The sequence below is a fragment of the Centruroides vittatus genome, unplaced genomic scaffold, assembly GCF_030686945.1.
Source record: "Centruroides vittatus isolate TY-2023 unplaced genomic scaffold, ASM3068694v2 scaffold_2931, whole genome shotgun sequence".
Lineage (NCBI taxonomy): Eukaryota > Metazoa > Arthropoda > Arachnida > Scorpiones > Buthidae > Centruroides > Centruroides vittatus.
Genome location: NW_027122696.1, coordinates 184,756 through 256,844, shown reverse-complemented (window position 1 = coordinate 256,844; position 72,089 = coordinate 184,756). Strand labels below are relative to the sequence as shown.

The 72,089-nt window shown below is 30.2% G+C and overlaps 3 protein-coding genes and 1 long non-coding RNA gene across 6 annotated transcripts; 1 reads left to right on the top strand and 3 right to left on the bottom strand.

Annotated features, from left to right (window-relative positions):
* Positions 1-9,057: 9,057 nt before the first annotated feature.
* Positions 9,058-11,697, bottom strand: LOC136987978 (alpha-tocopherol transfer protein-like). Its single transcript, XM_067285748.1, has 3 exons — positions 11,491-11,697; positions 9,864-9,977; positions 9,058-9,429 (listed from the first exon to the last, which is right to left on the bottom strand). The coding sequence occupies exons 1-3, from the start codon at positions 11,632-11,634 to the stop codon at positions 9,079-9,081; spliced, it is 609 nt and encodes a 202-aa protein (XP_067141849.1). The 5' UTR covers positions 11,635-11,697; the 3' UTR covers positions 9,058-9,078.
* Positions 11,698-13,238: 1,541 nt separating this feature from the next.
* On the bottom strand, positions 13,239-18,830 carry LOC136987979 (uncharacterized). Its single transcript, XR_010882707.1, has 2 exons — positions 18,724-18,830; positions 13,239-13,488 (listed from the first exon to the last, which is right to left on the bottom strand). It is a non-coding gene; the product is annotated as an uncharacterized lncRNA (long non-coding RNA).
* Positions 18,831-32,070: 13,240 nt separating this feature from the next.
* LOC136987970 (alpha-tocopherol transfer protein-like) lies at positions 32,071-46,973 on the bottom strand. 2 transcript variants are annotated; one of them, XM_067285738.1, is made up of 7 exons: positions 46,016-46,044; positions 41,720-41,737; positions 40,343-40,445; positions 38,347-38,589; positions 35,765-35,958; positions 33,279-33,392; positions 32,071-32,553 (listed from the first exon to the last, which is right to left on the bottom strand). In XM_067285738.1, exons 1-7 carry the CDS (start codon positions 46,028-46,030, stop codon positions 32,203-32,205), a joined length of 1,038 nt encoding a protein of 345 aa, XP_067141839.1. In that variant the 5' UTR covers positions 46,031-46,044; the 3' UTR covers positions 32,071-32,202. The 2 variants fall into 2 exon arrangements, with proteins under 2 accessions (XP_067141839.1, XP_067141840.1); XM_067285739.1 differs by lacking the exons at positions 41,720-41,737; positions 46,016-46,044 and adding an exon at positions 46,895-46,973.
* Positions 46,974-55,081: 8,108 nt separating this feature from the next.
* LOC136987973 (alpha-tocopherol transfer protein-like) lies at positions 55,082-67,653 on the top strand. Of its 2 annotated transcripts, XM_067285742.1 has the most exons (8): positions 55,082-55,102; positions 60,413-60,515; positions 61,028-61,270; positions 63,124-63,317; positions 65,177-65,290; positions 65,748-66,111; positions 66,186-66,228; positions 67,246-67,653. In XM_067285742.1, the coding sequence occupies exons 2-6, from the start codon at positions 60,419-60,421 to the stop codon at positions 66,099-66,101; spliced, it is 1,002 nt and encodes a 333-aa protein (XP_067141843.1). In that variant the 5' UTR covers positions 55,082-55,102; positions 60,413-60,418; the 3' UTR covers positions 66,102-66,111; positions 66,186-66,228; positions 67,246-67,653. The 2 variants fall into 2 exon arrangements, with proteins under 2 accessions (XP_067141843.1, XP_067141842.1); XM_067285741.1 differs by lacking the exon at positions 55,082-55,102 and having other exon boundaries at positions 60,383-60,515.
* Positions 67,654-72,089: the final 4,436 nt, after the last annotated feature.

Sequence of the window (72,089 nt, the reverse complement as noted above, 5' to 3'; positions counted from 1 at the left end):
TGTTTTAGTTTTAATCGTAAATTTTCACCTACCTAACAGTCTATTTTCCGAGTTTCCTTCACATCAGTCTAAATAAGCGGTACTTTCCCTTAAAAAGGAAACTAGCCATGTTATTATTAAAAATTTAAAATACATTTCATGTAAATTTTAAAAATGTCTTAATTGCGTGCAGATATCTCTGAAAGGTCATCCATACGTTTCGTTTGTGGTCACAACGTCAGATACATAATAACAAGAATATATAATTTAATATACATACGAGTAGTTGGAATTTCCTTTTTATCGTTTAAAATAAAATAAATACCAAATTGTTTTTTAAGATACAATTAAGTAGAGGTATACAAATTAGTTGAGATAATTAACAGATGTGAAAAAATATTTAAAAAATGAATTACAGACACATTAATACGTCAATATTGTCGCTTGGAATATTCTCCAAGAGTGAAGCCCCTTCTATAGATCATAAAACTTAAATGTAATTTGCTTTTACGCCCGACTCCACGCGAGACATTTGCACGTAAAATATTTATAGGGTTACTTTCTGTTATGCAAGTGTTAACTGTTTACGTTCGATTCAAGAGATAAATAAAACAGAGAAATCTTTACACCTCTAAACGATGTCTAAACAATATTTATGACACAAAAATCTTAAAGAAATACACATATATTTCCTTATTTATATACTAGCAATGTGTATTTAAAACACAGAAAATAAATATAGTGCAATTGTTAAGTTACCTTATTTTACCTTGAAAGGTGAAGGGGGAAAAAAGGATTGTATAGCTGGACTAGAACAATCTATTTCTCTAATGTAAAAAAAAACTGTTGCATTCATTATTATAATATTTAAAAAAAAAAGCTGGTTTTCCAAACTTCCTTGATTGTTTTCAGTGGAGAAATGATATTAGACCCTGATAAAAAATAAATTAATGTTTCTGTGTCAAACTTAAAATTTTAAGATTTCTACACCATTAATCCCACTATTAAAAGCAATTTATATATTATTAATTATTTTAAAATGACTAAATATGTTTTTAGTTATATTCACTTCTTGCTAAATTTTCTGTGACGTTTCAAACACATTTATTCATATGTTGTAATAACGATATTAAAATTTATAATTTGTTTGGTGTTGATTGTCAGAATTTATCATATAAAATTTTCTATTAACGAGAAGGCATAACAGCAAGACAGAGCAAGCAGCAAGACATAGCAGCAAGACAGAGGGACATACTGAGTCGCACTACAATTCCTTTAATTGATCTAACTGATACTTGAGAATTTTTTTAATAATTCGCTTTATAGTTTCATGAAAACTTAAAAATTGGTTAGAAATAGATGAAAGTTATGAACGGTAACTTGTTGACAGAAGAGAAATCTTAATTGTTACCCAAATGATTCGGGGGACTAAAACATTGGCAATCGAAAATGACCAGACACGAGATACAGACAAACAATTAAACTTGGATTTTCACAGTTAGTCTCATAGACATTAGCAGAAAAAACAAGTTAGAATTTAAGAGCAGAGATAAAAAAATATACAGTCCAACTCGTTTATAACGTCATCCATGGGACCGGTAATTTTTTGACGTTATAACCGAGTGTCGTTATCTGCGAAGTTTATTATTATCATAATAAATTTATTATCATATGTATAAAAATGCAAACTACACGTTTAAATCAACTTTATTTACATTATTATGTTTAAGTTTACATCGATGTAATTAAAAATTCCAAAAATTACCTTTTATAAGAAATTTTTATTTGTCATAAATTTCAATAATGGCAGAACTTCCGGTTTTGAGAATAATGTCGAATCAAAAGGCAACAAAAGCTTAAACTAATGTATGCCAATTAAAAATAATTTAATTATTTCTTTATAAACAATTTAATGTAATATGTTATATTAAAAATAATAGAATATTTAACAATTTAGCACAAAGTAATTTGAAAATGAGTACATAATAACCGATCGTCACGTCGTTAAAAGTGTAGCAAACCTCACCTCACCGAAGTCAGGTGGTGAGAGTACAACCCACAGTCGTTCTAGACCCTAGGACTAAACACGTAGTATTTTCTTTGTGAAATAAAATTTGTAATCTAATTTTTTAAATTTGGAAGTGCTTCAAATATGACGTTAAAACAGGGTTTTATGTTGTTACAAGCGGGTTTTTTAACATTATCTAGTATAGTAAAGTCGTGGGACCGATAAAAATTTGACGTTACATTAGGGTTGTCGTTACATCCGATGACGTTATAACCAAGTTAGACTGTACTAAAATTTTAACAAGTGCCGGATTCAAAGTCAAAACATATAAAATTGACTGTTATTGACTGTTGATGCTGTCTTAATTTATTACCTTGCCTAGTAGCTTCAATAACTGTATTTTCCAGGTTATGCGAATTGGCTAAGGATAAAAACGAGAACGAAATATGGAAGTATGAAGTTTTCCTTCTTAAACCTGACTGTTAAAGCCAAACGAACTGCCGAATTATCGGGTTATAACTTTGATGCCGCTACTAAATCAACCGAAAACACATAACATCTGTTTTTTCTTAAATGCGTTGAAGGCTATTCGGTAGGAAGGACTTTACGGTTTATTTTAAAAGGTTTTTAATCAAATGCATTTCGGGTTGGTTTACGTTTCCAACCCCTCTTCAGTGCTGTTAAAAATACAAATCATAGTGAGGTTCACGACATTATTAAATAACACGTAAAAAGAGGGGAATACAATAATATAAATCTTACATATTATATGATGGTAATCTTAAAATTATGTTCCTATATTTTTTTATAAATTATTGCGGTTTAATACAATTTGATAAAATATATATTTTAATAATTAATAATAAAAAAAATTCTTTCTAATATGTACACCTGTACAAATAATATTAAATTTCTAACAAACTAAAATGCCCAGGAGGAAAGTAATAAAGTCAAATATTAAAACAAAAACTATAATTATCACGAAATATTAAAAAAAATGAAATTAGAGGAGGGGTTGAATGACAAAGTTTTTTGATAATTTATATTTTTTCAATGTTTCTAGGCCACTAAAAAATATATAAACAGACACACACCGGAAATTCGTTATTATATATATGTTATACAAGTACTAATTTCTAAAGCTAATTCAGAATTTAGAATTAACAAATTTATGAATGAGTATTATAATTAAGTATAAAATTTCCAGCTTTTTTCTCCACTATCTACACCTGTACAGTTCGCTGGTTTATCGAGTTATTTTTTATAACAGAGGAATAGAAATGTTTTATATTGGTGCATTAAATTTTATATTTAGAAGAGATATTCCTAACTCGAAGGACTATTTTGATGTATTTAGGTTTAAATCTGGACTGGGAATACATACTTTATGTTACAATTGACAAATTTGTTTCATTTTAATGAATACCTTCCTTCTCGCTACTTTTACCTCACTCTCCCCTTTTCTCTCACTTTGCTACGTTGTACAATATCCAAAAATATTAAAAGAATTTTCATGATATTCTCAGATTACATACATACATACACGTTTACAGTTCGAATGTTTCGATATTCGAACGTTCGAACGTTCGAATATCGAAACATTCGAACTGTAAACGTGTGCAAGAACTTCGCTATTACGTGTAATTCGTATTTTTGAAGATCTTTTTACTTGATTTAGTGTGTCAACTTTCGAGGGCAATGAATGTCGGTATGTCGAAGTTTTACTTTATTTAGAGGTATTTTTAAATTTTTATTTACATTTATATTTAATTTTTCGCTTGCTTCATTGAATGTGACATTTCTTATCTTATTTTTTTTTCAACACTAAAAAGCAAAGTAAGATGCATTAAAATTTATAAATCTTTATATGTAATTGCTATTATCATTGGTACATTATGAAATTTTTATTAAAGTGTATTAATATGCAAAATTTTCACAAAAAGATTATAGGATAAGGCAACGTTTCGATATTTTTCAAGATAGCGACATAACCGGTTTGAAGGTTGAGTGTAATAGAAACTTTACACGCAACTGTTTGATCGATGCTTATGATAAAATTTTATGTTGAAAATATTATTTTCTGAAGGAAGCAGTACAGAAAAGTAAAAAGATATTTACATCAAACTATGAAGAAATACATTAATTTTAACCTTGTGTATTGTAGAAGTAGTATACACGTCTGAAAGTTCCCACCTTTCAGAAAATTAATTTTTAAATTTATACTAAAGAATTAACAAGGAAATAAACTTAGTAAAACGTTAATTTTCATTAATTATTCTCATAAAATATTACTTAAATTGATCATTAAATAAACTATTTACGGCAATCGATTATGATATTAACGAATTGAAAGCAACTTTGTTAGGGTTACATTTAAAAATTGTATTTAAATTGTTTTACGGTGTTCAATTTTTAAAATGTTCAAATATACTATTTTAACGTAGATTTACGGAGAATTAACACTTGCAAAAATTTACCACCACTAAATACTGACATGGACTTTTCCAAATTAACTTTCCATACCTAAAACTCCATTGATTGAATGCAATCCATATTTAAAGTACACATTATAAAACGTCTATATATGTCAGAGATATTATTTTTTAAAGTATAAAAAGATAAAATTAGAAATTTCAATTATTTTGTATTGTGATTTAACTGAAAATAAATAACTAATTCAGACAATATTAAATACGGTAATCGTAACTAGTTTGTCACAGAGTAACATAGAGACTATTTACTGTGTTGCGACACGTGTAATTCTAAATTAATTGTTATACAGGATATATCTTTTAAATACGTTATACGTTGTCACGCAGAACCCAAATGGTTAGGAGTTAGGCTAAATGTTGAAATTTGGTACACCGTTAAGGTACAGTACGTCATGAGAATGTACAGTACACTAAGAAGGGATTTTTAGATATTCTTCCCCTCTGGAAAGAGAGAAAACGTTAAAATGAATATTTGCTTCCAATGTTCTGAAAAATTGATCATTATCACGGTAAATGTATTTTGCAGTACATTATTCTCCTAATTTATAAATATTGATGAACCATGGTTGTTTTTATTAATAGACTACAAAGCGCATGTATTGTTAGCTAAACACAATGCCAACTTTAATTATGCTTCTTATACATATTCCTACGTATTTATTTTTTTCTCAAATTTAAATATTTTATTATGATTAACAAAATATATTGTATGTAACTATTGTATAATTCTGGTATTATTCATCATGTACATAAGCGATATATTTTGTACGATTACGTATGTAAAGGTACAGATATATGCAGATATCGTAATCACTGAATTCTCGTGTAATTAATTTCCGGAAATAACTAAAAAGGCCCGTACTATTTAACTTCCTGGTCGACACTATTCAAATTTTTGTAATATCAATATACTGCCTAACCTTTCTTTTAAGAAGCATTTAATTAGCAGCATTTAATTATTTTCTGTGCAGAATTTTTTTAATTATATAAATAATATAAACATAGAATGGACGTGCTTATGTATTTTTATAATATATGTAGGGAGTTAGGTCTAGAAGAGTTTTACTCTCAGCCATGTTATTGTTTATTTATTGTATATTGAGGTTAGACTGATCCATACCATAATCAATATGTTCTTGATTTTTTCAGTCAGTTCTTCATTCCTTTGAAGAATATAAGTAGGCCCGTTCTATTTAACTTCCTGGTCGACACTATTCAAATTTTTGTAATATCAATATACTGCCTAACCTTTCTTTTAAGAAGCATTTAATTAGCAGCATTTAATTATTTTCTGTGCAGAATTTTTTTAATTATATAAATAATATAAACATAGAATGGACGTGCTTATGTATTTTTATAATATATGTAGGGAGTTAGGTCTAGAAGAGTTTTACTCTCAGCCATGTTATTGTTTATTTATTGTATATTGAGGTTAGACTGATCCATACCATAATCAATATGTTCTTGATTTTTTCAGTCAGTTCTTCATTCCTTTGAAGAATATAAGTAGTGTTGATTCTATTGAAAAACCTTGTTGTAATGAAAGTCACTTCATTGTGCCAGTATACCATAACATTATAAGTTTCTTGTGTTTTTATTATAGTTAGTTTCTTTGTGAAAATTTTGGTTTCGACTTGAGAAAATATTTATAATAAAAAAAACTTCTTTTGACCCTTTGTCATGTTATGAACCACATTGTTCAAGTAAAATCAATCAAAGAGGTAACAAGGAGCTAATACTTGTGCGAAATTGAAGATGTCTTGCATTTGCCCATCATAAAATAGACAAAAAAAACGTGTCAGTAAGGAAAATAGTCTGAAATGTAAAAACTGTACCATTACGATATGTACAGATTGTGCACTATATGCATCATTCTGGGTAAAAGAAAGGATAATTCATGTCATTAAAAGGATAATTCATGTTAATAAAGGTATATTAACATGAATTATCCTTTTAATAGTTACGTTGTAGACAACAACCTTAGATACTAAAGCCGTGAGCCTGAAGAAAGAGTGGGAAAATTATCAATTTCAAAAGCATTGTTAAATAGGCAAAATAAAGAGAACTGTTTTAATCTTGTTCTGTTATTTGCGGATAATTGAGAAAAATATCACCTCTCGCGAGATATAACACACGACACTCCTTTATTTCTCCATTTCATTAACCTTTAATCACCAGAATTTAGTAGCCTCAACGTTTCTTATACACAAGCTAATAATGCCAAGTATTGTTTCTTATAAATGCCAACATACATACACGGAATATATACTAATTATTTTACCAGTAATATTTCTCTAAACTTTTTTATTCAATGGACGATTCAATGGAATATTTTGGATTAAATATATTTTCTAATATTTGAGCATAGCCCTACCTTATTCAGAAAACGTTTTCTCTGTAATCGTAGTTTCAATCGTTGCAGAAGCTGAGGAAGTGGAAGACAATGAAGATCCTGATGTATGTAGGCCTTATTTTAAAAGATGGAAAATTTACTTGGTCAAATCAGTGACCACTAAGGACGAGACTCACAATATACTGCTGAATTTCATGCATTTTCTTTGCTATTTACACTCGAGATTTTGTCCTTTTAATTGAAACTGTAAATACACTAAAATAATACAAATAGATAACAATAGATGGCGGTACGTACACGTAAATAAGGAAAAGTGAACAGAAGTCACGTAAAACTACTAAACCAGTTTTTCAGAATAGAGATTCTCAACCGGTAGGTCGCGTACTGTAAAGCTTCTGTTACTCAAGCTGCGGGGTTACAGGAAGCACTGGTAACGAATACACCAAAAGTAATTTTAAAACCTCAAATCTATTTATTTATTTACGGACTTTGATATGTTTTACGTTTCTAAACGTCACAGTTAATTAGTTTTTAATTATTCTTTCTTTTCCATCCACTTACTTACCTACATGACGACCTTCACAGATATGAACTCCTAACTCATTTGACCTTTTGCTATAACATAGCGTAATATAATGCGATTTTTGCACAAGATGCTCGAAAATTTACATTTAGACTACTTTTACACAAGTGTACTAAAATTAACGTCAAAGGACTTGATGCTTTGTTTGTGTGCAGGTCGTAAATTCGTAAATCTTGCTTCTAGAACTTTAAACCATTGTTACTTTCTCGGCTGAAGAGAAGGATAGCGAACCGTCAAAAAATGACCCCCCCCAGATTTTTACATTTATGGGGTTTAAGACATCTTAAAACGATCTTTGAACATTCACCAAACAAATGCTGTTGTCATAATTGTATTAAGTTTATTTTTCATTACTACTGTACTGCGGTTCTTCTCGAATAAATTTGAATACAATCACAGGCTTCGCCATATACCGGCGATATTACTAATTATAACTTTTCGGTTATTTAAATTAATTTTTAGTATACAAAAGAAATCAAAATTTAAAATTGCAAGAATGGAGTCCTTTATTGTAATTATTTTACACTCTGTATTTTTAATTAATGGGAATTCATTAATTAGTAAAATTACTTTAAAATTAATTAATTAGTAAAACACGTAAGATAAAAACCACTAATAAAGGAAAATAATATGCCCAAATTGTACCTATTAATTTAATAAATGTCAGTGAACTTTCTGATTAAAAACCGCGATAATTGCTTCAAATTCATAGCAAATTCAAAAGTAGTTATTAAGAAAATTAATACTAATTTATTACATGGAATCTTTTTCAGATATTTTAAAGTATTTTGTATTCGCAAAGACATTGCATTACATGTAATTATAATTACCTCCTTTGATAGCCCTTTCATTTCTACTTTTGATCAAATTGTTTCTACACCTGACCTTTTTCTTCTCTTGCTTTTACTGCACTTTTAGAAATGCAGTAAACTCAAGAGAAGTAAGGAAAATAAATTCAGATAAACAAATTTATTTTGTATGCTAATACTTTCTATATATTAACAGGACTTATTATACTAGAAATTATGGATGCAGATATTTAGTCTTACAGATCAAAAATAATGTTCTTTATTTAGTTCACCTTCACCCATAATTTCCAGTATAATAAGTCTTGTTAATATATAGAAAGTACTAGTATACAAAATAAATTTAAATAGAGTTAAAAAGGAGACAAAGGCATAATAATTAAGATAAACAAAGTTTGAGCACTTTATCTTAATTTACTTTTCTACTGTGTTGAACAATATCTATTCTAATTATTAAATAGGAATGATAATAATAATAATATTATCTATATATTTATCCAGACAATATTATTATCGTTCAGCAGCTTATTTAAATATTTATGTACAATATTCTAATGGTAAATAAGTTTTATATAGTTCTGTTTACCATGTAAATAAAAATGTTCATTTTATTTACTTTTTATTTAATTTATAATACAGTAAGAAAAACAAAACAAATTTTGCCGTGTTGCTTCAATACAACATACGCTTTTTTTCCTAAATATTTTGTGCTGAAATGAAGGATAAAGACGAACCTTCATTTTAGTATACAATATTTAAATGACGAGAAATACGTGTTAAATTTAATAAATCTGTTAGTTATTCTGCCAGTAGGAAACTATACTAACATAACCCAGAACAGCATAATTGTATATTATTCAAAAATGTGTAATTTCCAATTCTGAATCTTGTTTCAGAGAAGCCATAAATGCTTCCGGATCATCGGAATAACGTTTAAATTTTTCTTCCGATTTCTCTAAAAACTTCTTAACTTTTTCGTCTTCAAAATATTCGCCAATATACGTAAATTTGCCTTGGCTGAAGTGCTTATTTTTTTCCTTTTCGTACAGTCTTAAATATTCTTCATTTTTGCGAAAGAACTCTTCGTTGGCTCTAATCATATTATTGAATTCACTCGGATCTAAACGCAAATTTCCTCCCAGTTCCAATGGCAAAATATCTGGATGGATAAATTCGTGCAAAGTAGACATGTCGGAATGAAAGTGCAACTGCGAAATGAAAACATGTTTTGAGAAATAAGTGAAATAATACATAAAATAAGTAATTTGATATTTGAAAATTTTAAATATATGAATTAGAATATATTCGTAACCTAAAAACTAATTTCTAAAATATTATTTTATTTTTAGCTATCAGATACAATATACGTATGTCTACTTTTCAGATGTGTGTTGTGAATAAGGCTGATATCATTAAGAATTGAACCCACAAGAACACAGAGAGTAATGAGAGCAATGAAAACTTAAATGCAAATTTATTTATACTCTTCGAAATCCTTATATATTAGGATAATTACGAAATCTTAGTCTCATACCCCAAGTTTCCCTTACAAAATGAAAATATTGTTTACTAAATGTTTAGTAATTGTTAAAGAACATAAAAGTATTTAAATTATTATAATAGATTATATTTTTCTACTTACTCTTTTCTTGAGTTTTGCTGGTAAAAGTGGCATCGTCATAGTTAAAATTGCTTTTATTATAATATTCATGTTGACAAAATGTATTTCCTTGTATCGAAGCGGATAACTGTCTTTCTAAACATACATATAATATAATTTAAAAAAGAAATTAACTTTTATGCAAATTTATTTTTATTAATATATTTTATTTTATTATTAAATACTATGAATACGTGACTCGATAGAACTATACAGTATAATAATAAAGATTCAGTACAAATTGGTATCAGCATTAGGAATATGTAACGTATTGTAACTGTTATTTATACAAGTCCTTCGAATATTTTTGCGCTTACTTGCTTGATAGATATAAGAAGATTACGCAGAGTGAATTTAATTAATTACACGATTTCTATATCTTTCTGAGTATTAAAAATTTATTTTGTATAGAAGAATACCAATATAATTTATAGCATCCCCTTTTGTTGAAATTTTTACTCTGGTTAAATAACACCGGGACAGAGACACAGCCCAATTTGAAACTTATTCATAGCGAATTTAATCAGTAGTCGAATTTCACTGAGCCGAACTACTTATTTCTAGAATTTCATTAATTTACCCAACTAATACTTGACTATCTTCTTTAATAATTTGCTTGATTGTCTACTGAAAACTTAAAAATTGTTTAAAAATAGATCAAAGTTACGAATGATATCTTGTTGACAAAAGAGATATCTCTAATGAGTAGGGGACTATAAGTTTTGTAATTTAAAATGGCCGAAAACGAGATACAGACAAACAATTACATCTTTGACTTCTCCGTTTTGTCTTAGAGAACTTAGAAAGAAAAACAAGTTCCAACTTTGTGGTAAAGAGAAAAGGATATACTAAATTTTTAACAAGTGCCGGATTCAAAGTAAAAACATATAAAGTTTGTAATATTATCTTGCGCGAAGCTTATAGTTAAATGTTCTTTATTAAATATTCAAAAAAACGATTTGATAACAGGATGATAAAGACAGTTAAAGCCCAGCCTAGGGATGTTTCTGGGATGCAGGAGAGATTCAGGCGATCGAAAATCTTTATAACGTTCCGTCTCTCTACATCCGGCCCCCTCCATTTCGGTATGGAAGAACATATCATGAGAATGATTTAAAAAACAAACACTCTGGGTAACTACAGAGCAAGAAAACTAAACAAAAATACCAAAAAATAATTTTGGTAACTGTTCCCTCTAATTACTGATGTTATATAAAATTATTGTGTTGAAATATTCTTTATTTATTCGTATCTAGAAAGAAAATGAGATGAAAGAATTCGTTTGTTAAATATCTTATTTTGCAATGAATTTGCAGTTATTCCTAAATTATAAATTCTCTTTTACGTTTTTGTGCAACTCATCGTCATTTCCTGTAAAAAATAGGTTAATTTCTGTGTAAGAAACATTGCACTACACGCGCTATACTTTCATAAGTACAGTACATGCATTACTAACGAGACTTGCTCCGATAGTAAAATCATCTATGCCACTGAATTTTTAATATATGTGTTGAAAGTACTGTACATGGCAAGTTGTGCTGTATTACCATCATAACTTATTTTACTATATTACAGGTATATAAATTGATATAAATCAATAATTTCTTACCAATAGAACGTTAAACGCTGAATTGATAAATCTCGGTGCCCACTGCAGAAAGTGTGATAGTGTTATTCCACTAGCATCCGTAATTATAACGATACAATTCTCTTGAGTTCGATGAAAATTTAACATGAGATCGAATATCAGCATTGTAGTACGAAATACATCTCTTATATTTGCAACAGAAGTATCCCATTTACTTAAGAAAATCAATATTTCAATATGAGAATATGGTTTACAAGCATACCTAGGACTATAGTTAGATTTAAATTTAAATTATAAGTATATTTATTTTTTTAAAAAAAGATCATGTAAAATATATTTTAAAATTTTAATTTTCTGCACGTGCATTTGGCCGAAATGCGTTTTGCAAGTTGCAACTGAACTAATTTATTCAATTAAATAATTAAAAAAGAACTAAATATACATATTTCACATGACTATTATTGCGTTTTCTTTTAGAATATTGATTATGAAACTTTCTAGTCTACATTACTGCTGATTAGATAAATGAAGAAATTAAGGCGATAGGTTATCTCTCTGTGGAATCGAGGATCGACTCCGGGCAGTCGAAAAACTGATTATTTTTCGGATTGACCTTATCCCTCATCACGAAACACAAATTAGAGATGGGTCATCACGATCATGGACCTGGTTAATCTTGCAATGTACTTCAACAAAGACCCTCTTTAGGCTCACAGTGCAAAAGGTCCCAAAAAACATCCTATTTTTTATATAAAGTCTAAGATACTCACATGATGTTCGTTTTATATTTCATAAATACATAATATCGTCAAATTCACACAGTAATTTTTCAACAACCGAGAAATCTAATGTTATTTTCTTCTACATTTCTTTAAGTGTCACGCACAAATTCTTCATAATTTTTAATTTAAAAAGTTATAACAATAATACTTATAACGAATGCATTCTTACATTACTTTTAAAATATTATTTTTGTAATAAAAAACAGCAACTAAATTTAAAGAATAATTAAACAAGTGTACAAAAATTTTCCTTGTAATATAATTAAAATTCTTTAACGTCAGTAAGTACAGGGTGTGCCAAAAGTCTCCAATTGTAAGTGCTATATTCCTGTTTATTTATTCCCAACAATTGAAACGTGGCGCTGTGAGAAAGAAACAATTCAATTTATTTTGATGATAGAGACATGTAATCAGCAGACGTTGCTGAAGATTTTAACTGGTTATATTCAAACATTACATTCATCACAAACAACGTTAGAGCCAGGTTTATAAATATTACAAATCACACGTTATTAGTTAAAAGATTCATATAAATTTTAGCTAGTAGGAAATATATGCAGCTTGTTACTAATTATAATTAAGTTTAAGTAATCAAAATTGCATACGACAACTGGCTTGTAACTTCATACAAAGTTATTCATTCAACACATTTTGCTTATAAATTTTAATTAGTGCAGCTTGTAACAATTACAAGCGTTTTATGTAACCGGTTTATGTCCTGGATTCAAGTAAGTTTTCGATGACTCTTGTGTCTATCATCAAAATAACTTCAATTCGTCCCTTCTTACTCACAGCCACGTTTTAAATGCAAAAAATTCACAAATGTTAACATAACTACAAAGGTTTTGGAAGTATGGCACACTATGTACATAAAATTAACAATAAAAGATTTATATCAATTTCTGCGAATAAGTTAAAAAACTAGATTCGAATTTTTAGTTTAAATTTTTATTTACACGCTTAGTAACAACGAAATAACGACAGGTCTACTTACTGTCTTGAGTAAAATAAATGAATCTTCCTTTACTATCTGGTTTAGGTAAAATTTGACCAAAACTCAATGACAAAGCATGTTCCAATTTAGAAGGAAAAAGATCCTTAAAGTATTCAGGATATTCTATTCTCACTTCATAATAATTCTTCAGCATTTTCAAAGATCTTTGCATGTCATATTTTCTAGCACGAAGAATTCCAAGTAGAAAAATATCATCCATACGACATTTTATCCCTTGATCTTCTGTTTGGAATGTAAAAAATAATATAATGTACTAGCAGGTAGGCCCGAGTTAGGCAGGTAGGCAGGTAGGTTAGAGAATTTTTAGGTAAGTCTAAAAATATGTTGAATTTCCCTGAAAAACGAAAAAAACAGAAACTGTGTCTTGCACCTCGCTTTCTCTAACAATTCCATTGTTACTTAACACTTCTATTGTTGACACCCATTGTTGACACTTCCATTGTTGATGGAAGTGTTAAGCCTTAATCCTGTCCCTCTCCCGTAGGGAGGAATTTCGAAAAATCACTTCTTAGTGTGCGTACTCGTGACATACCCTAACTGTGTACCAAATTTCAACTTTCAACTCCTAACCGTTTGGGCTCTGCACTGATTATTATTATTATTATTATCAACTCGTCTCGATTATCTTATATATAAAATTCTCGTGTCACAATGTTAGTTACCGTACTCCTCCGAAACGGCTTTACCGATTTTTACCAAATTTTATATGCATATTCAGTAGGTCTGAGAATCGGCTACTATCTATTTTTCATACCCCTACACCATTTCCCCCCTTTCAAAAATATATTTATATATAAATTAAGGCTTTTATGTCCAACAGATGGCGCTACCTTCCGACGAACTAAGTTTGCTTTTCTGTCAGGCATTATGCTTTTCTGTGAGAATGGACTGAAGCAGATCATTTTCTATCTATCTATATAAATAATATATAACGTTCGTTTGTTCTTTTCTATGTTGTTTATATTAGTTTTAGTTTACGTTGTTTAGCATCGCGCGTGAGTTCTTTTGTATTTTATTTAAATTTGAAATTGGTTATTCGGAACAGTATTCGAATGTTGTTAGCCTGACGATGGCCATGGAATGGGCCGAAAACGTTTGTTTATGATTAAAGTTAAAGGTTCTCAGCATCAAGGTGTTGTTGTCTTACAGTGTAATAGAGTCTGAGTGAGGTTAGGAGAATAACTATTAATTATTCCTATTTTATTAAAATTATTACTTAATATAAATATTAATATAAATAAAATATAACGTTCGTTTGTTCCTACCGATTCCTTTGAAATTTTGACACAACGTTGCATTCGAATACGCACGTGTTTTTATATAATATACATGTCGAAATTCCCCCCAGTGGGGGGAGATGGACGGGATTAAGGCTTACCGTGAAGAACTCGGCTTCTATTATACTATTTTACATGCGTTTTTTGCGTTTTTAATTGCGTTTTAATAGGTTACGTCAACAGAATATACACTAAAAAGGGATTTTTCGATATTCCCCAGCGGGAAAAGTGACGGGATTAAGGCTTACTGTGAAGAACTCGGCTTTTATTATACTATTTTAGATGCGTTTTTGATTGCGTTTTAATAGGGTACGTCAAGAGAATATACACTAAGAAGGAATTTTTTGAAATTTCCCCCACGGGGGAAGTGTTACACATTTATAATAGATACATTTTGAGCCACAACAACGCGTGGCCGGGTCAGCTAGTCTTATATATAAAATTCTCGTGTCACAATGTTAGTTACCGTACTCCTCCGAAACGGCTTTACCGATTTTTACCAAATTTTATATGCATATTCAGTAGGTCTGAGAATCGGCTACTATCTATTTTTCATACCCCTACACCATCTCCCCCCTTTCAAAAATATATTTATATATAAATTAAGGCTTTTATGTCCAACAGATGGCGCTACCTTCCGACGAACTAAGTTTGCTTTTCTGTCAGGCATTATGCTTTTCTGTGAGAATGGACTGAAGCAGATCATTTTCTATCTATCTATATAAATAATATATAACGTTCGTTTGTTCTTTTCTATGTTGTTTATATTAGTTTTAGTTTACGTTGTTTAGCATCGCGCGTGAGTTCTTTTGTATTTTATTTAAATTTGAAATTGGTTATTCGGAACAGTATTCGAATGTTGTTAGCCTGACGATGGCCATGGAATGGGCCGAAAACGTTTGTTTATGATTAAAGTTAAAGGTTCTCAGCATCAAGGTGTTGTTGTCTTACAGTGTAATAGAGTCTGAGTGAGGTTAGGAGAATAACTATTAATTATTCCTATTTTATTAAAATTATTACTTAATATAAATATTAATATAAATAAAATATAACGTTCGTTTGTTCCTACCGATTCCTTTGAAATTTTGACACAACGTTGCATTCGAATACGCACGTGTTTTTATATAATATACATGTCGAAATTCCCCCCAGTGGGGGGAGATGGACGGGATTAAGGCTTACCGTGAAGAACTCGGCTTCTATTATACTATTTTACATGCGTTTTTTGCGTTTTTAATTGCGTTTTAATAGGTTACGTCAACAGAATATACACTAAAAAGGGATTTTTCGATATTCCCCAGCGGGAAAAGTGACGGGATTAAGGCTTACTGTGAAGAACTCGGCTTTTATTATACTATTTTAGATGCGTTTTTGATTGCGTTTTAATAGGGTACGTCAAGAGAATATACACTAAGAAGGAATTTTTTGAAATTTCCCCCACGGGGGAAGTGTTACACATTTATAATAGATACATTTTGAGCCACAACAACGCGTGGCCGGGTCAGCTAGTCTTATATATAAAATTCTCGTGTCACAATGTTAGTTACCGTACTCCTCCGAAACGGCTTTACCGATTTTTACCAAATTTCATATGCATATTCAGTAGGTCTGAGAATCGGCTACTATCTATTTTTCATACCCCTACACCATCTCCCCCCTTTCAAAAATATATTTATATATAAATTAAGGCTTTTATGTCCAACAGATGGCGCTACCTTCCGACGAACTAAGTTTGCTTTTCTGTCAGGCATTATGCTTTTCTGTGAGAATGGACTGAAGCAGATCATTTTCTATCTATCTATATAAATAATATATAACGTTCGTTTGTTCTTTTCTATGTTGTTTATATTAGTTTTAGTTTACGTTGTTTAGCATCGCGCGTGAGTTCTTTTGTATTTTATTTAAATTTGAAATTGGTTATTCGGAACAGTATTCGAATGTTGTTAGCCTGACGATGGCCATGGAATGGGCCGAAAACGTTTGTTTATGATTAAAGTTAAAGGTTCTCAGCATCAAGGTGTTGTTGTCTTACAGTGTAATAGAGTCTGAGTGAGGTTAGGAGAATAACTATTAATTATTCCTATTTTATTAAAATTATTACTTAATATAAATATTAATATAAATAAAATATAACGTTCGTTTGTTCCTACCGATTCCTTTGAAATTTTGACACAACGTTGCATTCGAATACGCACGTGTTTTTATATAATATACATGTCGAAATTCCCCCCAGTGGGGGGAGATGGACGGGATTAAGGCTTACCGTGAAGAACTCGGCTTCTATTATACTATTTTACATGCGTTTTTTGCGTTTTTAATTGCGTTTTAATAGGTTACGTCAACAGAATATACACTAAAAAGGGATTTTTCGATATTCCCCAGCGGGAAAAGTGACGGGATTAAGGCTTACTGTGAAGAACTCGGCTTTTATTATACTATTTTAGATGCGTTTTTGATTGCGTTTTAATAGGGTACGTCAAGAGAATGTACACTAAGAAGGGATTTTTTGAAATTTCCCCCACGGGGGAAGTGTTATACATTTATAATAGATACATTTTGAGCCACAACAACGTGTGGCCGGGTCAGCTAGTATATATAGATTATTATGTTTTAATTTAATGAATTTTTACATAAATATGTAATATTTATAAATAAATAAAACGGAATATATTTTAATTTTATAATATAGAAAAGTATCTATTATTTAGTAATTATCTGAGTGACACATTCCATTCTTTAAAGTTTATTTTAATTAATTGTTCGATAAAATGTAATTACTAAAGCATGATTCAAATAATTTTTCATTTTATTGTTTGACTAATTGTTCCAATTCTACAATGTATAATAAATGATTCTTTATTATTAACCGGTAAGCTGTAATTATCATTTCTGTTTTATTTACACGGCTAGATAACAACTAATACTTTGGATAATCAAGAATAAAATCTCGATTACATTCAAAATGTTAATTATAAATAATTCAAATTAATATAAAGAAAATGCTGTTATAAAATCTACATCAATTCTGTACAATAATATATATATATATATATATATAAATTTTTAACAGATTTGTGTCTATCTTAACGAGTGTGACTAATAGACATAAAATAAACATTAATTGAACGTTAATGTTTAGTAAGTGCAGACTTCCGGTGTAAGAATGCGTGTATTTATACTGGTGTACAGTACAGTACATATCAACCAAGTTATGCTCGTCTGTACATCCCATCATGGTGTAATGACCCTTACAAATATAAACTTTCAGCATTCAGGGCCTGATTAGAATACTTTTTTAAATTGTTCCAATATACAGGATCGCTTAAAAGAAATCAATGAAATTAAAGAAATTGCAACAACCTTAGAATATATAACAGACTCTAGAAGGACTCATTACGAGTTCTTAAGTAAATAAAGATAAAACTGTAAAAAACATCAATAGAATCAATTAATTTACATACACGAATTACTTTTTTATCTACTGTCAACTTTAAATTTATTTTTATGTTGTACTTTTTAACGTATATTTTATAGACCTTTATTTTTATTTCTATTTTGTTATATTTCATAATTTATTTATTTAATTCGTGTAATTTTAAATTTGTATTTAGAATAATTAAAATAAAAATAAATTGGAAAATAAAACGGAATGTTCTCTTTATGGAACGTTTTTTTTTTAAAAAAAAAACCTTCCGTACAAAAAACCTTCCGCCATACAAAATTACGGAAGGTTTTTTTAAAAAAAAACCTTCCGTAATTTTGTATGGCGCTATCTGTTATGCCATTTTATTTAAATTTTAATAATTATAATATTATTAATTATTATAAAATTGCAAAAAGCTTAATTTTGACGGTAGAGATGAGTTTTGTAAATATTGCAAATGCGAATAAGTAGTAAAAAACGTCATTAAGTCTGATCTCACACGATATATGAGACACAAGCTTTTTTATTTTTCCACCCTTTGAGCTTTAACCCTCGAAAATTGAATATCATCAATCTCCCAATGCACAAACTTCCCTGTAAGATTCAAAAATTTGAGACGAAAGACACAACAGTTATAAATATTAATGTAAGTGAACAAAACAGTTACCTACATTGTATTTATACTCAAAAAAGTAAGATAGAAGAAGTCTAAATATATTTAATTATTTTCTAATTGTAATTAAAATTTCTACTTACTTATAACCTTTTTAAATGCATGAAGTGCTTTATCGTCCCAAGGAATTCCTCTTTTTTCTTCCGGAAATATCGAATTTTTAATCTCCATTGCGATTAGAAAATTCTGTAAACATTATTTAATTTCAATTGAAAATGTTCGAAAGTTTATCATTAATATTTAAAATGTTATACGAGAAGGAAAATTTACTTTATATTCACCCTTCAATTTTACTCAGATTATAAAAGAACTGGCTTTTTCACTGCAAGTATCAAACCGGTTTTCTTATTATAAACGAGGAAGAATTTGCTTCCATGTCCCATATTAAATTGAATCAAAATTACAATTTTATAATTAATTAATTAAGAAAACTTAAAATATTTTGAATGTCATATTCCAAATTTTGAAAATTTTTAATATTATCATCTTAAGGGCGATTTACACTGGACCTGAAATGCCCGAAAAGTAACAAAGGGAAGCCATTTAAAAATTTTCATGTCAGCCAATGCGAGCAGGCGAGAGCTGAGGAGCAGCGCAAGCAAATAAAGAGGTTTCGACTCACGGTAGGGAAACAAAATCCGTATTGAAACGAATGCTATTACTGTATATAATTTAATTTCGATAAGCCTACACAACACAGTAAAGGGGTATTCATCTTTTGTTCTTCTTTGATCCATAGCTAGCATGTGGTTGGGGGTGTCTGCGCAACCAGTATGCTGCTGTGGGTGCCGCAGGAAGTCGAGCCTTCTCCACAATGCTTTTCCATTGCCTTCTATCCATGGCTGCCGCTTTCGCCTGCTTCAGATCAAGCCGTTGGTTCTTGAGGTCTTCTTTAATTTGTTCGGTCCACGTTTTCTTAGGTGCGGTGCGTTGGATTATCGATCCATCCGTTGTGAACACTATGGTTTTGTCCACATTTATTTTAAGACCATATGAATGAGCGATAATCGCAATATCATAAAGCGTGTCTGTGGCCATTGGATCGTTGTCAGCGAGAACGGCGGCAGAGACAGCGGCAGAACGGAGACAGTGCCGTTCTCGCCGAAGGGGTATCCATAAATTATGTCAGCATTGTTCTTGAAATTTTTAGTTCCTGTTGTACCAGTTTGTTTAACCTTCCATAATCCCCACCGCTCTTCAAACATACAACTAAATTCGAACCCCTTTAAACCCTTCATTATTTTACGAATGATGGATACCATAAGTAGAAACGAAACAAACAAGAAATTGCAAAATAAATATAATAAAATGCTTAAACCGTATAAAATTTAATGGAATAAACGAACGACCACTGAAGCTCAACTAATTAATACTCAATTTAATACTGATCATAAATACCCGCAACTAAATTATATATGCTTAGCAATTATATAAGGACTAATTTTCTGTAGAATGTCCCTTCGGGAGAAGTTTACCGTTGCAAGACTCATGTACTCATGTGTTGCGTTGTCTTATTCTATTCCTCCTGTCACTGTTAACTGATTTCTAGACTTTCTAGAACAAAAATTCTAGAACTTTATACCTATATTATAGATAACACTCTTTGATTTATCCATTTTAATTAATTACATAAATTTTATCGCTACCTTTTTTACATAAAGTAATTGTTATTACGTAATTTAATTGCATATGTGAAAAGTATTTCAATGCTATTTAATGTTTTTTTTTTGTTTTGCATGTTTAATTAAATTATAATCAAAATTAAAAATCCCTATTACAAAAACCGTTTCTACAAGTCTCGATATAATTCAATTATATATGCCCAAAAGCTTGTATTTTTAAATTCTCGTTTTAAAATTAACTATTTGAAAATCATTAACTTTGTAGGGTGGTCCAAAAACTGCTTAACTGATCTCCTGCCACCATAACTTAGGTTTACACAAGAACATTTATAGCCATAATATAGACCACTCGCATGTCGATATTAATTCGTTTTTTAAACATTTTTCAATAAAAAAAACATAATATTCTTGTATTCTCATAAAGATTAACTGACTGTTGGGACAACATTTATATTTTACAGACAAAATTAGCTCTACTCACCGCTGTGTTTACAGCTTCCTTCTGTAAAACGTAAGTGATTTTCTATTTGTTTTACACAATAGGATTGGTTGTTCGGCTTTGACGTCTTATCGCTTCAATCTCACAAATACTTATTTCCCAAGTTTTTGTCACCTGCATTGCCTAAATAATTATTATGGACGGCTTAATTAAGAATTTAATAGGATCTTAATTATCATTAACGTAATTACGTAAACATTTTACATACACCCTGTATAATTTTAAGAGAATTATTAAAACAGAATCTATAATTTAAAATAACTTACTGAGATATTAAATATTAGTACCACTAAATGCGGATCTTCATTATAAACACGGATTTATGTAAAAGAAATGGCAGAAATTTTCACATTATTTTGCATATTTCTTTAACAATTAGAATTTCAAAATGTTTTGAGATATTAACACTTCCACTTAAATTAATAGAGTTTTAACTTTATAGAACTTTAATACAGAAAAATTAGTCATAAAAAACGGTGAAAATTTAATGTCAGATATACAGACGTTTTATAACGTGTACTTTAAATACCAATTGCATTCAACCAATGCAGTTTAGGCAATGTAGTATACGAGCAATCTACTTACGGGTGCTTTAGCCAATTTCGATAAGAAACAGGTTGAAATTTAGGTGTGGACAGGTAAAGAAAATTTGGAAAAGTTAATGTCGTCAGCTCGTTCATCAGGCTTGAACTCAAGATCAATGTTCAGTGGTATTGAACTTTTGCAAGTGTTAATTCTTAATAAATCTACGTTAGAATAGAATACAGTAGAGCATCGATTATCCGACTTAATTGGGGACTGGGGTTGGTCGGATAACTGAAAAGTCGGATAACCGAAAAGTATGAAAAAATACATTATTAGTATAGTGTATTAGGCCTGGTTTAAATACTAGCCTCCCTTTCACGGTCGAGCCAGTGCTGCCAGCTAAAACATGCAAAAATTTAACAGAAATAATATTAAAGTAGCCAAGACATAACCAAATATTGTAGCGCCACATCACTAGCGGACATTTGAATTTGCCGACTAGAACGCGATCGGTTAACCGATAAGTCGGTTGATCGGGGGTCGGATAATCGATGCTCTACTGTATTTGAAAATTTTAAAAATTACACATCGTAAAATAAGATAATGTAATTAAAATTTTAGTATAAATTTTTAAATGTAATCCTAACAACGTTGCTTCCAATTCGTTAATATCATAATCGATTGCCGTAAATGGTTTATTTAATGATCAATTTAAGTAATATTTTATGAGAATAATTAATGAAAATTAAGAATTTCACTACGTTTGTTTCCTTTTTTTTATTTTATTTTGTAATAAAAATTTTTAAATGAATTTCCTTAAAGAAAACTTGAAAGGGGAGAACTTTCAGACGTGTATGCTATTTCAACACAAGGTTAAAATTAATGTATGTTTTCGAGTTTGATGTAAAATTATTTTTACTTTCTTGTACTGCTTCCTTAATAAAATAATATTTTCAATATAAAATTTTATCATCAGCATCTGATCAAACAGTTACGTGTAAAGATTCTACAGTACTCAATTTTGGAAACCAGTTTTTTATGTTACTGTGTTGAAAAATATCAATATATTGACTTATTCTATAAACATTTTATGAAAAGTTTTCATATTAAAAGATTTTAATAAAAATTTCATGATGTACCAATGATAATAGCAATTCTATATAAAGTTTTATAAATTTTAATGCATCTCATTCTGCCTTTTAGTGTTAATAAATGTATATATCTACTTGAAATTTTGAAAATATTTTAAATTTTATCATTACTGATATTATTATAAATAAAAAACTTTATAAAAAATTATATTATTAGTTATCAATGACAGTTATTGTCATTTCTTCATATATTAGCCTTGAATATATCTCTCGATCTTTGCACCGAAGGATAGATTCAAGGATATAATTTGAAGAAATGTCATAAAATCATATTCAAAATCCAACTTTTAAACTTTAAAATATAAAAATTGAATACACATAATAATATTTTACATTTAAATTTAATACACATAACATTTGTGTATATAGTGTAATAACAAATTAATAATTTACACTTATTTTTATAAATATAGCTGTAAATCAAAATTTAGTCTGGATTGTTAATTATTATATTTTAACATTTTATAAACGAAATTTAGAATTTTTTAAAACAATACAAAAATCACCAGTTTCGACCATTCCTATACCAGTTGTGGCCACTCAATGTTTAATGCAAGTGAAACTATTTTACGAAAATATTTTTTAATATAATTGACAAAAGCTAAGTATAATATATAGTCAATAGCCTCTGAATATTATTCCAGCTTTTAAGCAAGTGAAATGACCAAAAAACTTGTAGTTTTATACCCTTCAAGACTATTTTATATTATCGATATTATTTTATTCACAACAGACTTAGAAAAATATGAAATTTTTAAAATGTGTTAGATTGGCCACTCGGTGTAATAAACCCTTACGTAAGATAACTTTTATAGTTATTAATAGGCCTATATAGCCGATCTTAACGGTTTTCACTGGGTGCAAGAAGTAGGCCCACCCCTTTTCGAGGCTAATTAAATAATTTTATTTAAATCTAAAAATACGTTCGATTTCCCGTTAAAACACAAAACCCGTATCTAATATAGTACAGTGGAATTCGAGTGCAGGGTAAGCCTTAATCTTGTCCCTCTCACCCACGGGGAAAATTTTCAAAAATCCCTTCTTAGTGTGCATTGTCATAACGTACCATAACTCTATACCAAATTTCAGCTTTCCTGACCGTTTGGGCTCTGTACTTATTAGGCTATTATTATGAACTCATCTCCATTAAATTATATGATAATCTAATACGTAATATGTTCCAATAAAGCATCTTAACATTATACTAAAGAAACTAAACTTCATTATAACACCTCTTTCTTTTATAAATTCGTGATTGTATGTATTTTGCAAGTGAACTTTTAAAGTAAAGCGAAGACAAATTCTTGTCACAATACATACAAGGAAAAACAAAAATCATGTTTACAGTTGCCATGATGGCAAAGGAAACTGTACACGATTTGATAAGAATACACACGAGGTTTTGAAAGCGCCAACAGATGGACCGAGGAAAGATACAGAAAAACCTGTTTAAAACGAAAACCTGCCAATCCGGAAAAAATATTCGTCACCGTGCTAGTCCGGTCTACAAGGGTTTTACTGTATCAATGTGTTGTCTCAATCAACACGTCAGTTATCTAGTTTTAAATGGCCTGATTAAAAAAACAATAGAAAACCTCACAGCAACTTTTCGCAATAAAATGAAATAAATAATAATATAATAGATAAAGAGTTATAAGACAACATAATACGAAAAATTTATATTAAAATATTAACATATTTATAAAAATACCTACTTTATATTAATAAATACCATTTAATTCAATTAAGTCCTTTTAACCCGACTGTTTACTGGAATTCAAGAATTATAAGGAAGTCGAAAACGTTGAATCCGACATGCATATAAAACATCTGCAAATTAACATTGCTTCTGAGTAATACTTGAACTCCAGTAAACAGTCGGATTAGAAGGAAATAAAAATTTGTTTATTAGTCTAAAAACTCCGGCAGATTGTCCACGTGTCGCGTACAAATAAACCACTAAATCACACCCACATTTTAATTAAGTGATAACGTATAGAAGTTAAACTGTTAAACTTAATTAAAAAGATATGGCAATTAGTTTAGAATTGCACGTGTCACAAAGTCTATCTGTACATAGGAAATCGTGTTTCTATGCTTCTTTGTGTGACAAAACTGGTTACGATTAACTGTCTGAATTAGATAGCAATTATTTGACTGATTATTCTACAGTTTCAATTAAAATATATAATTAATATACAGGTAACCCCCGGATAACACGGCACATCTATAGCACGGATTCACTCTAACACGTTCAGGAATTAGGTAAAACCCTCGTACAACATGAAATGTATTAAAAGTTGTTACCAATTGATGATTCTCATACTGAGATCATCATATAGGATGAATAATCTCTGGTAAAATATTTACTTAAATAAGTATTTTACCGATAAAAAAATCTACTATATAAAGCTGAAAAACTGGATTCTATCACAGTATGCCAAAAATGGTCACTAGGGGCGCCCCTAGCGATTATGTAAATTAATTTAAAATAACAATAAAAATTATTTTATACATATTTTATATTTTTACAGTATAATATACTGAATATTATACTGTTTGATCATCGATCAAACAGTTGCTCATTGTAAACGATCGCTTTTAACAAAGTAGGGACAAAAGTGACACGACCTTGTAAATTGGTTACACCTAGTGTTGTATTTGTAAATAGTCCGGGGGAAACAAAGAGAGTATCGTCTTTGTTTATGGGACTTGTGTGTGGGCGGGCAATATGTTTGTCACATGTTAGCTTACTAGAAAAAATGTAAACAAGTGACAGACGTTACGGTAAGCTGTTTCGTCGAGAGAAAAGCTGACGTTTTGGAAAGCTTCCAATTAAAGGTAGAATCCTGATTGGTCGGAAGTTGTCCAAAAACTCTTTAATTAGTAAGACGCGCGAGAGAAACGGAGAGAAGGGCAAGAGACTGATAATACGGTAGTCTCAGGCACTTGGGCAGCCCGCTGAGCGTAGTGAGAGTGTTCTCCTCTGATAACGATCTCAGGGACTGGTAAGTACGGAGACTGGACGGGCCGTATAGTTCAGCCAACTCCACAAACTGACTGAGACTTTCCCAGATTCTGATAGTTCCCGAAGGACAAGCTGATGCGTGAGACACCACACTTTGTTGTCCTGTGTATGCTATGTTGTCAAACTTGTATATTCTGAAATAATTTGTTTTGTAAATAAACTGTAAATATTCTCTGTATTGAGTGTGGAGGTGTGCTTTCATCGAACCTGAATTAACTATCGGATCGTGATACATACGGAACCCAACCCAACAAGACAGAGTTTGGAAAACGACATCACGAGATATTCACTCTGATGATAAAATTTTATATTTAAAATATTATTTTCTTAAGGAAGCAATATAAAAATTTTTTAAAAAATACATCAAACTCTGAAAAAATACATTAATTTTAACCTTGTGTATCGTTGTAGTAGTATACACGTCTGAACATTTCTCCCCTTTCAAGTTTTTTTTTTTCAAGTAAATTCATTTTTAAATTTTTATTACAGAATAAACAAGAAAACAAACTCAGTAAAACGTTAATTTTTATTACTTTTTCTAATAAAATATTACTTAAATTGATCATTAATTAAACTATTTACGGCAATCGATTACGATATTAACGAATTGGAAGCAACGTTGTTAGGATTACATTTAAGCATTTATACTAAAATTTTAATATTGTAAAGCAACTGTATTTTGTAGCGGTAAATATTTCAGAAAATGTTAAATAATTCAAAATGTATTTGTTAAATAGAGATGCAAAATGTAATATATTATATTAAATTTTGTATCTAGGTTCTGTTTAAACTAGGAGCCCGGGACGCCCCTAGTGGGCGTTCTTTATAAATTTCATGGTAATTAAAAATCATTATTTAGTGTTATTAAACATTCTATAAATACTTTAAAATAGTTTAATTTGTTTATTTAACTTCGCTGGTAACATTAGCTAGGGCGCCCCTAGTGGGTGTTAATTTAAATAATAATTTATATTGTTAATTTAAGTGTTTGAAATATGACACACGATAGGGGCGCTTCTAGTGCCCGTTTTTGGCATACCGTTACGCGGACGGACGGACATTCACGCCTTCAATGGGTTATATATATAGATAAGAATCTTATGTAAAATTCTCGCTACACTTTTTAAACAGAACGTTGTTACCTCTTTATGATACTTTTACGATCGAGCCGGAAATTTTCGAAAAATGAAACTCGAAAATATAGAGAAATGATTAAATGGTTTGAAAAGAATTCGAAAAATCAATGATAAAGCAATAAACCTACGAGCGATCTTCCAAGGGGGTGTCTCCCAAAAGGCTTATGGCCATCTGTTGGACATAAAAGCCTTAATCCATATATAAAGATATTTTTGGAAGGGGGAAATGGTGGTCTTCACATATGCCAGAAACCTTCGCAGAAGTGTATTAAACAACTTCCCGAAGTTTCATGGCAATCGGATAAATGGTGTGGTAATACATGAAGGGCAAACAGACAAACAGACAGCCATACATTCGTTTTTATATATATAGACAAGAATTAGTGGACCCGAAATGGAAAAAACTAAAACTAGGAAAACGTTTCGAGTTGTTTTTTTTTTTTAATTGAGTAAGGTTTATCCAGGAGCGTGTCGAACACCAATATGGAAAAAGCCAGAAACTGTTCTTCATGTCCCGAAAGATATCTCCAAGAATAATGGAAATCGAAAGAAGAAGAAAGAAGAAACGGGTGTTTCGTAAAGTTCGGATTCAGAAAATAGAAATTGTATTTTTATTAGTGATGTAACGAATATTCGGTTACTACCCGGAATACCAAATACCTAAAAACAGGAGTCAGAAATAACAAAAACACAGTAAATTAATCATTTTGGTTACTTTTATTAATGAAATTATAATTATTAAAGTTAATAAGAAATGGCATCTAACTCTAGTATTAAATTATTTCGTAATTAAATAATATTATAGCCTTTATCTAGCCCGATATCTTATGGCATTGATGGCGTGTAAATTAGAATGTATCGGGCATTAATGTTATTGTTTAGTTAATTATGTTATATTCGTATTCGCGTATATTTTAATATTTTTTATGATATTTTAAAATGATTTACGAAACGTTTTATTGAAACTTATCGTATTTAATGAAAGAATTATTTATCTATTTCTAGAAGATGAGTAACTAATATAATTCACAAAATAACACCTTTTACTTATAGCTGAGATAATTTTTATTGAGAAAAACTAACGTTTTCGGCTTATTCAATAAGCCATCCTCAGGTTTTAACTTTCGAACAAAAAGGAACACTATCGTTCCATTAAAAGAATACAATTGTTTGAAAAAATTCAAAACATTAGTAACTGACAAAAAGGAAGAACATGGTAATATAAATAATACAATAAAATCGTTATATTGGGGATAAGAAGTAAAAGATAAAAAATAAAAAATAAAAATAAAAATGATTCCACTGGTGATACTTTTAAAAAGAAGAATGGCAGAAGTCGAGGAATGATGCCAAAACAAGCTAAGACAAGCCTACGAGTTCGTGATACGAGTTTTCTTAACTACGAATTTCCAAGCTGTTGGTAGGCTGTCAGCGTCCCTCGCATTTATGCATGCCTCTTCCAACTTGCTTTTATAGATTTCAATTTTTTCTGCGGTACTTGCTAACGTTGGAGAGCTCAATGGTTTTACAATATCCGCTTCCTCCCATTTAATTACCGAGCCTTGGGTCTGCGCGTATTGCGAAAGTACTGTTGCGTTGGATCCTTTCCTGACGTCATACTTGTGCTCTTTAAGTCTTTTCCCTAAACTTCTTGTTGTGACTCCTATGTAATCTTTTTCGATACCTAGTTCAGCGTTCTCGTACGGGATTTTGTATACTCCTGCTCTATCTTCCTTCCTAAAGCGATCTTTATCATTCCTTAAGATTGTGTATAGGTTCGGAGCTCTTTTTAGAAGCATTCTGGTCCCCTTGCGGTTTGCAATTTCTTTCATAATGCCTTTTGAATTCTTGTTGTAAGTAAACTTTGTGATTTTACTGGGAACGTATTTTGAACCTCTTGTTGTGCCCATCTCATACTTTTTAACTAATCCTGCTATTGTGCCTTTCTTATACCCTAGGGATTCGGCCACTTTCGTGATTCTGTCGATTTCCTTATTTCTATTAATAACGTTGTCACAATAGGTATAGGCCCTTCTGATAAGAGCTCGGAATGCTGCCAGCTTGTAATGGTACGGCTCGTTAGAATGCGATGGAATAAAATATTGAATTAGACTAATTATTGGCTGAGCTAGTATCTGCTTTATGTAACTAATATATACTTTATTTTATATATAAAGCAAAGAATGAGCATTTCACATTATATGCAAAAGATAACATTTGAAATCATGTTAACTTTAAAAATATTGTCAAAAACAATAGCAACAAAATATCACAAAAGTTCACAAATAGAAACCCCCCAATAATATATTTGAACTGTTCCACAAGTGGGGAGAAACTAGACTATATGTCCCCACTAAAGCCTATTCAGTCTACAAATAAGTAGTAAAAACAAAATTTTAGTGCTTAATTAAAGGGTTAAAAAGATCGATTGCAAATAAAATAACTTATAAGTTACATCTAAATACCAACAACTACCGAATCATATCGGGCTATTTACGGCTATTACATAAATTATAAACCAATTTGGTACCAGAGGTAGACGTTTTTTTTTTAACTCTTTCTGCCCTGTGGGCACAAAGAGGGCCTCTTTTAGTAGGCCCATTATGGGTTCGGCCAGGCCCACAATGGGCGACCGGGTGGTGAGGGATGGGGCCTGACATATCCGAACGGACCACCCCCCGAAAAATTCCTGGGGATTATTCGACCCGTTCGGATTCGATCCCGGGTCCCCCAGTGCGGTAGGCTGTCACCTTGACCGCTCGGCCATCCGGCCGTCAGAGGTAGATGTTAGGCTCCATCTCATATTAACTTTAATAATTATAATTTAATTAATTAATTTAAATAATTTAGACCTACTGGAAGAAAAAATCGTAGTGACAGCGGGCCAATAGAGAGCAGGGTGCGCTATCCTTGCCATAATGCGGTTTGCATGCCAATTTTCGTACGTGCGTTAATCAAGCCGAATAGTTTGGCCGAATATTCGGCCATTCGGCCACGCTCCTAGCCGAATATTCGGTATTCGGCTGAGGCTGAATATACTATTCGTTACATCACTAATTTTTTATTGTTTTCGAAACATAAATAGAAATCATGGCTTTTAATTTATATAACATTATCAATCATTATTCATCCAATTTTTAAAAAATTTAATCAGAAATGTGACAAAGCTAAGAAAGCAGATACTGGAAATGGCACATTTAGCTACATATTTGTGAGATCTGGAATTTTTATAGTCTAAAATTTTAATTCTTTCATCTTCCGTTATACAACGGCTTAGATAGAAAAACATTCTTAACTGGAAGAATGTGAGCCCCTCATCCCCTAACTGTCAACTATCCATTGTTCTCACGCTGTACACAGATCAACTTGCAACTTAAGTTTATAGTTAACGTCCGAATTCGTCATTTATTTTGGGTCCCGGGAACACCTATAACCCTAATCACAATCAACCATCGATCACGTGACCGATTTTCCTAGCCTAAACCTATAAAAGATGCTTCCTTCCCCCCCTTTGTGGAGTCTCTTCGAAAGCCGGACTAACGCCATTGCGGACCGTCCCGAGAATATACAAAGTCGCCATTGCTCCGATCCTTAATTACCAGTGTCAAACGCGTTCATTCGCAAATTCTTATAATTGTGCAAATCTTGGATATTTGTGAACATTTCTGAACTTAACTGTGTGCCGTTGAATGGACTGAACCGATGAGGAAACCTACAAAGAGGTATGAACTGAACCTGTAAACTCTCTCTCGAACCTCCTACGCCAATTAGGGAAATTTGTCGAAGTCAACGTTTGTATTTTGTCCATTTTGTTAATTCAAATAAATCCTGTTTTATTAGTTAAATGGTGTCCTCTTTGACTCGAATATCGCTTTCGCCATATCGTCGACCCCATCTCACCTCCCTTCCACTCGCCGACAAAAAGAGTCCCGACTCTCGGGACCGCAAATCGTAAACTAGCCATCTTGACAAGTGAGCAGGTCAACGACCTGTTGCCGGAAGGGGAAATACGACTTCCTCCTACATCCCCGGCGGTTCACATATTTGTCTGTCTTCAATTTTAACGATTTAACATACAATCAACATCGAGGAGTGCAATGGGAAGTCCCGTATCCGGGACACTATGTGAGATGGTGCTAAGGACTTTAGAGAATTCCATCTTAATTAAAGAAACACGAAGTTCATATGCTATTATATGAACGATATGTCGACGACGTCTTGATTATATGGAAAGAAAAACCAGACATACAAGAATTTCTCAGATACGTCAACGATAATAAATATGGTCTAGAAACAACAGAACAACAGAACGAGCAAAAGTTACACTTACTAGATACATCAAAAGAAGTAGAAAAAGGAGGAGAAATCAACGCTAAAGTTTACAGAAAGCCGACTTATAATACCATGGGCCTCCCACAACCCAGCAAGTTATAAATTGGCAGCCTTCAGGGAAGGTATAAAAAGAGCATACACACATTGCAACAAAGTGAAGGAAAGACGTAAAGAATTAAAACACATCAAAAAACTGGCATGGCAGGTTGGAGTCAATGAAAGCCTTAATCAATAAAACAAGAAAAGACGATAGTGAAGGCAATGAACGGGGAAAGAGTAGAAAAGTACACAGTAATGGAATACATGGCACCCTTAAGCAACATTTACAAAGAAATAGGAGCAGCTACTGACAAAAAAATAGTCTTTAAAAGGAATCCAACAGTATACCAGATTCTACGTACGGACAAAGAACCTATAGACCAGAGCCTTATTTCGGGAATTTACAGAATACTCGTACAAGACGAGTGGCGGCAAAAAGTACTGTATTACATTGGAGCTACAATGAGGTCAGTAAAATAAGGAATAAAAGAACACAAAAGGAACGTAAAGAATAAGCAACCAGTCACTGCTTTAGCTAGGTATGCTATAGCAGACCTAACAGAGGTTGCAGTGAAATGGGAAAAAGAAGAAATAATATAAAAGGTTCAGAACAGAAGACATCTTAAATATGCAGAAGCCTGGAATACTCACAAGAACAATATAGCAGGACAGGCTATAAACTTTAGAGAATCAAATAAAGTCTCCGCAGCATGGGGAGAGGGTGCATTGTGAATTTATCAGCAAAAGAAAACAGAACGAACAGATAAAAAAATAAGCATTAGTAAGTGCCCGTTATATCATCGCCTATTTATTTATCTATCTACTTATATATTTATTTGTTATTATTAATTTTTATTTTTACTTTTATTTGATGTGTATAGTCAGTGTATGTGTCTATTCACACGTAGATTTTATTTATTAATTCTCGTACAAGCGCAAGTTTCGAAGTTAAAACGTTTCAAAATCGGTTTCATTCGTAATAAATCGAAAAATTCTTCGATCCTGATGAAGGCCAATTAATTTGACCGAAAACGTTTGATATTTTAATAAAATAGATTGCATATTAAAAGTTTGGAAAGTTTAGTTAATTCTCGTAAGTGCAATTTGAAAAGAGAACGTTCACTTTAATATACAATATTTAAATGACAGGAAATACATGTTAAATTTAATAAATTTCATAGTCTCATCGTAAATAATAACATAAACCAGAGCAACATAATTGCATATTATTCAAAAATGTGTAATTTCCAATTCTGAATCTTGTTTCAGAGAAGCCATAAATGCTTCCGGATCATCGGAATAGCATTTAAATTTTTCTTCCGATTTCTCTAAAAACTTCTTAACTTTTTCGTCTTCAAAATCTTCGCCAATATACGTAAATTTGCCATGACTGAAGTGCTTGTTTCTTTCCTCTTCGTACAGTCTTAAATATTCTTCGTTCTTACGAAAGAATTCTTCGTTGGCTCTAATCATATTATTGAATTCACTAGGATCGGAAGGCAAATTTCCTCCCAATTCCAACGGCAAAAAATCCGGATGGATGAATTCGTGCAAAGTAGACATGTCAGAATGAAAGTGCAACTGCAAAATGAAAACATGTTCAGAGAAATTAGTGAAATAATACTTAAAATAAGTAATTTGATATTTGAAAATTTAAAATACGTGAACTTGAAAATATTCGTAACCTAAAAACTAATTTCTAAAATATGACTTTATTGGTAGCTATTAGATACAATACCTGTCTGCCTTTCAGACTTGTATTGTGAACAAGTTTGATGTCATTGATAATCGAAACCACAAGAACACAAAGAGTGATGGGAACCATGAAAACTTCAAACCAAAGATATTTGTGGAAGTTACTTCGAAATCCTCATAAATTTGGGTGATACTGCACAACTGTACAGTCAGTAAATTGTAAACAGAAAGATTACGATAACTAGTTTATATATGAATTTATAAATATCAACAATAATGCATTTTTTATATTTATTTACAGTATATCATAATTTAAATAGGATAACGTTTCTTTCCAAATCTAATTAGAATCAAACATGAAGAATCCTGAAGGCTCTAGCGGAACCATCACGGACAGTTTATGTCCTCAATGGTTTTGGGGTTCATTTTTTGGTATATTCAGCGAGTCCTTCTTTTCATCTTTCATATTAGGGTACGAACAGATTATCTTAGTCTCATACCCGAAGTTTCTCTCACAAAAGGAAAATATTGTACTTTACTAAATGTTTAGTAATTGTTAAAGAACATAAAATTATTTAAATTATAATATTAGATTCTATTTCTCTACTTACTCTTTCCTTGAGTTTAGCTGGTAAAAGAGGAATCATCATAGTTAAAATTGCTTTTATTATAATATTCATGTTGACATAATGTATTTCCTTGTATCGAAGTGGATAAGTATCTTTCTATAAATACATATAACATCATTTAAAAAAGTAATTAACTTCCATACAAATTTATTTTTATTAATATAATTTATTTATTAAAATTTAAAAATTGTTTAAAAGTAAATCAATGTTATGAACGATAACTTGTGGACAGAAGAGAAATTTTATTTGATACCCAAATGATTTGGGGGACTATAAGTTTGGAAATTGAAAATGGCCAAACACGAGACACAGACAAATAATTACATCCTTGATCTCTCCTGGTTTGTCTTAGAAACCTTAGAAGGAAAAACAAGTTCTAATTTTGGAGCAAAGAAAAAAGGATGTATTAAATTTTAAGTGCCGTATTTAAAGTCAAATCATATAAAGTTTGTGATGTTATGATGCGCGAAGCTTAGATTCAGTGTTTTTTTTTATTAAATATTAAAAAAAATGATTTGATGGCAGGATGGTAGAGGCAGTTAAAGCTCAGCCTGGTGCTTTCAGAAATCCAGGGTGAATTTAGTAGGTCGAAAATCTTTATTTCGTTCCGTCCCGGCCCCCTCCATTTACGTATGGAAGACTAATCATAAGAATGATTTAAAAAACAAACAATCTGGGTATCTACAGAGCAAGAAAAATAAACAAAATCCCAAAAAAGTGTAAAGTATGCGTACTTTCTATAGATTAACAGGACTTATTATACTGGAAATTATGGACTATGAAATTATGAAATTATTACTTTCAGTTCGATAAGAAATTCTACACCCAAACAGAAGGAATACCTATGGGTACGTGTATAGGTCCAAAATTGGCAGAAATAACAATGATACAAATAGATGAAAAGATGAAAAATATAGAAGGTATTGAATTTTACAAAGAGAATATCAAATTTGAATTAGAAAAAGAAAAACAGAATAGTATAAATAATTTAGATATAACAATAGAAAGAAAAAATAATAGATTAATTTACAAGAAATATGTTAAACCAATACAAATACCCAAAATAATTAATTATAAATCTGTGATTCCGGTCAGTATGAAATATAATATATTTAAAATGTATATGAATAAAATAAGGCAAAGAACAAGCGAAATAGAAACACAAGAGGAAAAAGGAATAGTATATTCATTTGATTGTAATTGTAATCCAAAAAGAACATATATAGGAGAAACTAAAAGAAAATTAAAAATAAGATTAAGTGAACATATTAAAGGAAACCATGCAAATTCAGCAGTAGCTGACCATTGTAATACAGAAGGTTGTTCAATTGATCTAAATACGGTAAAAATCAGGAAAAAGGGGGGGGAAACAATTATAAAAGACAACTGTATGAGCATTTAAATATAATTAGGCAAACTAATAAAATGAATAACAACAATGGTAGAGAGATCCACCAATCATGGTTAAGCATTATAAGAAGGGGGGAAGAAGAGGTATAAAAGATGTGATGGGAACGTATTAGAATCGAAATTAAGTAGAAACGAATAAACAAAAAGAAGTAAGTTAATTGAAATAATAATATTTTAGATAATAATTAAATTTATCGTCTTAAACTGATTTTAATGTATAGAAATTAGGAATGTGTAAAATTGTATGGTTTCTGTAGATTGTGAGTTTAAGTGGAAATGTAGAGAAAATCGGAAATACAGAAATTGTAAGAATTTTTAAATTTATTGTCGGGAAATGTTTGTGTTTTTAACTAATTTTAGTTATAATGGTACCAAGAAATGTTTTTATTGTTAATTGTAGAAAGTGTCGTTTAAAGGCCTGCTGAGGAGGGACGAACAAGTCCGAAACACATGTTTAAAGTGTATGTGTTCGGGTGAACTAAATAAAGAACATTATTTTTGATCTGTAAGACTAAATATCTGCTTCCATAATTTCCAGTATAATAAGTTCTGTTAATATATAGAAAGTACTAGTATACAAAATAAATTTTAAATAGAGTTAAAAAGGACACAAAGGCATAATAATTACTTATATTTTTTTTAGTATTATTTTTAAAATATAAATTATCTTTAGTTTTTGTGCAACACATCGTAATTTTCTGTAAAAATAGGCTAATTTCTATTTTAGAAACACTGCAATACATGCGCTATACTTCCATAAGTACAGTACAGTACATGCATCTCTAAACATAATTATGAAAATCAATAACTGGACTTGCTCCGAGAGTAAAATCATCTATGCCACAAAATGTTTGATATACGTGTTGAAAATATATGGCAAATTGTGCTGTATTACCATTATAACTATACTATATTACAGGTTATGGCAAATTGTGCTGTATTACCATTATAACTATACTATATTACAGGTTATATTACTTTATACTTTTACTATTATTACATTATAATTTTACTATATTACAGGTTATATAAATTAATATTAATCAATAATTTCTTACCAATAGAATGTTCAATGTTGAATTGATAAAACTTGGTGAAATTTGTAGAAATTGTGATAGTGTTATTCCCCCAGAATCTATAATTATAACGATACAATTCTCTTGAGTTCGATGAAAATTTAACATCAGATCCCACATAAGTACTGTAGTACGAAATGTATCTGTTATATTTGCAACAGAAGTATCCCATTTACCTAAGAAAATCAATTGTTTAATATGAAAATATGGCTTACAAGCATATCTGAAAGCATAATTATATTTAAATTTAATATAAAAGTCTTGTTAATGAATTTCGCGTATTCTATTTCGTGTTAAACAAAACAAATGTAAGCTGTAATCCGTATAGTTGTAAATGTTTTCTGAAGAAATTTCATCGTAGTTAAGTAGAATAATCACTAATAGCAAAAAAAAATTTATACATCTGCAATACGAAGAATCGTCTCTAACGTAATATTTAACTGAAAAGTAAAAAGAGCTCATAAAAATAAAAAGGAATTACTGTAATTCCTAAAAATTTACATTAGTACTTATTATTGTAAAATTGTGAACGATGGTTTCATTCGATTGTTTTATTAACGATATTAGTGCAGTTGTGATGACAAAATTTCAAATTAATTATAAGAATATTTTATATATAAACAAAAATGTGTAACATTGTTGTTATTTTTAAATTTTCCCCAAAAGCACAAGAGTTATTAAGCTTCAAACAGAGTGAAAAAAATCGTGGCTCACGCTAACATAAGTACATATAAAAATTATTCCCGAATTATTTTGCATTTTTCGATGTTTCAAGGTGCCCAAGTCTAAAAAATAAAAATCTGGAATATCATTTTTTGTGCGATTGCTATACTTTCCCTCTGCTATAAAGCAGAGGGAAAATATAACAACCAGGAAAGTAAAAGAGATTCACATAAAGTAAAAAAATAATGCTTAAAAAATGCCCGAATGTTCGTTCACAAATTAAGTTGTAAGTATATTTAATTTTTTAAAAAAAGATTATGTATAATATACAGTATTTTAAAATTTTACTTTTAGTACGTGCATTCGGTCGAAATGCATTTTGCAAGTAAAGCAGAATATATGAGAAATAAATTACTTTTTTGAATGCAAAATCTCCCGTTTAATTGGGTCTCGTGGGTGAGAGGCAAATAGAGATATAGAGAAATCATTATTGGGCATCTGAACTAAACTAATTTATTAAATTAAATAATTAAAGAAGAATTAAATATACATATTTCACATGACAATTATTGCTTTTTCTTTTAGTATAGAGATTAGGACACTTTCTAGTCTACATTACTGCTGATTTGATGAATGGCGATACTAAGGCGATAGGTTATTTCTCTGAGGAATCCAGGATCGACTCCGGGCAGTCGAAAAACTTTCATTATTTTTCGGATTGACTTTATCCCTCACCACAAAACACAGGTTAAAGATGGGTCATCTCAATCTTGGATCTGGTTAAACTTACAACGTGCTTGAACAAAGACCCTCTTAACGCTCACAGTGCAGAATGTCCCGAAAAACATCCTATTTAACATATAAAGTCTAAGATGTTCGTGATATAAAACGAATACGATGTTCGTTTTATATTTCATAAATACATAATATCGTCAAATTCACATAATAATTTTTCAACAACCGAGAAAGCTAATGTTATTTTCTTGTACATTTCTTTAACTGTCACGCACAAATTTTTTATAATATTTTATTTAAAAAGCTGTAATAATAATAAACTTATAACGAATGCACTCTTACATTATTTTTAAATATTATTTTTGTAATAAAAAATAACAACTAAATTTGAAGAATAATTAAACAAGTGTACAAAAATTTTCCTTGTAATATAATTAAAATTCTTTAACGCCAGTAAGTACAGGGTGTGCCAAAAGTCTCCAATTGTAAGTGTTATATTCCTGTTTGTTTATTCCCAACAATTAAAACGTGGCGCTGTGAGAAAGAAACAATTCAAGTTATTTTGATGATAGAGACATGTAACCAGCAGACGTTGCTGAAGATTTTAACTGGTTATATTCAAACATTACATTCATCACAAACAACGTTAGAGCCAGGTTTATAAATATTAAATGTCACACGTTATTAGTTAAAAGATTCATATAAATTTTAGCTAGTAGGAAATATATGCAGCTTGTTACTAATTATAATTAAGTTTAAGTAATCAAAATTGCCTACGACAACTGGCTTGTAACTTCATACAAAGTTATTCATTCAATACATTTTGCTTATAAGTTTTAATTAGTGCAGCTTGTAACAATTACAAGCGTTTTATGTAACCGGTTTATGTCCTGGATTCAAGTAAGTTTTCGATGACTCTTGTGTCTATCATCAAAATAACTTCAATTCGTCCCTTCTTACTCACAGCCACGTTTTAAATGCAAAAAATTCACAAATGTTAACATAACTACAAAGGTTTTGGATGTATGGCACACTATGTACATAAAATTAACAATAAAAGATTTATATCAATTTCTGCGAATAAGTTAAAACACTAGATTCGATTTTTTAGTTTAAATGTTTATTTACACGCTTAGTAACAATGAAATAACGACAGGTCTACTTACTGTTTTGGCAAAAATATATGAATCTTCCTTTACTATCTGGTTTAGGTAAAATTTGACCAAAACTCAATGACAAAGCATGTTCCAATTTGGAAGGAAGAAGATCCTTAAAGTACTGAGGATACCCTATTCTCACTTCATAATAATTCTTCAGCATTTTCAAGGATCTTTCCATATCATATTTTCTAGCACGAAGAATTCCAAGTAGAAAAATATCATCCATACGACATTTGATCCCCTGGCCTCCTGTTTGGAATGTAAAAAATAATATAATGTATTATTATGTTTTAATGTAATGAATTTTTACATAAATATGTAATATTTATAAAAAAAACAGAATATATTATAATTTTATAATATAGAAAAGTACCTATTATTTAGTAATTGACTGAGTGACACATTCCACTCTTTAAAGTTCATTATATTTAATTGTTCGATAAAATATAATTACTAAAGTATGATTCAAACAATTTTTAATTTCATTGTTTGACTAATTGTACCAATTTTGCAATCTACAATAAATGATTTTTTATTATTAACCTGTAAGCGGTGATTATTGACTCGGCTAGATGGCAACAAGTAAAACTTTGGATAATCAAGACTAGAATCTCGATTATCTTCAAAATGTTAAATTAATCATAAATAATTAAAATTAATATAAAGAAAATGCTGATAATTTTGCCTTGGGAAAGACCAAAATCTATATATATAAAATCTACATCAATTCTTTACAATGATATGTGTTTTTAAAACACATTTGTGTCTATCTTCATGAATCTTAACGAGTGCGACTAATAGACATAAAAATAAACATAAATTGAATGTGAATGTTCAGTAAGTGTAGACCTCCAGTGTAATCATGCAGGTATTTATACTGGTGTACAGTATATATCAAACCAATTTGTGCTTGTCTGTACATCCCATCTTGGTGTAATAACCCTTAGAAATATAATCTTTCAGCATTCACAGCACTGAATACTGAAAGTTTATATAGAATACTTTAGACTCTTTTTTGAATTGTTCTAATATAGAGGATCGCTTAAAAGAAATAAATGAAATTAAAGAAATTAGAATATAGAACACCGACTCTAGGAGAACTCATTAGGAGTTATGAAGTAAATAAAGATAAAACTGTAAAAAACATCAAAAGAATCAATTAATTTACATACAGGAACTATTTCTTCACCTACTGTCAAGCTTGACTTTATTTTTATTTCTATTTTGTTATTTTTTATAATTTAATTATTTAATTTCTGTAATTTTCAATTTGTATTTAGAATAATTAAAATAACAATATTTAAATGAAATGTTCTCTTTATAGAACGTTTTTTTTTTTTAAAAAAACATTCCGTAATTTCGTATTGCGCTATCTGTTATGCCATTTTATTTAAACTTTAATATTTAGTATTAAAATTTTTATTTTAATATTATTAATTATTATAAAATGGCAAAAAGCTTAATTTTGACGGTAGTGATGAGTTTTATAAATATTGCAAATGCGAATAAGTAGTGGAAAACGTGATTTTGTCTGATTTCGCAGGCTATATGAGACACAAGCTTTCTTTATTTTTCCACCCTTTGACCTTTCACTCTCGAAAATTGAATATCATCAATCTAATCCCCAATGCACAAACTTTCTTGCAAAAGTTTTCAAAAATTTTAGACGGAAGACACAAGAGTGATAAAGATTAATGTAAGTGAACAAAATAGTCCGCGCCTAAACACACTAAGAGTAACACAAAGAAAAACCCTTCGACTTTTTTCTGCACTTCTTGACGGTTTAAGGTCCTCTGAGTCCAAAAAACTTTTAGAAGCATTTTTGGCCATTCTCCATGCTATCTGTTTCTTATATATAACATCAGAAAAAGCAAAAATTGCAAAAGTACGCTTAATCGATTCTAAAAATATACTTACATTATATTTATACTCAAAATAGTAAGATAGAAAAAGCCTAAATATATTGAATTTTCTTGTAATTGTAATTACAATTTCTACTTACTTATAACCCTTTTAAATGCTTGAAGTGCTTTATCGTCCCAAGGAAATTCCTCTTTTTCTTCCGGAAATATCGAATCTTTAATCTCCATTACGATTAGAAAATTCTGTAAACATTAATAAATTTCAATTGAAAGTAACTGACTTTTTTCATTGCAAGTATCAAACTGGTTTTCTTAATATAAACAAGGAAGAATTTGCATGCATTTTTCCAAATTAAATTAACTTAAAATTATCATTTTATAATTAATCAATTAAGGAAACTTGAAATATTTTGAATTTAATACGCCGAATTTTGAAAATTTCTAGTATTATCATCTTAATGGCGGTAAGATAATCCTACACACAACAGTAAAGGGGTTTCCATAAATTATGTCAGCATTGTTCTTGAAATTTTTACTCCCTACTGTGCCAGTTTGTTTATGTTTCCGTAATGCCCACTTCTCATCGAACATAAACTAAATTCGACCCCCTTAAACCCTTCATCACTTCACGAATGATAGGTACTGTAAATAGAAACGAAACATACAAGAAATTGCGAAATAAATATAATAAAATGCTTACACTGTATAAAATTTAATAAAATAAACGGACGACCACTGAAACTCAACTAATTAATACTCAATTTAATAATAATCATAAATACACACAACTAAATTATGTAGCTCAAGATTATTAAGCTACGACAAATGATATTAAATTCTCATAGTTTTTATATGACTAATTTATTCATATATTGCATGCTAAAATGTTGAATTTAGTTCATTTCTCCTTTAAGTCACTATAACCAATAATTTTTTTTTTTACTATATCTTTTACAATTGCAAAATGATTTATATAAACAACACAACCCAACACATGAACTATTTATTTTATCTCTCTTTCTACTTGATTTCTAGACTTTCTAGAATAAAAATTCTAGCACTTTATAGATAACCCTTCTCGATTAATTACATAAATATTATCGCCATCTTTTCCACATAAAATAGTTGTTATTAAGTAATTTAATTGCGTATATAAAAAGTACTTTATCTAATTATTTTTTTCATTTTGCATTTTTAATTAAATTATAATCAAAATTAAAAATTCCCTATTACAAAAATCTCCATATCGTTCAATTATATATGCCCAAAAGCTTGCATTTTTAAATTCTCATTTTAAAATTAACTATGTAGGGTGGTCCAAAAGCTACTTAACTGATAACCTGGCACAGTAACTTAGATTTAAAAAGGATAATTTTTATAAGTATTAAAGAACACATTAATACGTTTTGTAAATATTCTTTAGTATAATCTATATAATATTTTTTGTATTCTAATAATAATTAACTGATTTTTGGACCCCCCCTTTTAATTTTACAGACAAAAATGGCTCTACTCACCGCTGTCTTTACAATCTTCTGTAAAATGCAAGTGATTTTGTAATTGTTATAAACAATAGAATTGGTTATTCGGCATTGACGTTTTAATCGCTTCAATGTCACGAATACTTGTTTGCCAAGTTTTTTCTATCATCTAATTTCCATAAATAATAATTATAAACTAATTAAAAATTTTATATAATATTAATTCTTATTTACGGAATTACAAAGAAGTATTTTACCTTTAAGAATTTAAATTTATAATATTATTCTATTTTATCGATAGTCAATAGAAGATAAAGTTAATTAGTATTTGCAGTTAAAATGAAAAATATATTTTCAGGTTCTGTTTAAAAAGTGGAACGAGAATTGTACATAACGTACGTATTTAAACAGGACCAAGATTTAAATATTCAAATCACTTTTATTGCAAACGAAAAGGTTTAATATCCACGATGAAGAGAAATTCTTCCTTTATTTTTATGTGGATAACAAATTTAGTAAATTTCTCTATACATTTCACGTACAGTACATCCTGTATAGTTTTAAGATAACAATTATTAAAACAGAATCTATTATTTAAGATAATTATCTCCACTAAGTGTGCATTATCTTCATTATAAATTCAAATTTAAGTAGAAGAAATGGAAGAAATTTTCGTAAAGGAACGTAAAGGAGAAATGAACTAAAGTCAACACTTTATCACGCAATAATTAGAAAAGAATTACAAAAATTTAATGTAATTTGTTGTAGCCTAATATCCTTGAGCAATATTTAGATAAATGATTTAGTTGTGTGTATTTATGATTAGTATTAAATTAAGTGTTAATTAATGGAATGTCAACAGATCTTATATTTTCCTGCGTATTCTAGAGACTGACAATAAAAAATTGTGTTCAAACTGATTAAATCGTTTCTAAGTGTATACAGAACAGTCAGACAACCATAAAGATATTCCATTTTGTATATAAATTGTGTATGTATTCATTATTAAACTTAACCTACAGTTAGCTCTTAATTAATTATTATATTAACAAGAAAGAAATTTTTTAACTGGGATGAATATTTTGAAATATTTAGGTTTAAATATGGACAGAGAATGCATAAATTAATGTTACAATTGAGGAATTTTTTATTCGATTTTGAAAATCGTATGATATTCGAACTCTTAAACTTGTGTATAAACTTTACTTCGTATTTTTCAAGTTTTTTTTACTCGATTTAGTGCCAAATTTAAAGGCTAATAAATTGTTCTGAATCGAAGTTCGATTTTATTTAGAAATATTTTCGGATTCTCATCTTTCAATACTTAATTTTCTGGTTACTTCATTTAATGTCAGCTTGCTTACTTTATTTCTCTACTAAAAACAGCAATTATTTGAGTTAATATTCTGCAATTCCTACATAAATGTGTATTTTATATATCAATATCTAAAAACGTTAAATATTATTTTCTTCGGACGACAGCACAATTAAAAAATAAAGAAGAAATTTCATAAATTTTTTAATTATGCCGTCAGCAGAGGGAAATAATTTTCAACGTTATAGACCTAGATATTGAGGAGGACGAGTAGCCTCAAATGAAAAGTCCACTCTGTCGTGCAACTGTTAATTTTTTTATCAAGTGCGTGAAAAAAAAAACAGCAGAAGACATTTACGTATTGTCTACTTTGCTAAATGTATTTAAAATTTAATCGTTCTGGCAATTTTTATATAAGATTGAAAGTTTTGCTCATCTCACAATAGAAATTTTTCAATAGATGGCATTCAATAGAGATTTCTTGATCTTTTATCAATACTCCTGTTCTGAAACTCTATGGTTTTAGTGTGAACTTTCTCAACTTTCAATCAGCATTCTGTTTAAAAAGTAGAAACCTATTTCTACTATTTAAACAGAAACCCGATACAACAGAGTTCTCACTTTTTAAACAGAAACCCATACAACAGCGTTCTCACTTTTTAAACAGAAACCCATACAACAGAGTTCTCCCTTTTTAAACAGAAACCCATACAACAGAGTTCTCCCTTTTTAAACAGAAACCCATACAACAGAGTTCTCCCTTTTTAAACAGAAACCCATACAACAGAGTTCTCCCTTTTTAAACAGAAACCCATACAACAGAGTTCTCCCTTTTTAAACAGAAACCCATACAACAGAGTTCTCCCTTTTTAAACAGAAACCCATACAACAGAGTTCTCCCTTTTTAAACAGAAACCCATACAACAGAGTTCTCCCTTTTTAAACAGAAACCCATACAACAGAGTTCTCCCTTTTTAAACAGAAACCCATACAACAGAGTTCTCCCTTTTTAAACAGAAACCCATACAACAGAGTTCTCCCGTTTTAAACAGAACCCCATACAACAGAGTTCTCCCTTTTTAAACAGAAACCCATACAACAGAGTTCTCCCTTTTTAAACAGAAACCCATACAACAGAGTTCTCCCTTTTTAAACAGAAACCCATACAACAGAGTTCTCACTTTTTAAACAAAAACCCATACAACAGAGTTCTCACTTTTTAAACAGAAACCCATACAACAGAGTTCTCACTTTTTAAACAGAAACCCATACAACAGAGTTCTCACTTTTTAAACAGAAACCCATACAACAGAGTTCTCACTTTTTAAACAGAAGAAATCTCTGTATGTAGAGATTTCTTTTAAAAGCCTTTTTGTAAACAGAACTTTTCTACAATATTTATGCGACTTTTCTTGCAAACGAGAAATTTTTGGACCCATGTTGACTAAATTTTTCTTCTTAGCCCTGCTTTATATGTTGAAGAGATTTACTAACTTCGACAATACTTTTTACATACGTCCTATATAATTTTAAGACTAAATTTATCAAAACAAATTGTATAATTTAAGATAATTTACAGATATATAATTATTAATGCGACTAAACAAATTATTTTTCAAAAATGTTAATTATAAATTCAAATTTAAGAATAAGACAGGTGAAAAAATTTAATAAAATATTTTACATTTTGCGTGTTTATTTAACAATTACATTTTGAATCATTTAACATTTTAAAAGAAGTTTTCTGAGATGTTTAACGCTACATAATACAATTATTTCACAACTATAATGTAATTACCAAAACAATAACCATAAAAATGTGAAGGTGAATGCAATAAAAAGAATTTCACTTGTCTTTTCTTTCTGTGTGTAACTAAATCATTGAATATTAAAGTAAGTAATAAATAATGAAGTGTATAAATCTTAAAATTTTATATATATTACTAGAAAAATTTTAATTATTGTTAAAGAAAATGCCTTTCTAATATATACACCTGTACAAATAATTATATTTAATTTTTAACAAACTGAAATGCCCGGAAGGAAAGTAATAAGGTCAAATATTAAAAAAAAAATCTATAATAATCACGAAATGTTATAGGAATAAATTCATGGGAGAGGTTGAATAGGTAATTTTCCTATTTTTTTTTTTTCAATGTTTCTAGGCCACTAAAAAACATAACAAGAGATAAGTTATTATATATAAGTTATACAAACACTAGTTTCGAACGTTAATTTAAAATTTAGAATTAAAAAATTTATGGATGAATATAATAAATATTAAAATTTCCAGCTTTTTTTCGACGGTTTATACCTCTACAATTCTCCTGTTTATCAAGTTTTTTTTAATAACAAACGAATATGAATTTTTAATATTGGTGCATTAAATTTATATTTAGAAGAGATCTTCCTAACAGGAAGCACTATTTTGATGTATGTAAGCTTAAGTCTGGACTGGGAATACTTAATTTATGTTACAATTGACAAATTTGTCTCATTTTAATGAATACCTACCTTCTCTTTTTCTACCCCTCTACTCTCTGCTTTTCTCTCCCTCTCCCGTTTTCTTTTACTTTGCTACGTTGTACAATAACAGAAAATATTAAAAGAATTTTTATGATGTTCTCGGATTACATTTACAACGTTTGAAAGTTCAAATGTCGAGACATTCGAACTCTAAACTTGTGCAAGAACTTCGCTACTACGTGTAATACGTATTTTTAAAAATCTTTTTACTTGATTTAGTGTCAATAAATGTCGATAAATCGAAGTTTTTCTTTATTTGGAGGTATTTTTCTTTATTTTTCTTTAATTTCCTGCTTATTTTATAGGGTATGAAGTTTCTTATCTTATTTCTTTACTAACAACAGCAATTATTTGACCGATTATTCTACAATTCCTATATAAATATATAATATATCAAGAAATTTAAATAATGCAAAATTTTTAAAATACATTTTCAGAAAGTATTTATATTTTTAACAATTAATAATTCAGATTAAATTTTGAATATTTACATGGCATTTGTTCATATTATGTCCTTGAATCTATCCTTCGGTCCAAAGATCGACAGATAATGTATATTCAACGGTAAGATGTGAAAAAATGGCATTACACCTTAAAAACGGTTAGTGATATTTAATAATATAACTTTTATAAAGTATTTATTTATAATAATGTCAGTGATAAAGAAATTTTTAAAAATTTTAAGTAGAAATATACGTTTTTTAAAACTTAAATGCAGAGTAAGATGCATTAAAATTTATAAATTTTTATATGCGATTGCTGTTATCATTGGTACATTATAAAATATTTATAAATATCTATTAATAACCAAAGTTTTCATTGAAATTTTTACAGAATAAGGTAACGTATTGATATTTTTGAAGATAGTGCCACAAAAATCTAGTTTTCAAGGCTGAGTACAGTAGAAACTTTACACGCAACTGTTTTATCAGATGCTCATGATAAAATTTTAAATTCAAATTATGTTATTGAACAAGCAGTATAGAAAAGTAAAAACGAATTTACATCAAACTCATTAATTTTAAGCCCGTGTATAGTTGACGTAGCATACACGTTTGAACGTTCCCCCCTCCTTTTCAGGTTTGTTTCAAGGAAATTAAATTTTAAATTTTATTTACAGAATAAACAAGGAAACAAACTTAATAAATTCCTTAATTTTCATTAATTATTCTCATAAAGTATTACTTAAAATGATCATTAAGTAAACCATTTACGACAATCGATTATAATATTAACGAATTTGAAGCAAAGTTGTTAGGATTACGTTTATACTAAATTGTTAATTGTATTTAAATTATTTTACGATGTTTAATTTTTAAAATGTTCAAATATCCTATTTTAACGTAGATTTATGAAGAACTAACACTTACAAAAGTTCAGTACCACTAAACACTGATAGATGATCCTTAGTTCAACCTTAATAAACGACCTGACGACACGGAGTTTTCCAAATTTCCTTTACCTGTCCACACTTAAAATGCAGCTTGTTTCTTATCGAAAGTCCAATCGGGTAGCACCGCTCTTGGCAGATCGCCCGTGTGTTACGTTGCGTAAATTCTATTGATTGAATGCAATCCCAATTTAATGTACAGTACACATTATAAAACTTCATAAAAATAATAAATCTCTGAAATTTAAAAAGATAATAAAATTAGAAATTTTAATTATTTTGCATTGTGATTTAACTGAAAATTAATATCTAATTCAGACAATATTAAATACGGTAATCATAACCAGTTTGTCACACTGAGTAACATAGAGACACGATTTCCTGTGTTGAGACACGTATAATTCTAAATTAATTGTTATACAGGATATATTGTTTAACTAAGTTATACAGTTCAACTTATAGACGTCGTCAGTTAATTAAAATATGGGTTTGATTTAGTGGACTTTTTGTACGCGACACGGGCAATCTGCCAAAGGGGTTTTTAGACTATTAAACAAATTGTTATATCCTCTTAATTTGATTGTTTACTGGAGTTTAAGAAGCAATTTTAATTTCCAAATGTTTTATTACGTCTTTTACTTCTGAGTAATTCTTGAACTCCAGTAAACAGTCGGATTAGAAGGACAGAACAATTAGTTTATTATTCCGAATAAACCCTTTTAGGTGGTTACATAAATAGAAGTATTAGTACGTAAGTTATTTTATATGTTTATGAATTTAATTGTAATTTAACGTTCTTAAATCTTTCTTTGTCTATATATCAAGTTTTTTCCTACGCTTATTACATGATTCATTCAAATTGTTTCTCCTACACTATATTTAGTATAGGCTTAACTTACTGATATAAGGTAGATATTTTTATAAATATGTTAATATCTGTGTATAAATTATCGTACTATATTGTCTTGTAACTCTTTAGTTAATATATTATTGTTCTTTTATTTTATTTTATTACAGAAATTTTCTGTGAAGTTTTTCATTGCCTTTTTCAGCAGGCCATTTAAAACTGGGTAACTGATATGTAAATTTAAACAATACTTTGACAAAGTAAAACCCGTGTTAACCGGACTGCTACGGTAAAAAATATTTTTTCCGATTTGGCAGGTTTCCATTTTATTAAGGTTCGTTTTGAACAGGTTCTGCTGTACGTTACCTCTGTGTCATCTGTTGGTGCTCCCCGGCTGTCCCATTGTGGGCCTGGCCGAACCCATAATGGGCTTGCAATAAGAGGCCTTCTTAATGCCCAAAGGGCGGAAAGAGTTTAAAAAATTCATATATTATAATCGAGATGAGTTGGTAATAATAATAATAAGTACAGAGCCCAAACGGTTAGAATTGAAAGTTGAAATTTAATACACAGTTAGGGTACGTCATGATAATGTACAGTACACTAAAAAGGGATTTTTAGACATTCTTCCCCTCTAGGGAGAGAGAAAGAATTAAAATGAAGATTCGCTTCCAATGTTCTGAAAAATTGATCATTATCACAATAAATGTATTTTGCTGTACATTATTCTCCTAATTTATAAATATTAATGAATCAAGGTTGTTTTTGATTGTATAAATAAATATATAAAAACAACGTTTAACAAGAATTACTCTGTTTCCGTTTATTCGTCCGTCGTTCGCTCCAGATGACAGTCCAATTTCACAATCACGGAGGCGACCTTTCCTTAGAGGCTACTGCCTCCGGAATAAAATGCAAAACAGTCAACTAGCGTCCTCTGGGCTATCGCCACTTTCACAAATTACAATTTAAGTAAAAAATATAAAAAAATTTTCAGAGGCAGTAGCCTCTAAGGAAAGGTCGCCTCCGTGATTGTGAAATTGGACTGTCATCTGGAGCGAACGACGGACGAATAAACGGAAACAGAGTAATTCTTGTTAAACGTTGTTTTTATATATTTATTTATACAATTAAATGTATTACCGTCGGCCATGTTTTTTATATTTTTTACTTAAGGTTGTTTTTATTAATAGACTACAAAGCGTGTGTATTGTTATCTAAACATATTGCTAACTTTATGCTCTGTATACATATTCTTCCGTATTTTTTTTCAACTTTAAATACTTTAACATATTGTGTGTAATTATTGTATATTTCTGATATTATTCATCATGTACATAAACGATATATTCTGTACGATTACGTATGTAAAGATACAGTTATATGCAGATATCGTTATCACTAAATTTTCGTGTGATTAATTTCAGGAAGTAACTAAAAAAGGCTTGTACCATTTAGCTTCCTGGTCAACGCTATTCAATTTTTTGTAATTTTATTCCACTGTATAGCCTTTGTTTTAACCAAATAAACGAATATTATTATTAGTATTAATATTAATATTTATATTAGTAGTAGTAGTAGTAGTAGTAGTAGTATACAAAAAAGTATATAATTGATTGAACAAACTTCTCTGGACGTGCAGACTGTAGGATATAGGAAAGCAGAGCTTTGAAAATTTTCCCAACTTATCCAAAAGAGCTTCATTTTATATCTTTTTAACGAAGATAACACTTTTTAATTTTAGCTTTTTCGCTGGATGAAAAATTTTTTATATAAATAAAAAGACGTAGTCGTTTCCAAAACTTGGTCAATCACCGTTTATTTCGTTAAAATGTTCTAGAATAAAGATTCGGACGATCCGACCTTCCTTTTTAGGCTTATTTCAGGCTTTTAAAGGAATTGTTTTTGGGCGATCATGTAGCCTAAAAAGGAAGGTCGGATCGTCCGAATCTTTATTCTAGAACATTTTAACGAAATAAACGGTGATTGACCAAGTTTTGGAAACGACTACGTCTTTTTATTTATATAGAAGATAACACTTTCAACACTAATAAAAATAAATTATTGTAAATGTTTTTTTTTTAATACTTTAGAAATTAATGTTTCGATTATTGATATATTCTAATTCACGAATTTAAAATTGTGACATATCAGATTATTCTATTTGTACTGTGCATTCCGACATGACTACACGAATTCATCTATCCGGATAATTTTGCCTTCTGAATTGAGAGGGAATTTTTGCCTTCAGCTCCGAGTGAATTCAATAACATGATTAGAATCAATGAAGAATTCTTTCGCGAGAACAAAGAATATTTATAATTGTATGAAGAGGAAAGAACTAAGCACACTAGCCAAGGCATATTTACCTATATTGGTGATTCTAAATACGAAAATGTTAAGATCTTCCTAGAGGAATCGGAAGAAAAAGTTAAATGTAATTTCGATGATCCAGCAGCATTTTTAGCTTCTCTGAAAAGATTCAGAATTTAAAATTATACTTTTTTGAATAATACAACGTTATATTGCTCTGGGTTATGTTGTTATTTACGTACAAGCAAGATAAGTAGAAAGATGTCAACAATAAAAAAAAATTCATTAAGACTAGATATAAAAATGCTGTATGGGAAGATAAATGTAATTACACGTCAAGCCAGTTTTGGCAATTACAAAATTTACGCGGCATTTTATAGATTTTTAAATATCTGAAAATTATTCCATGTAAAGTATTAGAAACTGCCACGACCTAGAATATATTACATAGAGTGTCTGTGAACTTAGATACAGCGCTCTTGGTGGCAACGACGGGTACTATCTACCGCCATTTTAATTTAAGTCAAAACATCGAAGTGTATACCACGTGTTGAGCAGGATTATCACTTTAGAATCTTTTTTCTCATCTAAATCTTGTATGTTTTGTATGTCCCTAGATTTGAGATTTGGGCAATTAGTAAGTAAGTGCCAAGTCTTGAATGGCTTTACTCTCACCTATATGATTGTTTATTTATAGAATATATTGAAGTCAGACCGATCCGAACCATACTCACTACGTCGATTTCTTTTGCAGAATATAAGTAAATTTTTTGTGTTTTTTTATAGTTATAGTTCGTTTGTGGAAATTTTGGTTCCAACACGTGAAAATATTTACAATAAACAACTATATTTTGACCTTTGTCATGCTATCAACCACATTGTTGAACAGAATGCTTTTAAGAGGTAATAAGGAGCTAATACTTGCGGGAAATGGAAGAAATGTTGCATAAATAGACGAAAATAGACGAAGAAAACATGTAAGAAAAACGTCATAAATATCACTAGTCTCTCTATTACAACAGAAACCTTTACCTATATCTAAAAAGTTATATATTTAATTATAATCGAATGGACAAATGCTTAATTTTGAGGGTAGCAGTAAGTTTTATAGAAAAAATATATATATATAATGTTAAAAACGTATAACGTCTCTATTATGTTCAACCACTCTTAAGATATAACATATAACACCCGTCTATTTCTTCGCCTTTTAATCTTTAATTCCCAGAAATTAATAGCTTCAACGCTCCTTATACACAAACTATCATGCCAAATTACAAAATAATATTTTGGACAAAATATTTTCTCTAATAATTGGACGTAGCCCTTTGTAGTTCAGAAAATGTTTTGTCTGTAATCGTAGTTTAAATCGTTACAGAAACTGAGAAAGGGGAAGACAATGAAGATCCTGATGTATATAGACCTAAGAATACGTTATTTTAAAAGATGGAAAATTTACTTGATCAAATTAGTGACCGATAAAGACGAAACTAACAATATACTGCTGAATTGTATGCATTTTCTTTGATATTTACACCTGAGACTGTGTCATCTTAATTGAAAGTGTAAATACACTAAAATAATACAAATAGATAACAATAGATGGCGGTACGTACACGTAAACAAGGAGAAGTCAACAGAGGTCACGTAAAACTACTAAACCAGTTTTTCAGAACAGAGATTATCAACCGGTGGGTCGCGTACTATAAAGCTTCCGTTTTCCACAGCTTTTTGCTATTATATTATAGTTAAAAATATAATTTTTTTTTAATTAAATAAGATAAATGATGGCGCTACCAAACGTTTAAATGTTGCCGGAAAAGTTAAGCAACTCGTTGCTGGTTTATTTAAAATACGCGAGCGGTTAAAAATATTTTTTTACAAATATTTTCGAACTGTGAAGTAATAAATAAAATATAATATAATTACGGGAGTATACGTATAACTACTTGACTACATTATTGTTTTTTGTATATTTTTTAATATATAAATATTTAGGGGCACGTAAAAGAGCCATTTTACATGTCCCTAAATATTCATATATTAAACGCTGTTATCAAGTTATTAACTAATTATAAATTTAGTGTCGAAGTTAGTTGTTTAGTACAGTATTATGGTTTACGTTAGATTCAATACATAAATAACTGAGAACAAAGAATACCAGTAATGGCAATTATTGGTGTTCTTTGTTCTACTAAACAATTAATTAACTTAGAAGGACGTCTAAACAATAAGACATACAAAAATCTTAAGAAAGCTCACATATAATTTTAGATTTATATACAAAATTATAACAAAACTTTTCTAGATAAATAACGTCGAATAACTTCTAACAAAAGCTTTTGAACAGGTGACACTTACATACATATTTTTCTCTTTTAAACGCTGCATTAAATTAATATTTAAGTAATAGCACTTTGGTAAGGAACTTTACAGGTGTTACAACAGTAGCACCTCGTTGTATCCAGACACACGCGATGTAACCAGGGCTACTGTATTTATATAATGCTACATTTCTATAGTATTATGTGAAATGTAAAATTGATTTTGTTTTTGTTTCGGTGTTATTAAAAACTGATTTTTTTTTACTCTCACTTGCGAGTATCTGGAAAATTAATTAAACCATAAATTTCAAAGTAGATATGTTGTCGGAAGTTTCTTCTCCCAGCGAACACCTGAAAAACTCTTTGCAGCATGCCCGTTGGACAACTCCCAGTCTTGGGTGGACACTTGTAAGCTAGTTGTAGTCGAATAAAAACGGTATTTAGGTGTTTTTTCTTCCGACGAACATTGAAATATAACCAGTGTTTTGTATAGTAAGTCTCCCGGAAGGCATTATTTTTTGGCAGATAGCCCGTGTATTTCATTGCTGTATCCCGATTAACTATATAAAAACTTCCGGTTCAAATCAGACGTTTCCAAAACAATTGTCGAATTTTATCTATCTAATTCCTTCTCGAGATTAAGGAAGGACAGACAGAGGGTGGTGGACAGCGGTAATTTCTAGGTCTACAATTGTTTGATATTATAGTTCAACAATATGCAAGGGTTTTTCTTCCGCCTCCTCTAATCACAAATATGTATTTTTTTTTAAACGTTATTTTACATGTTATTAAAAATTACATACCCAAGAACTCATGCTATCAACTAATCAATCGTTCGGAATTAATCAATCGGAATTTCTTAATCAATCGAGTATCAATCGTTGTAAAACTGTTTTGTGCTTAACAGAAAAAACTAATGTATCATTTAAATGCATTTTTGTATTTAAATGTGAAAACACGTCATATATGTTTTCACATAGATATGTTTAGTGACAATACAAAGTATTATTCATCATCTCACAATGTGATCTGTATAGAAATGTAATTGTTGAATTTATAAAGTAAAAAATTATTACTCTAAAATATAAAACACTCTAGTTTTTCAATTTATAAGTATTTTTACTTTACATTATATACAAAGATGTAAGAATTTGAAAACAATGTATGGGATATAATTTTGTATTAATTATAATATGATAGTTTTATACATATTAAGTTTAGATCTGTATACCCTTCGACACTTAGTATAAAGATGCTATTGAGAACAAATCATAAAGAAACACTTCTTTCTGTGGAAAAGTAGAGTGTTCTTTCTATAATTTAGAACGAATATGTATTTCCGCCTATATTCTTCTCTTCGGTTCTTATTTTATTATGTATATAAAAACATAAACATTGCAGAGTGTGACGACTGCTGAGTTGATGTAATTATACTTCACAGCTTTTATATGCTCTCTTATTCGAATTTTTAACATTCTACCCGTCTCACCTATGTAATAATACTTTGGTTGACAAGTACAAGTGAAGCTGTAAACTGAATTATTAATTAACAATACGTGTATTTTACTATTAATTGGTTCTTTGCTCTTGTTATTCAGTTTAGAGGCTATAATAATATTATTATATTATATGCAATGCAAAATACTATTTCTCATACATGTTGTAGTTTCTCTTATTGAATATGTTATTCCTGTCAAGTGATTGTACACATCCTGTACTTCGTTGCACAGCATCACTTCGAGTATAAACGGAAAAACCAGTTTTACAGACCTTTACAGAGCAGTCTCTAACTTCACATACATTTATCTTTAATAGGTCACTGTTGTTTAGGTGTTTTCAACTTATCTGTTAGATTCTCCGAAGTTACTTGTTTCGAATTTTCGACATTTGACCCGGCCGAAGGGTTAGGTAAACAATTGCCAAGTTATTGGCATACATATTCGTCTTCTCCCACTCAAATTAGATGAGGGCAAGCTCAATTCGTCATTCACCTGAAAAAGTTTCGTTGTGTCTCCTGAATCTGTGTCCTCCTGATGTAAACATCAGGAGTCACAACGTAAACATCGTGAAATTTCATCTACCTGGATCCTTTATACCTTGTACAATGTATATTCCTCAAAGAACAATGAGCAGTATTGCTAACAGAAGTGAATTCTTTAATTTATCACAGCATTTTGTAAATCAGTGATGTCTTCTACATTTAATCGCAATACAATTACTTAACATGCAAGGTATTTAATTATAAATCGGCTGTCAAATATACTGTAAGCTGTCATCGCAGCTAAAACTAACATTAAATGTAGCTTTGTGCTCATTATTATTTAATATTGATAAATTGTCGGCTCGATAGTTGTATTAACGATTATTAAACATACAAATTACATTAAGCAAAATACAAATGACTATCAACAGATGGCGTAACGTACACTTAACCTTTTTTCACTTTTCCTTGTTTATGTGAAACTAGAAAACCTGTTTTTCAAGTCAGATATTCCCAACCGGTGGATCGCGCACTCTAAAGCTGCAGTTCTATTGACGACCTTCATTCATATAAACTCCCAATTCTTCCGACCTTCTGTTGTAGACGTATGATGTAAGATGTCAGTGTTTTACAAGACAACACGCAACATTTACGTTTAACCTAACGCAATTACCATTAACGTCTGAGATATTGGTGCTTTGTTTGGGTGTAGATCGTCAACACGTAAGTCTGCTTTTTGGTCTTTTAAAGAAAGATTAAGAAACGTTGTCTTCTAAGTTTCTGAATTATCACTTATTAATAAATAATTAAGAAAGTTATATACTTGCAATTTAGAATCACAATATATTAACATACACAAGCACGTAAAAATTCCTGAAATGTGCATTATGCGTGTTAAAATGTCAATGATACAGTACGGGTTTTCAAATTTTAAATGTACGTTTCTTTAGAAAAATATAAACTCGTTGATAAATTTAAATAGTTTAAATATTATAAATAATATTTATCTATAATTTACAATTTTATAAATATTCTTAATGTTAATTTTTTATTTAACCTTCATTATTTAAGTTTTTTTTTCAAACAAAGTTCAGCAAACGTTACAACATTGTTGTAACGTTTGCTGAACTTACCCAACACCAAACATACAACGATGTTGTAATGTTTGGTATAAAAAGATATTTCAACCAATGTCATTCTACTTGATTGTTAATAAAGAATAAATAATTATAAATATAATACCGTATATCTAGTTTATGAAATAAAACACCATTTTTATTCTGTGTAGTGTATACGACGCATTATGATTTACAATGAAGATCCCTCAAAAGTAAGGTAATTTAAAAGAGATAAAAACACGCTTATCAATTCCAGAACCGGTCATACATGCACATTACCGACCGCAGGACATACACCTGCCTGTTTTAAAATTGATTTCGTCACGACATCTCGCAATTTAAATGCATATCGGATCGATAAATAAATTATAGGCATCGTCACGTTTTTGATCTCATTGAGCTATACATACATTCTGCTTCGTATTGTTAGAGCCATTGTGAAATAATGACATTAATAAACAAATAATAGAGCACATTACCAAAGAATATAAAAGAGTTGATTATTGGTTTATATAATATAATAGTAGTTTTATCGAAAAGCAATAAGTAAATATAGATATAAATGAATTTTAACAATGTTGTACAGGCTATTCTTGTACCAAAATGATATTATTTATGTTGAAGTGGATTTAAGTGATTTTATTTATTATTAATAAACAATATGTCCACCTTGTTTATCAATTACTTTTTAAAATCTATCTGCCATTGTTGTAATAAGATTTTTTTCCTCATTTCCTCACTCCGTGCCAAGCCAGATTCTATAGAATCTGTTTTCTATAGGATTAAGATAGGAGAACGGAGGAACAATCCATGAAATGCACACAATTTACCATAAACAACTATTAAATTAATTTTAAATTGTGAGTAGTTAGTTCGAGTTTAATGTGTTTTTTGTTTTAATTAAAATAAATACCAAATTATTTTTAATCGTTTTTTATATGTAGAATTAAATAGAAGTATACAAATCAATTGAAATAACTGACACGTGTGAAAAATTTTGCAAAATCAATTACAAATAAACATTAATTAAGACAATATTCTGACTTCGAAGGAAACGGGTTGCCTCCATGTTGTAGCTCCTTCTATAGAAAAAAACATATGTAACATGGTTTATGCATGAGACTTCAAACAATTGGGTATAAAATATTGATAGTGTTACTTTCTGTTGCTCAACGGTTTACATTGGATTCAATACATAAATAATTTAAAACAAAAAAACCCCCGGGAGGCATTATCTCTTGACAGATAGTCCTTGGCAGTGTTTCTTCGCCGTATTTCATTAACACGTCTTAACTCGCGATATTAAGATTTTATTCAAATAGTTGCGAGGCGGAGGGACTTGGGTTCATATGAAAAAGCATTCGGCGTATAAATCATTTCGAAAAGAGATCATTTTAAATAAATAAACAAAATATTATTTAATAAAGACAAAATAAATAGAAGACTTATAATCTAATCTACTTAATTCTTCAACACATTTTAGTAAGCTTAATATATAGATATATTTTAGGCTGGCCTACTTGTAAAATACTGTACAGACATTAGTGTTATTATAGTAACAGGAAATAACGAAATTAAATGTCAAACAAAATTTAAATTTCTCACTGACCCATATTTTGAGTAAATCTTTCATCCGTCATGTTATAAAACGAGTTGAAGTCGAGTAAATTAAAAGCTGAGGTAACGTAAATATAAAAATCCGATCTATTTATGTAATGCAGGAAGTGTTATATCGAACAAAATTGACGTTTTATTCTAAATAAGTAGAATATAATTTAATATTTTCCTTAAAAACTTACTGAACACAAGTCATAGGTTGACGCCAGATATACGGACTGATCACTTTTTCCATGCATTTGTATCTGTCTAACATCTAAATAGTGACGATAGAAGTCTTCCCGAGACGAAACTCTACTATAAGTTTTCTATATCTTTCATTATCTTATTCTATCACTCCGAAAAATAATTAAATTCAAATAAGGTAAGTTGCCTAACAGGCCCAGACGACGTATGTTACTCTGCTACTAGTGCTGATAGTGCTGCAGCAGAGGCAGATAGTGCTGCAGCATGTTCAGGTGTCGTAGACGGGATGGTGCATAGAAACTTCGTTGTTGATCGATGATTGTCTATATTTATTCAAACTTCATAAAGGTAATTATAATCAGGCTATTAGAAAAACATCTATGGAAAATTCTTTCTAGACATTTAGTAGAGATAATAAAATATCAAGGATGTAAATGAAATTAAACGTTTCAAGTTGGCACATTTTGGGAAACATATCTTATAATATTTATAATTATATCAGTTAATAAAACTAGAAAAAATATTTTTCTAGAATAAAAATTTAGAAACGATGTGATTCAGGTAGTTTCTCAATATAAATATTTGGGTGTTGTATTTAAATTTAACGGAAATTATAAATCCCATATTCAGATTGTGAAAAGGAATGCTTTTATTAAAACTGATAGAGTTATTCAGATGTGTAGGTCGGCTAAACTACGTAATTTAAAAGATTGTTTAAAGATTTTTAATTCAATTGTCACATCATCTTTGTTATATGCTGCCGAGGTTTGGGGTTATCAATCTGATGAGTTGGATCCGGTCCTGGCTAATTTTATTAAAAGATTATTTGGTTTGCCTCGTTGTACCCCAAGATATTTGCTTTTTTATTGAATGTTCGCTATTACCTTTGTCTTTTACAATACTAAATAAGTGTTTGAATTGGATCTTTAGGACTATTGATTTGGATGAAAAGCGATGGAGTAGAACGTGTTTAGGTTATGTGTTAAATAAAAGGGATCTGCTGTGGTCCAAAGGTTTAAGGAAAATTTGTGCTGATAACGGTATTAATTTTGATGAATTGCTAAATAATTATCACTGTTGCGCTACTTTGAAATTAAATTATTTTGACAACTTTATCTTTGATTTAAATCGTCGTATTAATGTAAGTTCTTATAATGTTTGGTATAAGCACTTAAACAAATCTTTCTTCGACTGCTTGATTTATAACAATAATCTCTCTTTTAATATTTGCTCCACGATAATGCAAATCAGATGTAATTCCCTTAATTTTTTACAGAACCATCGCAGAGAAATTTGCATATATTGTCAGGGCGATCTGCCATTGGATGCTTTTCACGTGATAGCTAGATGTACAAACTTAGAAAAAATACGTGAAAGTATTTTTGGTATTCCTAGTATTCAGTTTGATAAGTTTTTGGCCCTCATTGGTAATGAATGTAATTTTGATTTAATTAATTTTGTTCAAAAAATTAAATTATTTTTTAGGTAATCTATTATTGTTTTATTGTTTCAGTGTACTTTTTGTACGAAGTTTGGCGTATATTTTGTGTTAATTTGCATATTAAAATATTTGATTTGACCGAAAGGTGGCATTCGCTTCTTTCCTTTAAAGTGTGTTCGTTGCAAGGGATTTTTGGGAGTCTATCCGCTGTTAGACGTGACTGCTTAACTCTTTTGCTTTTCTTTTTTAGGTGGGTGTGATTACTTTTTTACTTATATAGTATTCTTTGTTCGGATAGTTCTCCCCACATTTGTTTTCTTTATTATATATATATATATATTTTGGTTAAATATATAATGTTATCGTTTTGTGTAATATATTTCTTTATTTTTTGTATATGTTCAGTTTCTCTGTAAAATTTATGTATTGTATTTGTATATTAGTTTTGTTGTAAATGTTATGTTTTGATTTTGTACTCCCGCATCATGGGTTCGTCCTAGTATGACTAAAAAATAAATAAAAAAAATAATAATAATAATAATAAAATATCAAGGATGTAAATGAAATTAAACGTTTCAAGTTGGCACATTTTGGGAAACATATCTTATAATATTTATAATTATATCAGTTAATAAAACTAAAAGTTATTCCTTCGTGCTGTTAAGATTAATAAATATTTTCTTTTAATTTATTATCTTGTTTCTGATGTTAAAAAAACTGTTATTTATTAGTTCTCCATTATGTTTGTAGTGTTTGTTTTTTTTTATTATATGCATAACTAGTAATGATAATAGCAACGTACATTATTTATACCACGACGTCATAAGAAACTATCCCATTCTATTGGACAATAGATCTAGATATAAAAATAAATTCTGTTTAAGCGATTAATATTCTTTACTGTTTCATGTTAGGAGAGGTAAGCACGCAATTCAATTTGTATTTCTCTTAGATAAAAATTGTAAATTTGTACAGTTAATTAATGTGTAAGGATATTTGCAACTGTTTCTTGTGTTAAACAGTTGTGGTAAGGACGAGTAGAAATCTGTCATTAGTATTGTTTATATTATTCGGTGACTAAAATAACTAGGTAAGATGATTAATTGATAAATAAGATACATTAAAAAACTACTTTGCATTAAGTAAATACTGAAAAAGTTGGAGTTAAAAATAAAAAACAAATTTTCCTTACAGCCCTGGCATGCAGTTAAAATAATTTTAGTTATTTCCATGCCGTAATTTTGATCTTATCTTCGATTGAAGCTGTAATACATCGTGTGAAAATGATATTTTATTTTAAAAAGTGTTACATTTTCCATATGAAATGTTTCAAAACTGTTGTTAAAAATATATGCATTTATATAGGATAAATATATATAATATCAGTTACAAATGAGAATTTTGCAAATCTTGTTTTAACTTTAATATTTCTAGACATTTATTAATTTATTCGTTATCGATTATCTTAAAATTTAATTAATTAACAATTGTTTAGTTTCATTTACATTTTGTCTTAACCGGTGTATAATAAAATGAAGTGGACTTTTACTTCAAGGTTTTCTACTTTTTTTTATTGTTTTATAAATAGAATAAATAAGTACAGGTAATTTTCTTATGTAAGTAGTAGTTAAAAACATGTTATAAGTAGTAAACATTATTTTAAATTTTCAGTAAAATATGAGTGAAATAAGCATAAAAAATTCAATATTTGAGGAAGAGAAAGAAGAATTCTCTTGGGATGAAAACGCATTAAAAGTTTTCAAAAAGATTATCAGTAAGTACAGACTTTTACTACTCATAAAAAATAAAAGAATTAATATATTATTTTTTATTTAAAATTGTATCAATTTGCTTGTGGCATTTAAAAGTTTCTAAATTGATAATCATTATTTTAAAACTTTCTGTATGATTCTACGTGATACTTCCTCTTGCGATTCTGATAAGAAGTGCAGTAAGATTTCCATTTCCTATCAGAACAGTAGCGATATTTACACTCGAATAACAGATTTTATTATTATAATGTTTGTTTATAAAACAAAGGATGTCATTTTAAACTAACAAGTATAAAATCTACTTGACAAACACGTTATTAATTTAATGCCATATGATTCAATTTAAAGACGATTGATAAATGAATGTAATGATTTTAAATCTAAATTGTTGTAAAACTATTTTGTGCTTAATAGAAAAAATAATGTATAATTTAAATACATTTTCAAAAAATTTATTAAATTCTATCTTGTAATTTAACAAATATTATAAACTAATGAATATATTTTTCAACAGGAGATCAAGGATTTAAATTTCAAATGGATGACATTTTTCTTCTTGGTTTTCTTCGTGCTAGAAAGTATGATATTGAAAGATCTCTTCAGTTACTTAAAAATTACTTCAAAGTTAGAATAGAATATCCCCAATATTTTAAGAATCTTCTTCCTTCCAAGTTGGGACATGCTTTAGAATTGAATATGATGCAGTTTTTACCAAAACTCGATCAAGATGGAAGTTACATTTATGTTTTCAAATTTCGTAAGTAGGAATTTTCTTTATTTTTTCGCAACTTTCAGGGAAAAATTTACAAAAATTTCAGAAACGATACGGATTGAACTTTAGTTATTAATTAAAATTCCATGTAATTTTTAAAATACGTTTACTTTTTTACTTTTTGGTCTCAAGAGCACTTGAAATAGAATTTTTTCCAGCTTTATTGGGTCTGTGCTTGGGTGTAACAGAAGTGCTGGGTAGTCAGGGACTTGGTACAGCCTCACCAGACTCCGTCCGAAAAATTTCTTGGGTTTGTTAACCACCCGAATTCTCTTCTATGATCGCCCGGCTTCTGTGAGAAGCCCTTTGGTGGTTTTATTGGTGGCATTTTTCTGAAATTTTTCAAAAAATTCAAAAAATGTAAATTCTCCAATCTTTTCGAACTGCGAAAAATGCAACAAATAACACGTTTATTGCGTACCGAGTTTACTCAGAAAAAAATTCGAAAAAGTGCCGGCTTCTCACAAGCTTCCACGCGACTATGGGCGATAGCAAAAAAACGAGTTCGCGATAATCGCTATCGTCGATCGCGACCATCTTTTTCGCTATCAATTCTTTTCTCTCAACAATTTTTTTTTTTTCAAGAAAAAGATCGATTCTAGCCTGATTTTGAAACGAGATATCGCAATTTATTATTAAGCTCAGTGATGTCTCATTATACTATGCGAGAAATCGCGTTTGTCTGCGCGAGAAATAACAGCGACAAAAATTCTCAAAATTAATATCTTTAATACAAATTGCGCTAATTGTACTTTTCTTTTTCTTGCGTAAGAATTTCATTTAGGTATTTGTTGCAAATGCATTTTTTTGATGAAATTTCGAGAATATTTTTATTTATAAATAGATGAATTTACGAATTCAACATCATGTCGTAAATTGCCGAATTTTCGATGGTCCACACATTATTTTTTTGATTGCTTCATTTCATGCACAGAAAACATTTATATCTAAACTATTAGCAAAGAATTTTGATGGATTGAATAATATTTTAGCGATGTCAACTTTCATATTAGGTGATCGAGTTAAGTCTAACACACGACTATATCATATTAAAAATTAAAAATAAAATTTATGGGTAAAAATACAAAGAAAATATCTGTTAAATCTTAAATACAACATTCATATGAGTAAAAATAAAAAAATAAAAACTTTCAATTGGTCGATTTACAAGTCAGAAAGAAGCATTTAAAAATAGGGTCATAAAACAATTAACGTTTATTGACTTTCGCGGTAGGGGGTAAAGTGGGGTATATTGACAATATTTTTCGCAGTAGTACGAAATTTCTACTGACTTCACTTGAAAGTGTCATATTTCTTCCCCATTTACAAACAAACCCGATGACGATCGGTGAAACATGAGATAAATTACGGCGAGTTGAAATTTGATATGCTTATTTTTTGCGTTTTACGTATCAAATTACATTAAATTCGACACAAATAAAGCATTTGTGTCAATAAGAAAATATTTTACGCTGTTTAAAAGTAGAAAAAATAAAGAAAAGAAAGACGTAATAATATTTTTTGAAGCGAAGCCAAAAATTTTACAATTTAAAGATAAAAAATGAAATCTGTTAGGTGCCGAACGATCAAAAGGGGGTGGAAAATCACGAGACCATAGAAGGGATATATTTACGTTACATGAAGTGTAAATTCTAACATTCAATCATGTACTGAAAATTCCGAATTTTTTTGAATATCTCGATGTTTCGAGATTGCTTGAGTCGAAAAATTTTACGGTTATGAGGGTGATATTTTGACTGCTCTTCGTACTTTTGCTGTGTTATATATCAGTTTATTTAAATACATTTCAATAATTGAATGTACAATTTCGTTTACAGGTAATTGGGATACTTCTGTTGCAAGTGGTATTGATATGTTGCGAGAAACAATGCTTGTACTGGATTTTCAGTTAAATTTTCACAGAACTCAAGAAAAAAAAATCGTTGTTATTATTGATTCAGCGGGTTTATCCTTGACTCATTTCTATCATTTTTCACCGAGAATCATCAGTTCACTGGTGACTTTTATACTTGTGAGTAATTTATAATTAGCATTTAGTAAATGTGTAGAAATAAATTTATTTATTATATAATCAGATAAATAATGAGACAGGTTAACTCAATTTTGAAGCTCCTGAGGAATCATGAAACATTAGCAATTTGCTTGGTATTTTAACACAGATTGCAGACGATAGGCCAGTATACGATGATTCATGTTTGGATAACTGTAAAATCTATCAATTTGCCATTAATATGCCTTCAAACGAATCTTATCATAACGAACACAAATGACTTTATGGTGACTGTATATAATTTGAATTTTGTTGACTCCAATGAGTATTTCGGACGAATACCCTCTTCATTTGGTACAATATTCCATCTAAATGAACAGGGATGAATGTATTCGTCACTATTTAGATGAAAATAAAGAGCTTTGGTAAAAGACAAGTTAAAATTGTACAAGAGAATTAAGAAGAGAAGCCGATAAAGAAATAAGGTTAAATAAAATCGTTCTCCTTTTCTTGTTAATGAAGCGTTTTCAATGTCTCTCAAAAAATTCTGTTTGCTGTCGAAATTTAATGAATAAATTTTGATTAACCCTCCGTATGCCTGGTGGGGTCTCAGAAGCACGACTCATTTTTAAAAGTTCACAACTATTTTAATAGTGGCGTTAGCGACATAAGGTTATTAGTAGCTTCAGTTCTCTTCATGCGCTGACAATCCCCACCAAATTTTTAGTGCATCGCCCGATATCGTGCGAACAAGACGTATTTGCGTGAGTGCCGGGCGTCACAGACTCCACCAGGCTCCCTGCGTTGCAAAATTGCAAGTAATATTTTTTGTTTGTTCGATTTTTGACACGTTCATGGTGTCAGTAGATAAACGTTTAGGCAGCTGCTGGGCGTCTGTAAAGAATGATCAAGACCTATTTGCAAGGAACATGCGAAATTACTATGTGAAAAATGCCTGAATTCTGGATTTCAAATTTTAACTGAAGAAGATTAAATTTTTTTGCCTTAACAGATAATTATATCATGTGCCATTAAAATAAAGCCAAAATACTTAGATTACGATTAGATTACGTCATTATTTCCAAAACAAAATTTATTTCTGTTATAACAGAAAAAGTTAATGTTTTTTTATTATGTAGTATGTGAATAAATATTTCACGTAAATCAATGATGGTTTTATTTTAAATATGTCTCTATAAATCTACTATATTTATATATACTAACATAATACACACATTTTTTTTATGGGCCATATAATGTAGTGTTCTATTTCAGGGTCTTCTGGACCCCACCAGGCTCACGGCGAAATTTTCTTCACCGGGCATACGGAAGGTTAAACTTTGCTATTTTCCATTAATTGAGATATAAAATCCAAAAATATAATACAAAATGGGGTCCATTACTTCTTTTTTGTGATACATATGCTCAAAATGACAATGCTCATGCTACTCCCTGACGCGATTGATTGCCCATAATGAAATTTACGAGCAAAAATAATAAAAAATCATCGCATACCTAACGAAAAATTGTCGCGATAAACGAACAAAACACAAAAACAATGCGATCCACGACGATTGCTTCCTTCTTGGATTGCTTGTCTGTGCCGGCATTGCAAGGATCGTCTGTTCATGCTCACTTGATAGTTAGAGAAATGAATTTGGATTAAGAAATGACTAGCAGTTAGGATTATCCGTAATTTATAACGAAAATCTTCCCGAATTAATCCTATGTATGTTGCAGTTGTGTGACGTAGGCCTATACATTACATTTATGGCCACGAAGACATTAAATAAATAATTTACGAAATTTAGTAAAAAAGAATAAATTTTTATGGCAATAATTAGTAAGAGAAATTTATTTTTTAAATATCTTTTATATAGAAAAATTCCTATCCAATTCGATATAAAGCAATACATCATATCAACATGAATATCATCTTAAAGGCAATTTTAAGCGTTATGCTTCCACTTTTGTCATCTAAACTCCAGAAGAGGGTAAGTAATTTCAACTTTCTCATTAGTTTATATAGTAATATACTATTGACATGTTTGACTTCATTTTTTCTCGTAATATATATAAACAAATACACATCAAATATATTTTTACATAGATATGTTTAGTGCCAATTCAAATATTATAAAATATTATTTATAATCTCACAATGTATCTGGATAAGAAATTAACTCTAGAACTTATAATAAAAATTATTATCATTCTAAAATACAAGTACTGTACATACAAATTCTATAAATCTTTTATGTTATATTGTGGCAAAGCTGAAAAGAGTTTGAACACCAAACATAATACAATTATTCTCCAATCCATTAATAATTTGATTTATCCTTGAATTTTAAAATTTTGTTTAGCCCCTTACATACAATTTTTATATGCCGTTTAGTTGTATAGATATGATATCTGAATCAACTTCTGAAATTAAGATTTTAATTACAGTTTCTTCTTCATTCTGACATGGAATCTCTACACAAATACATCAGCCCAGATTGCTTGCCTTCGGAATATGGAGGGAATTTACCCGATTTCGACCCCACTGATGCAAATAATATGCTTAAAGCTAACGAAGAGTTGTTTATAAGAAACGAAGAATACGTGAAATTGTACGAAGAACAAATAAATAGCAATTTTACTGCGGGCAAATTCAGATACATTGGCGAGGATGCAGAAGAGGAAAAGATAAAAAAATTTATAGAAAAATCAGAAGAAAAATTTAAATGCCATTCTGATAATCCAGAAGCTTTTATAGCTGCTTTGAAAGAAGATTCTGAATTTGAAATTACTCATTTTTAATACTTATCAGGTATAAAATTTCTATGTTTATACTTGTTAGGGGTTAGTTTTATTGAATATGTTAATTCTGTAAATTCTTTACAGACAGCCTGTATTTTCTTACACAGCAGTACTTCGAGTTTCAAAGGTAAATCCAGTTTTACAGATGTTCCGAATTTGTTAATAGAAACAATAATTTCGTTTGCTGATAAGTTTTTGTTTTTTAAAATATATTTTTTTCAATTAATTGATTGTATTTTTTATTATTTCGCGAATTTTATCTGTTACTCAATAGTTAGAAAAAGTAAATATGTGTTTAATTATATTCACTTCTGCTAATGTTATGGAAAATATATTTTTCTCTGATGTTTCAAACACATTTATTTCTATGTTGTAATAACAATATTAAAATTTATAATTTATTCGCTGTTGGTTAGCAGTATTTATCATATGAAATTCGCTACTAACGAGGGAAATCTTTCAGGCGATAGTTGATATGGAGCTTCCTTCGACTTTATGAATGTACCCTAAGCTTTTAGTACCCATTCAAACTTGCGAATTGTAGTCTACTTAACAATTCATATGTACAGTACTATACATTACACTATACAATAGTCAGAAAACTTAAAATTATATTATGTATGTGCAAGCAATTAGAGAATATAAAAAAATTGTATTTGTATATGGGGACACAATAAGGATCTATAAAAGCCGCATGCTGCTCACGAGCGACAGTTTGCCACCTTCGCTATATAAACTCGACCTTTGTTCACCTCTAAACTTGGCACTAAATCTAGTGTTGCTGTAAACTGTAGCCCATCAAATAATAACTACCTTTATGTATAGTTACGATGCGTATATACTCTGTTAGACATTACGAGAAAGCGCCATTTACAAGTATTCTTTGGCTCTTTAAGAAGGTAATAGTAATTAGGAAGGCCCTATATTAAGTTTGTATATATTCTATCTACATAAAATACTGTACTTTTCCTTCTCTATGTATGAATTTCTTCTTTTATAAATAATAGAATAATATTGTTCATTCAGAATTGTTCTCATATTTAATATTAAACTAACCCATATTTACAATATTTATTTTATTTGATACTTTTATTTTATGTCTTTATTATGGTATGGCAATTTATATTTACATATTTACCTGAAGTCACCTTTGCAACTTTCAAGCACGAAGAAATCCGAGAAGAAATATGTCATCCATACGGCATTTAATACGATGATCATCTAATTTAAATGAAAAAAATTCATATAAAATATATAATTTATGAGTACAAAATTTAAAAAACATATTATTACGTTGCGTCTAAACCAACACATTGTGTTAAAACAATAAATTACAGTAAGGTTCAGTATTACTCTAATATATTGTTTAACACAATGTGTCGGTGACAAATATGGTTGTCAGAAAGTTTTATCATTTCACTTGTTTTATCATTTCTCATCCTTTGCCCTGTATATTGTAAATCGCACGTAAAGAAGTCAAGTTTATGTTATTGATAAACGTTAACATTTTACACAATTGTAACGAATTAAAACATAGTTTATTAGAACATAATAGTTAGTTTATATGTTGGTTTAATATGTTAAAATTCTTACCTTATCCTTTTATTTTATTATTATTTTTTTTTTTTTTGCGGCATTTAATTATAATATATTCAAGATAAAAGATTGCGATTTAGCAGGGAAAAGTTGTTCTTGACCTAATTTTCCTATGAACTTCGATTGTCTCATTTCTCTTGTATGTACAGTACATCAAGTTCAATTACCTGGAACCTGATATACTAGGTTGTGATTGCAGCATAATTAAATGATTACGAGAAACATGAGTATAAATCTTTATATTTTTATGTTTAAATATTACAAAAGTATAAAAAAAATAATGTTTTATAGTTATTTATTCGTTAAAATCTTTAATTTTTAGGTAAAATATAAAAGAAATAAGTCAACAATAAAAAAAATATTACTTTAGTTAATAATTCGATTAGATCGAACTATATACTCGTTTTAATTATATAATTTGATATTTCCCGAATTAAAAATAAACTTTTGTATCTTAGGTTTATTTATGTATTAAGAAATGGGTTTTATTAAGGCATTAAATAAATGTTTTTAAGGATTAAACTACTAATTAATTTTAGCCCATAATTGGCCGAGTGGAATAAAATTACCGAACACTTGGTGGTGGAATTAGCATTGATCTGTATAATTATACAAGAAGGGTGAAGTGTAACTAGTCTGTCAGAAATAGCTCTAATTTCTATATTTCTAAAGAAAAGATGAAAAAAACTACATGATTGTACTGTACCCTATTATATGAATTACGGATGCATATCTTAAAATTCGATCTAGGTTCTGGTACCATTTACATTCCTTAAACCATCCGAGGTCATTACAGTTCGTTCTGCTGAAGACTCCGGTCGTCGATTTTGTTCGTTCTGCTGAAGACATCCGAGGTCATTACAGTTCGTTCTGCTGAAGACTCCGGTCGTCGATTTTGTTCGTTCTGCTGAAGACTCCGGTCGTCGATTTTGGTAAGTCCCGTTCTTTTTCGTATAAGTCCAGTGTCTGTTATTCGTCATTTATCGAGATTAGCTTCCAATTATTACTAATTAAAGTGTATCGAAATTAGTTTTACAACTTAATTGTAAACTAACGTATCGAAATTGTCGGCTACGGGTACGCGTGTTCGCTATCTAACCATGGCAACAGTATCGGTTAATAGAGTAGAAGAAAAGTTTACTGAACTTCTAAAAACAGCGAAGGCGTCGTTGGACTTGTCCAAGAACTTTAGCAAGGAGCTGAAAAATAAAATATTCGGCGACTTAGACGAGGCGGCAGGTTTATTTGATCAACTAAAGCTGTTCGTATTAAGCCTGGCAAACAGGAATCAGTTATTAGAAAGCAAGCTCGAATCAACTTTAGCAGACTTGGGCAATCGGAAACCTTCGATTTCGACTAAGCAGACGTACGCGGATGCAGTGAAAAAACCGCCGCGTTGTCCAAATGACAGAGTCGTCCTCATTTATCCTAAAGAAGAGGATAAACAAGAAACATTTATGCAGGATATAGAGAGGGAAATAAATCCGGCCACCCTAGGTATAGGAATTGAGCAGAAGTGGAATATAAGGAACGGGTATGCAGTAAGCTGCACCAACGCAGAGGGTGCAAAAAAGCTGTCAGAGACTTTAAAGACAAGGAAAGACGTTAACATCAGAAAACCGGGATTAAAAGACCCAAGAATCATCGTACCAAAAGTGAAATGGTCTGTACAGGAGACAGAAATACGTGACTGCCTTCTGAGACAAGGAAATTTTGAACCTGATCATATAAAGCACGTCTTTTTCATGGGAAAAGAGGAGCACCAGATGCGTTCCTGGGTGGTGACGATCAGTCCCGAACTTAGAAAAGCATTCGCCGAACAGAAAGACAGGCTACGGATGGGCTGGTCGATGAAAAAAGAGTACACATTCTATAACTACAAAAGATGTACGGTCTGCTGGCTTTATGGGCATACAAAGGCCACATGTTCTAACAAACTTTATTGTCCAGACTGTGCGGAAGAAGGCCACAGGTCGTGTGACTGCCAAGTCGAGCTGGAAGAATTCAAATGTATCAACTGCATGAGATACAACTCGAAATGTAGATCGTCGAAACTACATGTCGACTACAGACACGTAGCAAGAAGCAGAAATTGCCCGGTGTTGAAATATCACATCAAGCTCAGCGAAGCATCGACCAAGCAGTAGTTTCCTTAAAGAAGCACATCGTATTCTTTAATCGAACATCAAAATGGCTCTAAAAGTCATCCAAATAAATTTGGATAATTGCGCGTCGGCCACGGACCATCTTGTTAAATTCGCGACTGACCATTGTATCGACTTACCAATAATACAAGACCCTTACGCCACTTCTCGGATACTTAATGTACCGGGAGGCGTCGTCTGTCTTAACTCGGGTGTAGCCTCCGCGATTTTAGTATTTAACAACAACATTTGCGCCTCTTTCATCCCGGAACTGTCGAACGGTTACTCCACCTCTGCATTAATAAGCTTACAGAATTACAAATTTATTCTAAATTCTACTTATCTCGCTCCGTCCGAGCAAATTCGCGAACAACTCTCGGCTCTTCACTCTGTTTTTTCGTCAGTTAAACTACCCCTAATTACCGGAATCGACGGAAATGGTCGCTCTCCGGTTTGGTTCGACAGGCTTCAGAATGAGAGAGGAGAAAGGTTACTAGAATTTATATATGACTAGATCTAATTATTCACAACGCTGGAGACACTCCAACATTCTGCACCCACCAGGGTCAAAGCATTATCGATCTCACCCTAAGTAAAGGAAGCATCGGAAACTCGATTCAAAATTGGCAAGTAATACTAGAGGAATCGCTTTCTATGAGCGAAGTGAGAAGTGGCAGGAAAAACTAGGTAAGCTCTAACACTTATCGATTTACTCGATTTAAGTCGCCGAATATTTTATTTTTCAGCTCCTTGCTAAAGTTCTTAAACAAGTCCAACTACGCCTTCGCTGTTTTTAGAAGTTCAGTAAACTTTTCTTCTACTCTATTAACCGATACTGTTGCCATGGTTAGATAGCGAACACGCGTACCCGTAGCCGACAATTTCGATACGTTAATTTAGAATTAAGTTGTAAAACTAATTTCGATACACTTTAATTAGTAATAATTGGAAGCTAATCTCGATAAATGACGAATAACAGACACTGGACTTATACGAAAAAGAACGGGACTTACCAAAATCGACGACCGGAGTCTTCAGCAGAACGAACAAAATCGACGACCGGAGTCTTCAGCAGAACGAACTGTAATGAGATTATGTTCGCACGGTTTGTTCTTTTGTTCGAAGACCGGAAAGGGACCACACGCTGGCCCCACCCGGTAAATTACTAACGGATTTTAATGTAGTTTTAACGCGAAACAACCTTAATTTTAATTTCGCTTACCGTTATTCTAGCCTAATATTATTTCGATGAGCCTACTATTTATTTCGAGCGCTATTGTTTTAGTCTATTAATTGACGAATGTATATATAGATTTGCATCGGGAGTTTAGAAAATGAAAGTGCGGGAATCGGCGGCTTATAAATCTAACTTAGGATTAATTCGATTACCTTACTATTTATTTCGTGTATTTTTGTTTTAGACTATTAACTAACGAGTGTAATTATAGATTTGCATCGGGAATTTAGGGAAATAGGAGTTAAGTTTAATTATTTACAAAGTAATAAATACCGTAATATTATAACAGAAACGCCACGTTCGAGCCGACTCGAAAATACCCCCGGAAGCCCTGCGAGTTTAATGTCGGTTTTGATAACTATTAGCGATTTTTCGAGGCGGAAGAAGTTTAATAATTTTTTAAATGTTATTCTAGGCGAAGTTTCCTAAGAACGGGGAGTGCTCGCGGCGGAAGAAGGGCCCTGTGACGACCGGGACACTCGTAACGCCGGCTAGCCGATTGTACAAATAGGTAAATTCGTATTTCGTAAAGAATTTTAGGAAGTGCGTCTAACGGAGACGCCAGAAATCCAAAACGGATGTGACGGAGGAAGAGGGGCCGAGGGAACGAATGTCTACCGTTACGCGGGATGTAACGGGTGTAGAAAGAACGCGATTGTGATGTACGAGCGGGAAAAAAATTTTTCGGAAAAAAACTTTCCGGACATCGTTACGTAACTTTCGACATTCTAATTGACCCACTTTCTGCCCTTCCAGACCAAAACGTACAGAGATACAACATTAAAAAAGCAAACTGGGAAATTTTTGGCCAAAATCTCGCTGAAAAAAACTCTAGCCCTCTAAACTCTAGACTGTTATTTTATCAAAAAATTGAAGTGACTATTAAATATTATATGTCATTTTTTGGTAAATGTTACCTATGGTTCCAAAATGGCGACTCGCCTCTGATTCCAGCAAATAGAAGAAAGGAAACAGTGGGGACGCACGTTCTAACCTAACCTATCCTAACCT

Bases quoted from the DNA above. Each gene is read 5' to 3' on its own strand.
- LOC136987978 (XM_067285748.1), bottom strand. From the start codon at position 11,634: ATGCTGATATTCGATCTCATGTTAAATTTTCATCGAACTCAAGAGAAT. The intron at 9,978-11,490 runs GTAAGAAATTAT...ATGTATGTTTAG, and splicing joins CAGCGTTTAACGTTCTATTG to AAAGACAGTTATCCGCTTCG. The intron at 9,430-9,863 runs GTAAGTAGAAAA...TTCATTTCGCAG, and splicing joins CAGCAAAACTCAAGAAAAGA to TTGCACTTTCATTCCGACAT.
- LOC136987973 (XM_067285742.1), top strand. From the start codon at position 60,419: ATGAGTGAAATAAGCATAAAAAATTCAATATTTGAGGAAGAGAAAGAA. The intron at 60,516-61,027 runs GTAAGTACAGAC...ATTTTTCAACAG, and splicing joins AGTTTTCAAAAAGATTATCA to GAGATCAAGGATTTAAATTT. The intron at 65,291-65,747 runs GTAAGTAATTTC...TTTTAATTACAG, and splicing joins CATCTAAACTCCAGAAGAGG to TTTCTTCTTCATTCTGACAT.
- LOC136987970 (XM_067285738.1), bottom strand. The intron at 35,959-38,346 runs GTAAGTAGACCT...TGATTTTCTTAG, and splicing joins CATATATTTTTGCCAAAACA to GTAAATGGGATACTTCTGTT. The intron at 33,393-35,764 runs GTAAGAAATTAT...ATGTATTTATAG, and splicing joins CAACATTGAACATTCTATTG to AAAGATACTTATCCACTTCG.